This window comes from Podarcis pityusensis (assembly GCF_964106645.2).
Source record: "Podarcis pityusensis genome assembly, chromosome: 6".
Lineage (NCBI taxonomy): Eukaryota > Metazoa > Chordata > Lepidosauria > Squamata > Lacertidae > Podarcis > Podarcis pityusensis.
In genome coordinates this window covers 53043602-53115690 of record NC_138030.1, presented here as the reverse complement: position 1 = coordinate 53115690, position 72089 = coordinate 53043602, and the positions used below count along the sequence as shown (strand labels likewise).

Sequence of the window (72089 nt, the reverse complement as noted above, 5' to 3'; positions counted from 1 at the left end):
GCACGTGTAACAAAGATGAGAGTAAATTAATGATGAAACCAGCCATTAATGCTGGAATCCAAGGAGTTGCTTGAGCGCACTCAAGAGACTTGCACTAGCTGGGTTGAGTTTTTTATTTTTATTTTATTTTCTCCAAACAGTTGACCCCAGGCCATATTCCACACTGCTTTTCTGAAGCCCTTTTCAAAAGCAGCTTGTTGCATAAAGGAAAAATCCTGACCTAAGGAAGCAGTGAAGAGACACAGCCTTAATTGCACAGCTCTTAGAATGGAACCCCTAAAAACAGAGAGCACAGAAGCAAGAGCTAAAGAACTCAGTTGAAATACGTTATTCCTGTACCACTTCGAAAGCGGTTTACAGTGGTACCTCGGGTTAAGTACTTAATTCGTTCCGGAGGTCCGTTCTTAACCTGAAACTGTTCTTAACCTGAAGCACCACTTTAGCTAATGGGGCCTCCCGCTGCCACTGCACCGCTGGAGGAAAATTTCTGTTCTCATCCTGAAGCAAATTTCTTAACCCGAGGTAATATTTTTGGGTTAACGGAGTCTGTAACCTGAAGCGTATGTAACCCAAGGTACCACTGTATTACATGAGCACACATTGGTTCAAATATTTTGGGTTCATATTGTTCCCGTATGGACTTTCCTCATCACTATTTGTTTGTCTCCCAGTATTTCAGTTGTCAGTATCAGCAAGAAGGAACAACTTATGCCCAAGTTTGAAGTGCAACGTTAAGCATTTCTACTTAACCAGCAATTTGAAGTGCAATGTTAAGCATTTCTACTCAGAAGTAAACCCTAGTTCAGTGAGACTTGCTCCAGGTAAGCATGCACAAGGATGCAGCCTTAATGTTGCAAAAAACATGGAATGTGTTTCTTCTGAGCACCTACTTCCCCTGGACTACAGTGTCAACTCTAGAGTTTGATTAAAGTGTGGGATAATGATTTGAGATGGATTGTAAAGTAGTTTCAATCCTGCATACTCCCAGACACCCCAGGGCAGTCTATTCATAAAGAATCATTCTTAATGCAATCAAATACTTCTTCAAACTGTGAAAGCTTAAATATTCTACCTTTGCCATTTTGGTATATGTTACACCCCCCCTCCTGCCCCTGCCCCCCACAATACTGTCTCTGTGTGTAATATAATCCTTGTTTATGATAATTGATTTTCCTTGTCCTGCCTTCCTGGGAATCATATGCACACGTTTTACTCCCCTTTTAAAGATCAAATGACATTTAGGCCTGGGCGATTTGAATCTGAGTTGGTCAGAGAATTTAATACAATAAGAGTGAGCTTAAGGGGAAAGCAGTTAAACCCTAGATATATTTCTTATTATTGCATAGAAAACCTTGAATTGAGAGGGAAGTTTGCATCTATTTTCCCGTTGCCTATTTTAAAGGCTGTCAGACTTGGTTAGTCTCTCTCAAAATTAGTCCTTTGGATCATCTTCTTACTAAAAACAAAATCTTAGCTTTTTTTTTCCTTGAAGCGATAGCGGATTAGGTCGAGAAGCTTTGTTTAGCTAAAGCGAGGGATTAAAAGAGATTTGCCCCCATAAAGTTGTGGTTTGATGGTGCTTTTATCCCTGGATGTTGCTAAAGCTGTGTTGCTTCAGGATTAGGAGCATACAAAGAGTTTCCTTGTGCTTTTTCGCAGCCAAGTGGGGGAAAGGGGGGAGGAGATAGAGAGACAGGGGTACAGAGGCAAAGGGAATGGGCTCCCTTGGTCTCACAAAGCCAAAGTTTAAATCCACTGACACAAACTTCACCAGACATGGTGTGAATATAAGATTTCAAAAAAAAGAAAGAAAGAGAAAAAGGAAAAGGAAAAAAGGAGGGGTGTGGGGAGAAAGAATGCTGGATGGCCGGGCAGAAGAGAATTGTATTTCGAGAAGACAGTGAAGAACCGTGCACCCATTTTCCTGCCTCAAAGAAGTAAACTTTTTGCCTTCCTTAGAATGTGAAGACTTGAAAATGTGAACCCCAAAACATGATCCCATCATGGCTGATTCCAACGATGGTTCTGGTTAGTGCAGTTTTTGGTCTCCAGTCTAGCTGTATCTGTGGTTTAACTGTGAGCATCTCTGAGTATAATGGGGTAGACAAAGCAAAAGGCCACTGCCCACTGTCCCTCATGCTGCATTGGGGCTTTAGCCCTATGCACACTTACCTAGGAGTAGGGATGGCCGAATCAGACCATTTCTATTTCTCTCAAGTTTGCCTTTTTCCAGTCTTAGGTTTGGTTCTCCGCATTTCCACATCAATTTGTGATTTTTAATTTTTTAAAAAATCCTTATGAAAATTCATCAGCAACTTAATTTCTGCTGAAGTATGCATTTCTGTATGCCTAACACACACATTGGTGCCAAGCAATTTCCCCTAATATGCTGCATTTTTTATGCTATTTTCATTAATATATGCATTGAAATGCATTATTTACCATAAAATATGCTTTTGGGGAACCAAAAAGCAGATTGCAAAATTCAGAGACATGTGGCTCTTGAAGGACAGCTATGTTTCAGTTTGTGTAATGTTTTGGAAAGGGCCAATTAAGTAGGTTCACTTTTCAACGTGAACTGTATTGGATAACTTCCCCATCCCTACCAGGGAGTAAGTTCCATCAAACTTATTGGGACTTAATTCTAAGATGTGTATAGAGATTGCACTGTGATTCCATCGGCCTCAAGGTGAGAAAACACTTCTTTGCCTGCTACTCATAGAAGGCAGGATTCAGGGGGCTGACTGAGGGGAGCCCTTTTTTGCCTCAACCACATTTCCAGGTTCACAGCACTAAAGAGACAGGTGGAATATACCTGGGTACCTACCCAGGCCTCCTTGGGGAGATACAGCCTGAGGATTTGCCTCCTGTTGTTCTGAGCATATTCGAATCATTTGGGCATGTACAGATGGGGAAAGTTACATTCCCTCATTCTGGGAATGACAGCATGGTTTTATGCCAGGTATGGGGACCCTGTGGCCTTCCATGTAGGGTTGGACCCCATCATCCCTAGCCAGCACAGCCAGTGGTCAGGGATTATGGGAGCTGTATCTTGGAGGGTCACAGATTCTTCCTCTGTCTTATGGGCTCCTGGTCCCTGATAAGAGATCTTCCTGCCTTAAAGCCTTGAGGCATTAAGCAGCTCACCCTTCAACAGCAGTACCATTTTCCTTCTTGGCTACAGTTTCCAACTAACTTCTTGAAATGTTGTCAGAAGTTCTATTGAGCTTTAGGGCTGTTCAGGTTCTGAGGCAGCTTTGAATGCATTGCGATGCCAGGCCTCAATCAAATGATCAAGTGAGAACAACTGTTGCACTCATTCATTCTTTTTGTTTTAATTCAGAAATGAGACCTTTGAATGTCTCCTCAGAAGAATGTCCAATTCGGTTCAATGGAGCTTCCTGCCAGGGCAGTGGAAAGAACAACAACACCTGGCTCAGTGGGTCATCCCTGCATTATAGAGAATCCGTACCTTGATACTTCTGCTTTGTTACATTAGGTTACATCATATAGCATAACCAGAAGGTATATTATATATAAACATTGTTGAAGTTAAGCAGGTGTGCATCTGGTCAGTGTATGAATGGAAGTCTACCCCATGTTGATTATCTTGAGCTCCATGACGGAACCCAGATGAAACATACAGTAAATGTAACAAATAAATTATAAGCTATGTATATAAATTATAAGCCAGAAGTGGCTTAGTCAAGCTGGCCACATGACCCGGGAAAACTGTCTGTGGAGCAGACAAATGCCGGCTCCCTCAGCCTGTAAAGCAAGATGAGCGCCGCAACCCCAGATTCGTTCACAACTGGACTTAATTGTCAGGGGTCCCTTTACCTTTATGTGTGGAGCTTATGATAGCTGTTCATTGTAGTTTGCATTTTAATTATATATCTGTGTTTACGATAAATAAATCAAAATCAACTCAGGGTAGGTTTACTGCCATGCAAATTAAATCCACTTGAAAAGAGCAGATTTAACCAGAATTTTTACCTAATAGAAGCAAGTGGAAGCTGATGCAGAGATTAATTTCTCCATGAATGTATCATGCTGGAAAAAATACAGCTGCCTCCATTCTCACCAAATGCACATGCTTTCATACATGAGTGTGAACCAGCATGTATAAAACTGTAACAGAAAGATATAAGATAATCTAATATGCAAAAAGAGTCAGTTGTGCTTAAACTGAGATGTACCAGCTTCTGCAGAATTCATGGCTTTCTAATGGTGAGGCAGGGAAGTTATGCTAGTATAGCATATATATACCAGCAAAACGAGCTATAGACTAGTAGCTAACAGACCCCTGTTAAGTTTGATTCAGGGGTCGATACGCTGGAATTCACCCACATGCCTGTGTCATAAACCGGTCATATTGTACATTGTATTGCATTCCCTCTGTGGCAGCAAGTCTGTGGAACAAAAGGACAAGGTCAAATGTAACTCTCCGCTGTTTTAATGTACGCTACATAAAAAAGAGTAATCTATTTCCTACACACACACACACACACACACACACACACACGAAGGGGACCAGAGAGTTATGAAACAGAGGATAAAGGCAGAAGACTCACAGCCACATTCTTGAAAAATAAAACAGCATCTTCTTGTTTTTAAGGAAAGAATTGATGTGGCAGCTTGCCCGATGTTTATACATTGGCAATGGTATAAAAGATGTTGCCCGCTGTGTGATAAAGATCTGCATGGCCATTGTTCTTGGCAGGGACTAGAACTGGAAATGTGGTAAACTGAACTTAAGAATGGTAGAATGAAAAATTGAAATGAACAAATTCCTCCGTCTGCCCCATACCCCCTCCCCCAGTTTGATAGAACCCTGGGACCTGGCTTACACAGAATGAAATAAAAATCAGATCAAATGCAGGAGCTAAATTATCATGGGATGTAAAAAACAGGTGTGAATATTTTTTTAAAATGGACTTCAAAATGTTAAGAAAAGAATATTAGTGAGTAAATCTATGGGAACAGATTTTGGAGAAACCTTCGGTAGATGTGTTATTTTTATAACACTGAAAGGGAGTTTAATTCAGTGAAACTTACAGAAAATTTCTGCCACACTTCAAAATTGATCACTATCCTACCAACACACTTGTGAAAGTTTTTTTCCTGTCATTTATTAAAAACTAGAGGCTCAGGTAGTATTTTCTCTGTGATATGTTGACTGTCGAAATGCAAACTGACATCATGCATCACAGAAGACCTTTTAACCAATCATAATAGCCAATTCATTCCAGAAGGCCAGTAGAGTCACAAGGTGTTTGTTGTTGTTGTTTAGTCATTTAGTCGTGTCCGACTCTTCGTGACCCCATGGAGCAGAGCACGCCAGGCACTTCTGTCTTCCATTGCCACTGGTCAAACAAGGTGATTGTATTTTCTCATATTCAACCAAAATTACTTTTTATATGCTGGGATAGAATTCTGACTCCCTTTGAAGAAGTCACAATGGAACCATAGAGTTAGAGAGGGCCTTGTAGGCCATTAAGCCCAATTGCCTGCTCTGTGCAAGAGATCGAGACCTGGAGCATCCACAACAAATGGCCATCCAACCTCTGCCTGAACATGTCCAATGAGGGGAAATCCAGCTCTCCTGTGGGTAACTGAGTCCAATGTTGAACTGCTTTTACCTTCAAGAAGAACTTATTTGTGTTGTGAATACTGTGTAATGTTCCTTTATGACAGGTATGGGGAACCTTTGGCACTCCCATGTCGCTGAGTCACAATTTCTATCATTTCTGGAGCTTGACCATGCTTGTTAGGGCTGCTGGGAGTTGTAGTTCAGCAACATCTGGAGGACCAAAGATTCTCTACACTTGCTTTATAACTGGGTCACTGAGCACTCTGCACACATGCACAGAAGCCTGATCCAAATCTGAACCACAAATAGCCTATGAGCCAAACTAAATGTGATTGTGGCAGCTTCACCTGTTTAAATCTGGGTTCATCCTGCTCACCCATAAGGCAAGGGTTCAGTGCCTTGATTTTTAGATCAAAGGGAGTGTGCAGGTAGAGGAGTACTCAATTCTTCTCCTGCCTGTGATATACCACCCACAATCTGCTCCTCATGAATCTCATGAAGTTCATCTAGGAGAAAATTGCTTCTAGGAAGAGGCTATGGGAAGATAAGCAGAGATGGCTCCTCACAAGTGAGCTCTCAGCCCTTGGGACCTGAACAAGCTGTCAATGGTAGCAATTTCTGAACATAGTGATGGTTTCCATGGGACCAGTAGTGTATCTGGAATCAGGGTTCAGCATCTGCACAAAGGAATGAGTTGCACCCTCATTCTGGTACCAACACTCTGCTGCCTAATCATATGAGCAACAATGGCAGCTACTATAGTATAAGCTCCATAGGCTAGACACAGTTCACCCTAGGGTGACCAACATAGTATTCCTTTAGCCGTATTGAATATTGGTGACCCCTGGTGCAGAGACTTATAGACGATCTGAAAGAGGAATTCCTGTTTGTGATGTGACCACCATTTGATTTGGGCCTTTAGTAAACAGGTTTTGCAGGGCTTTGCATTGTTCTCACATGTGCACCCTAAATAGCTGTTTGGTCACAGATAGCAGTTAGGCAGAAGAACTATATGTAAATGTCATGGGAAGCAGTGCCTCTTCCAATCCCATCTGGGTTACTACATAAACAAAGGAATCACACATGCAGCATTGCTGTGGAGCGGACCCTAGGAAGCAGCCACTTGGTTGATTGATTGATCCATTGATATTGATTTTGGGGGAATGGGTGATTATGCTTAGTTCTTAAAGAAGTGACATTAAAAGTAGCAGAATTAAGTCAGCAGCTTGATGCCTTTTCTGCTAGCAACAAACATTGCCAAACAGCTGAAGCATTTTCGACTGACCTTTGCTTTTGCCTTTTGATTTTTTTGTCCCCAAAATACTCCATAATACTTGTATTTTGTCTCTTTTAAGATTATCTCTGATTGATTAAGCTTTGTATCAACCTCAGCTATAGCTGAAAGACTTATCAAATCCCAGAAAGCAGATTCATCCTGATTTCAAAAGGGAATCGCTCTTTTATCCTGTATAAGTCTTTGTGGCATTTTAGATTTTGTATAGGAAGAAGGATGCAAGCAGGAGATGTTTGGCTTTAGGTCTGTTTTTTTTTAAAAAGCAAGAGACTAAAGCAAATATATATATAGCAGTAATATCCATAGATAAGGGGAAGTACAAAAGGATAGGAAGGAGCTGATGCAAAATATAAATACACTGCTATGTGGTTGCACCCATTGTCAGAAAAAAAGTAAGTACAATGAAACCAAATCAAATCAAAGTTGTTCAGGCCCATTTTAATTCTACTGATCAATTTCACCACTATGCAGGCATTTAACCAGGCACACATCAGAGGTTCTTTAATACTCTGTGACTCCTGGCAACAACAAATAAATGAACAATCAAACCAGCATACTCTGTGCTCCCAAAGCAAACCAGAACGCCAGTAAAAACTAAATACATTGCCTACCTAATATCAGCCTCCCCACTGCAGTGCAGATGAGCACATCTGCTTATAAAGGCCACTAGATAACTGACAGCAACACAAACAGGTTGTGCCTGTGCAGGAAACATGTTTCCAACAGATTGCCCCCTCCCCAGCCCTGAGGAATACACAGAGAGGAGAATTATAGCAGCAAACAGCCATTGAGAAATCTGGTGCTCATGTATGGTTCTAGCTATTAAAAACTCCAAATAATTTTGAGCCTACTGAACAGAAGAATCAGATTTTTTACATTTTTTTCTGTTGAAACAGAAAACCATGTACATTCTTGTTATACATGCTCAGTACTGCAAATGAGACTTGTGACTAGTACATATGTTGCTGGAACAATGTGGGAGTCACAGCAGAACCAAGCCTTCCACTGCACAGTGATCATAAGGGTGGACCATAAGGGTGAAAAGTCCATAATGCAGATCTTCCCCATGCCAGTTGACTGAATTAACAACAGCGAGTGACCCACATCTGCATGGATCTGGGCTCCTCCCAGAGGAGAAAGCATGTTCCTGTGGCTCCTGCTGCAGGAGGAGAGACATGAAGATGCCTTTGAAATGGGTCCAGGATCCATTTGATAAAGGCATTTGGGTGGGATGTTTTAAATGTACAGCGGTACCTCGGGTTACAAACACTTCAGGTTACAGACTCTGCTAACCTGCTTAACCTCGGGTTAAGAACTTTACCTCAGGATGAGAACAGAAATTGTGCACTGGCGGCGTGGTGGCAGCGGAAGACCCCATTAGCTAAAGTGGTACCTCAGGTTAAGAACGGTTTCAGGTTAAGAACAGACCTTTGGATTAAGTTTGTAATAATAATAATAATAATAATAATATTAATAATAATAATAATTTATTATTTGTACCCCACCTAGCTGGCTGGGTTTCCCAGCCACTCCAACAAAGATTAAAAATACATTAAAATGTCACACATTAAAAAATTTCCCTGAACAGGGCTGCCTTCAGATGTCTTCTAAATGTCAGGTAGTTGTTTATCTCTTTGGCATCTAATGGGAGGGCATTCCACAGGGCGGGCGCCACTACTGAGAAGGCCCTCTGCCTGGTTCCCTGTAGCTTTGCTTCTCGCAGTGAGGGAACCGCCAGAAGTCCCTCGGCGCTGGACCTCAGAACGATGGTGGTGGAGACGCTCCTTCAGGTATACTGGGCCGAGGCTGTTTAGGGCTTTAAACGTCAACACCAAAGTAACCAGAGGTACCACTGTATTTCTTTTTCCTCTTGATTTTAAAGTGTCTATGTGGGGTCTTCTGTCTGCCTGTTGCATTGCTTGTAAGTCACTTTGGGTTACCCTGGGCAAGATAAAGTGACCAGCGAATGATAATGATAATGATATATGGTCCAGAATGTTATCAGACTGTACTTGCCACACCATTTAAGCAACTACACTTGAGAACTCCATGCCTATGGATATCGATAAGGTGCCTTTACTGTATTCTTTTTCACACCTGCTAAAAATGTTTTTGTTTAGCCAAGAACACCCAGATGTTTAGAAATGCTGGTGTGGATTTTGAATCCTTTATTTTCTTTATTTTCTTTATTTTAACTTCTTGTATGTTCTAATGTGTTGTGAATTTACTCAAGAAAGCACACAGGCAAATGAATGTTAATCACACACGCACATTGCTGCAAACCTACTTGGTCAAATAATACAAGGTTTGCTGGCCAGCAGAGAGTATATGTGTGTGTTTAAAAAAGTGTCACTATAGAAAAGACAAAAACATATGACCACTTTCTGCACGTGCCCAGAATCTAAATCCATAGAAAGTAGACAATGCTAGTCCACTTTGCAATAAATAAACAAGCAAATAAATATTTGTGTGTGTTTTTTAATTATCCCAAAGGAAAACGGCAAAGACATTTTCAGTGCATATTTGAATGAAGCTGAAACCCACAAAATAATACCTCAGTGGATTGCAAAATGACCAAACCAGCACTTCAGAACAACTGACCCCCTCAGCCTGGACTGGTAATTTGCATCCGGCCAAAGGGGGAGGCAACATGGGATCCAGTGCCATCCTTGGAGCCAGAATGAAACCCATGGAATATCGAACTAGTATAATCATAATATTCCATATATTATGCAGATGGATAGTTGACAGACTATATACTTACCTGGACTAAGTCAATTTGAAAGCACTTTCTGGTCAGTCTGCATAATCCACAACAGGCCTTCGGGGACGGGATACAGTAACTGAATTTTGTACATTTTCATGATCTCCCTTTTTTTCTGCAGTCCAGGACCCTTTTAACTGCTTTCAGCTGTTCCCCATTCAGCTGAGCAGCACAAAGGGGACTGCAGAGAGAGGAAGATGTTACACTTCTCCTCACCTTCCCACAATTCTGATGGAAATCCCTATTAATAGTAGCATAGGACCAGTCATCATAGGAATCTCAGGCGAAGGAAGATTTAACTACTTCAGTCATTATGTGCATATTCCTGAAGACCTGTTGGGGATTACCTATATTGACCAGGAAATGTGCAGAATTTCCTCTTCAATGAAGGGTTAAAAGCCTATTTTCCATGATGCTGGTGAATGTGCATAATAGCCAGTTATTATGCACATTAACTGCTCAATTTACTGCTCAGTCCCCTTAACAGTGCCCATAGCTTTGCAGTGAAATAGAATCAGCCCAAATGTGACCCATAGCTATAGCCTTTTCTACCATGTTGACTCTTCCCCTCTTTAAAAATGGCACAAGTTGAAATAATTGTATTCCCCTGAAATAATACAAAAGTAGCTAAGTGATGCACTAGACTGTGTTTGAAAATCCACACATATTTAATTCCATAAATAGCTTGGAAGCAGGGAGGGAGACTAAGCCAGAGCACCATAATTCTTCATCATAGCTTTGCAGGCTTAGCAGCAGACCCACTGCTGAAAAATGCTTCAAAAAACAAAATAAATGATCTTCTGGTTGCAGAAGTATTGATTTTGCCCATATCCAGTAATAAAGAGCAAGTCACCTGTAGGTAAAACTCTTGTAAAATATATTTTATACTCTATTAGTTCTAGAGATAGAGCTATATGCAGCTGAGAGAAAGGGAGAGAGGGAAAGATGACAAATATTTTCTGCCGAAGTATTTCAGGCATGCTTTTCCTGACACTTGTTGAATTATCTGAAACTGAATTTTCTCCTTTCATTACTGGAAACTTATCAAGCATGCTTTTGGGGAATCAGTGTTCTAGGTCTTGCTTTACAGAGGAGCAACTGACTGTAAAATAACATTCCTGCAGGGACCTGATCCATGATATACTGAAGCCAGGCCTTCCAAAAATGCTAGAAGATGAATTGGAATCAGAGACTTTCTTTTTTAAAATCATTTTTATTTGATTTTTCAAATATAAAATTGTAACAATCCAAATACATATCCATATATTGAGATTACTGTGAATCTCGCAACTTTCCCCCCATCCTCTCCATGGGGTCCTATTCTCAACATTTACAACTGCATATTATTCCATACTCTAAATGTTATATCAGTCCATATTATCCATAGTATTTGTTACATTACAAGTGGATTTAAAATCCTGCTAAAGTTTCCGTCTGCTTACAGTGATCTCCTAAATAACTTATCAATTTTTCCCACTTTTTAAAAAATTTTGTCCTCTTGGTTCCTGAGTTTTCCAGTCAGCTTTGCCATTTTGGCATACTCCATCAGCTTAGCTTGCCTTTCCTCTCTGGTAGGGACTTGGTCTTCTTTCCATCTCTGGGTCAGAATCAGAGACATTCAACCCACTCTAGTAAATGCCAGAAACTCAGAGCAATGAGGTTTTTGCTGATATACCGCAAGACAAATGCCGCACAGCTTCTACCAGGTTTCCTGCAGTTGTTTAGAATCACAAACAGGCCATATCTAAGTACCGGTAAGTGCTTCATTATGTGGATACCTCATGTCCTCTTCTTCATTGCATCCTCTTCCTTTCATATGATCAGACAATGGCAAGTTTATGCCTGTATCCTGCCAGGCCCAAATCAGGGTGTTGGAACTGGTGTAGGTGTAGAAAGCCCTAAGCAACTTGGGGCCTAAATACAGTGGATGCTCGGGTTGCGAACATGATCCGTGCGGAATGCACATTCACAACCCGCAGCGTTCACAACCCGCAGTCTGCGCATGTGTGGGTTGTGATTTGGCACTTCTGCGCATGCGCAAAGCACAATTTAGCGCTTCCACGCATGCACGACCGCTGAAAACCGGAAGTAACCCGTTTCAGTACTTTCGGGTTTCAGCGGCCCGTAACCCCCCAAAAACGCAACCTGAAGCGTCTGTAACCTGAGGTATGACTGTACTTTAAGATCAGTAGCAGGTAGTGGCCTGGTGTGGACAGCGGCGTAGCTAGCCGCTCAGGTTCCTGGTGCGGGGGCGTGTCCTGCAGCTGGGGGCGGGCCGATCCGCCCATAGGGGTGGGGCGAGCCTCTCTGATGCTTGGAACCTCTCCGCCGCCTCCCCCTCAGGTGTAGGGCAGCTGAGGGAGAGGCAGATGGCAGGCGCAAGTCCAACGCTGCCGTTTCAGGCAGCGCAGAACCTGCAGGAACCTAAGCCACCATGTCACTCCTAAAAAGTTTCACGAGCCCAATTTAAAAGCAAACAAACAAACAAACTCATTTTGTCACACACACCCCTCAGTGATGACACCTGGGGAGCACTACACCCCCTGCACCCCCCTTCCTCCGCCATTGGGTGTGGAGGCACTTACTTGACCTCCCAGTGAGTGAGCTGCTTACTGGGAGAGAGAGGCAGATGGGTGTGACAGCAGCACTGACAGCATGCACCAGCAGGAGTGCTGGATTGGCTCGGCTAGTATATCTGCACTATCCTGGCCTCAACAATGCCTTGCCACTTCTGTGCCCCTTCCAGTAAGCAGCAGTAACTCACCTACTGGGAGGTCAGGTCAGCGCCTTCACCCCACCCCACCCCATCCCCATCTGCTACTGTTTAAGCTTCACCTGTCCCCATACTGGCTACCCTGCGCTCTGCGAGCATCAGGGAAGGCCCTGCTCATGGTTCCATTGATAGGTATGGTCCATGGAACAGTGAGGTGAGACAGGGCCTTCTCTGTGGTGATGTCCTGATTGTGGAATGCCCTTCCTGGGGAAATGTGGCTGTTCCCTTCACTGATAATGTTCATGCATCAGCTGACATATTTATTTATCCATCTCCTCAGTACAGTCACTAAGCAGTCCTTCTGCTCAAGTATTACTATATTTGCTGTCTTGGCTGCTTTTTGAATTTTGATATAGATTTCATTTAATATTTTAACTAAGGTTTTATGATTATTGTATCATGTGTGCTGCCCTTGGCTCCTGCAGGAGGAAGACTAGGATAGAATTAGTAGTAGTAGTAGTAGTAGTAGTAGTAGTAGTAGTAGTAGTCTTTATTGTTATTATTTAATACAGTGGTACCTCGGGTTACAGGCGCTTCAGGTTACAGATGCTTCAGGTTACAGACTCCACTAACCCTGAAATAGTACCCCGGGTTAAGAACTTTGCTTCAGGATGAGAACAGAAACTGTGCGGCAGCAGTGCAGCGACAGTGGGAGGCCCCATTAGCTAAAGTGGTACCTTAGGTTAAGAACAGTTTCAGGTTAAGAACAGACCTCCGGAACGAATTAAGTTCTTAACCCGAGGTACCACTGTATTTCTTTTTAATAATGATGGTAATCATTTGACTTGGACGGGTGTTTGGTGCCATTTAGTGTTCACCCAGATCTTCATTTAAAATTGTTTATGGATAGAATTTCTTGAGTTCTTAAATTTCAGATTGGTTTTAACCTGTTTTTTGGGGGGGGTGTTTTATTCTGTATAATGTTATGTTTGATTGTGTCTTGTGTTCTGTTTTTCATATTATGTAACCCATTCTGGGATTAATTTTAATGATGAATGGGCTAGAAATGCCCCATATAGGTGAAACCTTCTCCTGCTGGCATGAGCTACATGGGCATGAGGCCAAGAGATTAGTTGCCCAAAAGATACAGACCACAGTAACCATCATGCCAAAATGCAGGGTTTCTCTGGTATGGTCACCATTGTAACTATGATAGACAGATAGGGAACACTCCACCAACTAGTGTATGAACAGTCCAAACATTGATTTGTATCCCCCTCCATGTATATTATAGCATATGACACAGCCCTTCTTTTTGTACCACTAGAGAATGCAGGTGAACAAATGCATGATTGAACAGGACCTCTCACATCCATCCAAACTTTCTGTACTTATTAAAAAAAAAATAGCTGTGACATGCTACCTTTCCACAGGGATAATTTTTTATTTTATTATGGATCACTCTTGCAGTTTCCTCATTTGCAGTCTGAAGTGGTACAACCCCAGAAGAAATCCACCAAGTACTCTTGGATTGTGTCCAAGATATTAAGGCCAGGTGAGTAGTACGTCAATTTTTTGGCCAAGCATTCACCAGTGCAATCCATGTATACAATGGCTGCGGAGGGTATTCAAGGAAGAAATGTTTGACATCCATAGTGGGGAATAGTGTGTGAGTGTGTGTGTACCTTTTCTATACACATGTTGTAAGGACCATAGAGATTCTAGTGGAAGGGCCTTCATGCCCGGTGTCTCAACAGTGTAAATCAGAAGGTGCATTTGCAGAAGATCTTCTCCTAACCATGGGAGAGGTTTGACAATTTACTGACAAACTAATGTGACATGAAATAAATCATCCCATAAGGAAGCAACAAGCTGACCTGTGAGAACCCAATGTTGATATTGCTCCTTTGGTTGATTGGCCAATCTTGCCTGCTCTGTTTGTGGCTACCTGCCATTGGACTTTGTTCTCATCTAGCATAGAACCACTATAGGCTCAGTTCAGGGTTCTTCTGGCTTGCTGGGGGCACATGCTCATTGAACACATCCAATGAGCATATTCCTCCCAGGGCCTGGAGGAGAGTACACTGCACATACATAGCATGTATATTCACAGTGTAACATATTTCGTGAGTTTCACCAGATAGGATTCTAAATCTATAAAAGTACACCCTGTTCTCAATTAACCATAGTTGCTATTTCAGTGGTTGGCCAGAAGGCACATTCAGTTTTTTATTCCACATTCACACATGCAGAGTTGTCCTATGTCAAAATGCTCTGACTCTCTGTATGGGACACTGGGATCTTGTCAAACGGGCATGCTTCCTTGGCTTACAGCGCAAGCCTAACCTTGTCTACTCAGAAGTAAGTCCTGTTGAATTCACTGCGGCTTACTCCTAGGTAAGTTGCAGCCTGAGTTTTTTTAAAAAAAAACCTCCATTGCTTTACATGCCTGTATAAAAGGAAAGAAAGAAAGAGAAAAGATGGTGTGCTTTGCTTCAGTAAACACTGGTGAAATCTTCACTTGGGGATCTTTCGATCCAGAAAGAGGAGGAGGAGGGCAAAACAACCCCGAATCCTTGGCAGGAACCAATACCTGTGATGCCTCCTGACCCTGGGTTCACCTTGCATCAGAATTAGAAATCATCAAAGGGGTGACACAGCAGTCAAGGTGCCCACTTTCTACTCAAAAGAGGGCAATCAGTTGCTCATGTCATGAATATATATCAGAAAGTGGGTTGGGACTGAATCAGCCGAGGTGTAAAAAAAGGAGCATGTCAGAGAGCAGGCCAGCCCTTTAAAGCAGGTACCTTGAAAGGAAGGTGCGGGGGGGGGGGGAGGGAGGGGGAACCTCTTTAAGATGAAGTCTGTGCTAATAACATGTCCAGAAGATGGCTTCTGGCAAATTGCTTTGTTATTCTTGTCAAAAAAAAAAAAAAAAAGTCCCTTGGAAGCAGTCAATTTTAAACCATATATCAAAATGATTAATTGCCCTTAAATGAGCAGATGCTGAAGTACCCTTGAATAGAGGCAAAGAGGCTAAAGCCTTTTTGGATTGTGAGCCTAATGTATTCATTGAGTTGGCAAAATATCATTAGAGCTATTAATTAGCTGCAAGAACCCAAGCTTTGGAGAGTCCAAGGTGTTCCTGTTTGGGGTCTCTCCCCCCCCTCCCCATTTTTCCCCTGGGGGAAAGGGTCTTCCTGGGATAAGGGAAGCAGGTATTTTAGCCTGTGGAGAAAATGCTTGATGTTACACAGGTTGCCTGTTCTTTTGTAAACGGAAGCAGAGTTGTAGCTTTACCTCCCTGGTACAGGAAAGGCTCCAGAGAGGTCCTTTTGGAGAGGATCCTAAAAGAGTCACGCGGAGGGGGAAGTCAATCTGCAACGAAATGGACGGCTCTCGCTTCCTAAGGAATGTATGTGTGCAGGCGGCCCGCCCCGGGGCTGATCTTGAGTTGGCTGGTTCGGATTGTATCGAGGAAACCGGAGCAGAAACTGGACCAAGCTGGCTCCACCGTAGAAAGGCGATGGGGGTGGAGAGGGATGTCCTCCTGTTTATTATTTCGTAGGCTTTGCAGAAAAGCTTCCTTCGCAACCATCCAACATCATGTAGAATGGAAACGATTTTGGGACCCTGGTGAAATGGTTGCTTTTTGTGAAACATTCGCTGCCCTGTGGGCGTGTAAAAGAGAAATGCTGTTAAGAAAGGTCTGGGTTGTAAGAGCGAAAGAAAGATGTTCTGCACCCACAAATATGGGACCTTCTTGCTAACTTCCCCAAAGGACTTTGGGCATGGGGGAGCGAGGGGGGGGCGAGAATCATGAGTCCCCTCAGCCCACACTTCAGACTCTCCGGGTATCAGCAAATCCCTAAAACTCAGCCTGCTCAGGGTTCCTTTGAAATCCTGCATCAAATATGTTTTCAATGAATTCATGGAAAAGGGGTTGGGGCTGGGGGTGGGCTATGGTGGAGGGGGGAAAGAGGGAAACTTTTTAAATCTGTTTAAGTTTATAAACAAGATTAAAGAAACAATGTCAAGGGTCTTATGGAAATGGTGATAGTGCCCCTTTAAATAACAGCAAGCGGAGATTTTCTATATCACTGTGCAGTTTAAATCTGTCTTGATGGACTGGACATTAGTCCTCCTTAAATCCTTCAGAAAGCAGCTTTAAGGAAAAAGGCTGAGAGGAATTTCTTCTCGCTTTAATTGCTTAAGAAACGGTTCCCACAATGAGCGGTGGCCTAGATTCGCCTCTCATTTAAGTTCTGATTTTTAAAAGTTCACAAGTTAATCCCCTTTCAGTCTCACACGAATGCAGTTGGCACAGGGGGACAAAGTAATGGACAATGTGCGGGGGGGGGGGGACATTTCAAACCAATTTTTTTAAAGGGGAAAACATCCAAGCCCTTCCCCCACCCCAGCTAAAAAAAATAAGGGGAGGAGGGAGGTAACCGGCATGGTGTTGATTTGGTTAAGCAGCTATTTTAAGACCTTGTTATCATTAGAATACGAGGTGACTTTATACATCATGGAGAACTATCTGATATAGGCAAAGAGATGGAAGGGCGCGCCCTCCCCTTTAACTCTCCGCGCTGGAAGGACGCAGAGAAGTCAAAAAGCAATAATTCCAACATATTTCCAAGGAAATATGGCTAACCCACCCACACCCACACAAAAAACCCACCACATTTCTTACGCCACTAATTAGGATGCAAAAAACTTTCAAGGGGGGGGGTGAGCACTGGAGAGATGCTCATTTTTAAAACTGTTTAAACTTAACAGTAAGGTTCTTCTCATTTTCTTTTCTCCTTTTTTTTTTAAAAAAAGACGCTTTAAGTTGTCACTCGAAAAATAACGGTGAGGTGTGAAGTAGTATTTTAAAAAAACAGAACCGAGTGTTGCGCTAAAATAATTATCAGAGGAAGTGGGAATAAAATGGGTGATGCTGGTGAGATCGCAATTTTGACAAAGATTGGAAACTTTGATATGGAATTTAGAGAGAACGGTTCGAATTAAGGCAGTGGTGTTCATTCCCATACAGGCGCTTCGAAATCTCGCGTAAGTCAGGTACAGGAAAGATTTTGGTATGTAGAAGGAAACTGGATTTCTTTTTTTTAAAAAAATCTAAACTCAGATTACCATAAAAATAAAGATAACATGGGGGCGTTATTTGATAAAGTTGTACCAAGTGAGTTTTCATATAATCCATAGTAAGATTAATGAAGCTGATTTTGGAACATTGTTGCATCAGAAGGAAAAACGTTCCTTGCTAAAAACGGTGGAGTTTTTGACATCCATTTTTAACCAGTTGCCGTCTAGGAAAGAGAGTTTGGGTCGCATGGGTGTATATTATTTCAGCACACATGTTATAATTTTAAAAAGTAGTGAACAAAAATAAAAATTTTATTGAAGTCCATAGAAGGGAGTAAAATATGTTTTACCAATTTATAATTAGAGCTTCTGCTTTTTTTGTTTGAGTTTGATTTACGAAATCGAATCCTGCCCTTTTGCTCGACAGATTTGTTTGCTCTTCTGCATTTTACTATCAAAATCTATTCTTTATAGATCAACTGGCAGGGTAACATCACCGCAGGATAACTTAACCAAGCAGTATATGGGTTGGTTCTCCTGTGTGTGATCTTTAAAATAATAATAACGTTTCAATCCAAACTACGATAATTAAGAAGACCGGAGAAAGTTGTCACCTTTGCTAAGTCCATCTCTCCCCCCCCCCTCTTTCTCACACACAGAGTAAGACAGGATAAGGTATGCTGTAAAACAACAGACGTGAAAATGTAACTTTTGAATCGAACTTCTCTCCCGCTTCTGCCCAGTCAAAAGAAGCGCAGGGTATTTATTTGTTTTGGCAAGTGCCCCCCCCCCATCCGTCACAACTCGGAGGAGCTACAGGTTCCTAAGGAAGGAGCTGCCCCTAAAAGGGCAGCGTGGGAGCGACAGAAGAGAGAAGGGGACGGGGATAGAGGCGAGTGCGTTGCGAGGCGTTTGGGAAGAACCGTTTCCGGGGATTTGCAGAGGAACACCTAGACTAAAAACAGGGAAAGGGTTCTGGTCTCTTTCCTTCACCATCGCTACTTCCTCCCTCCCGGCCAATTTTAAACACGAGCTACAGTTACTGGCTTAAACAGACCAAGAGCAAGGAAGGTCGAAGCAAAACGCTAAGCTCTTTCTTTCTTTCTTTCTTTCTTTCTTTCTTTCTTTCTTTCTTTCTCTCTCTCTCTCTCTCTCTCTCTCCATCCTTCCTGTCGCCTTCTATTCCGATCAGTCTCGTTTCTGTTTTGAATGATACACCGCTATGCTGAAAAGTTTGCCCCAAGAAAACCCCCAAGCTTCAAGGTTGGCCCAAGAAAACCCCGCGTTGTCACTGCTTTTTGAGAAGCCTAACAAAACCAAAAAAGTTTGCACGAAACACGTGGAGCGGGGGAGGGAGAGAAAGGTGACAAGGCGACAAGCTGGGTTTCTGACCTTTCCTACTGACCCGATTTCATTTTCCTTGTCAGGAAAACAGAGAAATAGATAGCTCCGCGTGACACCTGCAGGCCAGGTGATCAAACTTTTCTGGATGGATCAGAAGAGGAGGAGGGGTGGCTAGCGGCGCGGAGAAGTCTCCTCACAACCCCAATCGCCACCTCTGGAAAGCCTTCCAAAGGAACATTTAAAATAAAAATTCATCTTCAGTTATTTTTCTCTCTCTTACCCCTATTTGTTTGGAAATAGATTTAAATAGCTTTGCTCTTTCTGGGGACATGCACGTTTAAAAATAATAATCATATTTCGTCCGTCCCCCCTTCTTTAAGTAGTTCAGCGCCTAAGACTTTATGATCTCCACTGCGTCTTCCACACACACACACATACACAATTTTTTGCCAGAAAATATATAGGCTTAAATTAAAAGGTACTCCGTCTCTCCTCACCCCCCCCCTTTCAGTCTTTCTTGTTCCCTTAATTCCTGCCTAAACGGTTTTGCTCTGGGAGAAGAAATCTTTTCTAGAGGAGGGGCGGGGGGAGAAGCCCTCAAGAAGAGAAGGGTATTATTGTTTTAATCCTCTTATCCGCAGTCATTTTAAAACAGGGCGTTTTGGAACCTGAAATGGCGTCTTGTCCTCCCCAATCCCATCCTAAATCCTTCTGGGATGGGAGAGACTCGAAAGGCAAAGAATCCCCCTGGCATCTATTAGCGGTCCCCGCGAAGGCTTTCAACTACTGCCCTTTTCGGCAGCAAAGGCATGACAAAGCCGAAAAGCAAATAAAACCAACGCTGTGCAGTTAGTCAACTCTGCCAAAAAAAAAAAAAGTGGGAGAGAGAAAGGGAGAAAAAAGGGAGCTAGTCTTGGCTGCCTGCGGAGGGAGAAGGGGGCGAAGACGGAGACCTGCAAGGTCCATGCATAAGAATGTGTGTGCGCGCGTGTGACGGGAGGTTGGAGGTGTGTGGGTCGGTGTGCGGGTGACAGCATAGAAATCCAAGGGGGTGGAATCTGTTCTGTCCACCCCATTGTGCCGCACCAACTCCTCCCGCCTCATTTTAATCCCTCGGATTATGTAGGGATCCAATCTTAATCCCACCGGGAGTCTTCCCGCACACCCAGAGGTGGGGAACGGTGGGAGGCCATCCCCAAACCCCGCATGGGCCAATTCAATTTCCTACGCCTTGCCTAGATGTTATTGTTTATATCCAGCTACCTCTTCTTTGTAATAATAGTAATAGTAGTAGTAATAATAGCAGCAACCACCTCTCTTTACGTTCCTATGCCAAACACGTTGGTTTGGGGGGAAAGGGCTTCACTTCCATCCAAATGGAGGAGTGGGGAGCTGTGATCGTCGTTAAAAGCGGGTCAGAAGCGTCATCAACTGAGAAGTACACCGCTGAGCACGCGCTGGCGCCTCAGGGTTAGAGTGTAGTAATCGGGCCAAGGTCAAGGCGCAGTCGCCGCTAGGGAACTTCAGACTTTTCCTGACTAGGAAGATCTCCCTCCTGTTTGACCTGAGGAACTGAGATAGGTGATCTTCTCCCCAGAAGCCTCTTTTTGGAGATCCCTCTATGCCTTACACCGGCCTTCGCTAAGCTGATGCCCTCCAGATGTGGTCAAGCTGAGAAATCCTGGCAATTAGCCATTTCTTACAGACATTCTGGCCAACCACATCTGGAGGGCACCAGGTTGGCGAAGGCAGCTTAATACCGAGGGCAGGTCATAGGTCTAGGCGAAGGCAAGAGAGGGCCTTGGTCGTGGGGCTGAAACTAGACTCTAAGGAAGACACTCGGTGAGTCGATGCATAAGTGTACAGTATTGGAACTGGCAGCAAGTGGGTCTGTCAGACGCAGCAAGTCAGGCTTTAAAAGTTCCAGAGAGAAACTGACCTGATCCGAAAGGAAACGCGTCATATAAAGAGCGCGCATCTGCTCCCAGCGGAGCGGCCAGATCAAACCCCCTTCAGGGGGCAGCCAGCCAGCCAGCCAGTCACGCCGGCGCTGGCAATGCAGCTTTCCAAATGTGAATTGTATGGCGATGCTTGGCAGTAGGCCCTTGCCAAAAGAGGCAACTCCTTTGCGATCAAACGTGGCGAAAAAGGCCAAGAGGCGTCTCTCCGCCTTGGAGAGCCGCGGTCACTTTTCTCAGGCGCAGATCCACCACCCACTCCGGCCACTTATTAAACTCTCCTCTGCCCCTCCGCTTCTTCCACGCCAGCCTGGCTTGCTCTGATGATCTGCCAGGGATTCAATTAGACTGTTGCACTTGACTAGGCTTGGAGTAAATGACTAGAAGGGGAGGGGGGCAAAAGAAAAAGAAAAAAGCAACCCATCCACCCTACTCCTCTTAAGTTGCTATTAGAAGAGTAAGAAGGAGGCGGAGGGAGACTTGGCGGCGGCGGCGGAGGGGAGAGATCGGCAAGCCTCCCTCTTGATTGACAGGGTGAAGGACCATTGAAAATCTTGCAGGGGAGCTCCCAGGTCTGTGTGAAGCTCCTTTTAAAAATCCTTCCTGATTCCTCCTCCCCCAGTAGATGGCAGCTTTGCAGGACCCAGAGACAATTGGGAAACCCGGAGCAGGAGGAGGCTGGAGTAAGGCGAGCGCTCCCCTTCCGCTCCCGAGTCACTTTCTGGGCACCCCACGCTCCCGAGTGAGACCCTGACGGAGGCTCCCCCCGGGCCGACTGCAGCCGAGCCTAAGAGAGGCGAGACTTCGGCTCCCAAGGTATGGCCTCCCCATCCCGCTTGCCCCTCCCTCTGCTTGACAGAGGAACTGTCCGGCGCTCGAAACTTGGCCCAGAGGTTGGTCCTTCCGCGCGTAGATCCCCCGGCGCAGAGCCTGGGCGAGCGAGCCCGAGCTAGCAAGGAAAGGAGCGTTTACACCCGGGAAGCGCGGGGAGGTTTGGCGACCATGGCGCTCTCTCTCTCTCTCCCTTGCTGGAGAGGTGGGTGGGACTGGGCTGTGTGGTTGTGGGGCTCGTTTCCTCGCAGCAAAGTTTCCAAAGTCGACGCTGTGCTCTTGCGCCGGTTGTCACGGGCCGGTTCCCTATTTCACAGCCAGGCACCGACCCCGCGTGTGAGTGACTAGGCGGCTATTGACTAGCCGAGGCTTCCCATCTCCCACCGTTGACCCAGTGTATCATTTCTGGCCAGATGGCTGGACTGCTGTCCGTTCCGCCAACTCTTTCTTCTTCCTCTTTTCCTCCCTTCTTCTCTTTGAACGGCTCCGCTTTTTGGGTTTGTTCTGACTTGGCTTCATTTGGAATAAATTAGTTTGCCCCGTAAATGTTTTTTTTTTCTTTACTCCTCCTTCCTCACCCCACTCCCCTTTACTAAAATAGAGACAAATCTCTTGCCTCGCTTTTCGAATGTAATTTTTAGCAGATGGTTAGAGAAATAAAATTCAGGCGCACAGATTCGTTTGGTTAAAAGCTTTTGCCTGGCGAAGAGGCGAAGCCGCGCCACAAATGGTTTTAATACTCCACTTCAAATCTTCAAATTTGTCAAGTCTCCCCTTTGAACTTTCCATAGTACAGGCTTCGGCAGAAAGTGAAGAAGGTGAAAGTTTTGTCTGTTTGTGTGTGCGTTTAAAAGATACTTCATTCTCCTACTGTTTTCCTCACATCCCTTCTATTTGCCTACGGGCAATTAACAGCGCATCTCTTCGTCTGTAGGCACCAGTAGTAGATTGTCAATTTCACCCCTATTTACATAATGATGTTTTAATAAGCTAAACAGCCTAGTGAGGTCCAAGGGGGAGAGAAACGGGGGCGAGGGGTGGGAATCGGGAGGCAGAGGGGCGGGGGAGATTTCAGGCAAAGAAGAGAAACCAGCGCCAGTGGTGGAGATACAGCTCAGTAGCAGGAGAATACAAGGAGGAAGGGTCTGGATTTAAGATCGCATCTGGGTTTTTTTACCTGGTGGAAAAAAATAAATTAAAATTGCGGGGCGTGGGAACGCCGTTTGAGAGCAAAGTATGTGAAATAGATGGCCTTGAGATCCCACCCCCCCTCCACCGTTGCTAATGCGAATCAGCTGTAGACACACCGGCAATCCAGTTCAGCCCCAAAGTGGAGGCACCCCGGATTCGAGGATTACGCGCACGAAATCTATGCAAAAGTTTATTCTGAAGCAAGTCAAACCAGGTTCAGTGGGACGTCTTTCTAAATGCGTGTGCACAGGATTTCAGAGTCAATGAGACTTCAGTGCTGCAATCCTATACACACTTACCTGGGAGTAATAAGTCCCATCGAACTCAAAGGGCCTTTCTCCTGAGCAAACATGGATAGGACCGGGACACGTTGGCCTTTAAAGCAGAGTACAGAGGTAGACACTCCGAAACTTTGCCTTCACTTGAGTTATGGATCACGCTGCCTTGTAGTTTTCTGTTGTTGCTGGTGGTTTCCTTGGTGAAGCTAGCCGCTCCTTCCCACTCATCCCTGCTCGCTCCTTCACTCCGCCCCGTCCTTGCAAGGCCCCAGTTAAAATATGCTTCAAACCCACATACTTAAATAGGCGACATTCGAAGGGGAGATCGGCCTACATAGAGATTTCCCTCGGATCGTGGGATAGCGGGTAGGGGAAGATTGGAAGACGAATCAGCGTGGACGGGAAGTCTGGGCAAGGACCATTTTTCTCTCCTTGGGAAAATCGGGACCCTCAGCGGAGAAGTAGCCCTACAACTCCTTAATAGTAATAGCAAACCTGCGCCTATCTACTCAGAAGTAAAGCTCCGTGGCTGGGGTTGTAGTCAAAGATATCTGGCAGGGGGCGCAAAGTTGGGGAATCTGTGGCTCTCCAGATGTTGTCGGACACCAGTTCCCATCAGCCCTAGCCAGCAGGGGCAACAGTCGGAGATGACGGGAATTGTCTTCCAGCAACCTCTGGAGGGCAATCAGCCTAAGCCGCCCCACTATGCACGTGAGTGGAGGTGGGGGTATTAGTCAATCTGTGCCCCTGTTTGGATCCAGGCAGACGTACATTTGCATATGGGGGAGGGGCAGTTCCAGAAAATCAGGAAATGGGCTTCCTTTCTTGGTGGGCCAACCCAGTATGCAGGTTTTGTACCTTTAAGGCCCCTTGAACTTCGTGAGAGGCGCATAGGATCGGGTTGCGCCCCTTTCAAAGTCAAATGCTATACTTCTGAGTCATCATCGGGTGTTTGGAATTCAGTCTCGTGCTTAACAATATAATTCAAACTCCATGTAAGCAGCCTGAAGCACACTTACTTACAACCGAGTAAGTCCCGCTGAACTCTGTAGGCTTAACTCCTCTGAGAAACTCCCTTGGGATTCTGAGGGGCCATTTAAGATCTGGCTGCTCTGAAGAACAAGAATTCCGTGACTCTTTACAAAATGATTGGGGGGGGGAGAGAACATGGTTTTAAGCTATACTATCCGCTTATTTTCTTCTGATCAACACTAATATGACTTTTAAGGGGGGGTTGGTTTCCTGTTACTTCTTGAGTATTGTTCTGGGGGAAGGTTGGGGAGGCAAAGTTTGAGAAATAATTTCCAAATACAAATGCAGAGGGGAGCTGGAAATCGACCTTTACAAAAAAAAAAAAAAAAATCACCCCAACTTCCGGACAAATGTATTTTACCTCGGTGACTTCGTTAACTCGTCCGTCCGCGCGTGTTCGGCTGCTGCCTCTTATTTAGACGGTTAGGTGGTGTTTGCCATCAGGCCCGAAATCCAGTATCCTTGAGAGAGGAGCAAGCCGTAGGCATTCACGATTTCAGGTCAGATCTGCTGCCCTGCGCTCCGATTCCAAATCGGAGTCAGCCTACGATTGCAATGGCAGTGAATAAATTGTCCTCGAAATGTCAGCCTGCCTTTTCCAGGAAAACGCCCCCTAAACGAAACGAGTTAAGTCCCACTTCAACGAAACTTTAATTCCCAAATAAATCTGAAGGTCACAGCCTTTTTAAAGTGGCGGGAATCGAAAGATAACTGAGAGTGTCGTTGAATGAACAGGTTTAGCTGTTTGTTTGAACCATTCATTCTTACGGAGCAACCAAGCAAGAACTGAACTCAAACCGATTTTGTAAAGTTTACACCCACAAAGGCGGAAATCAGGCAAACACGCGTGACTTCTCCACTAGCAGTATATGTGCTGTGTGTGTGTTCCCCGGAAGAAAGTGATCGGCAACTGTTTAAGCCGAAATACTTGGACTTAAGCAGGTTTGGTTTCATGGATGTACTAAAGTTCTAGTCCCTGGCACGGAGCCTTTAACGGGATTGTGGATCGGGCTCAATAAAAGACGCTAGTTCGGTCCTGTATCGCAGAGGGCGAAGCTGGTTCTGAACATGGCTGGCGGTTTTAAAAGACACCCGCTCCCCCCCCCCCAAAAAAAAGAGGGGGGGGAGAATAGCCTGTGGGTCAACGAGGACTCCTAGCGGGCTCTAAATGACAGATGCGGGGCACATTCGTTTGTCCGTAAACTAACAGGAAAGCAATGGACTTGTCTGCATAAATAAAACGTTTGTAGAAAACAAAACCAAAGTGTGTACGCTGTGCCCAGGTGAAAATCTACGGTCTCTCTTTAACTTTTTGCATTGGCTTTCTCCACAAACAATGGTTTGTTTAGATCTGGACGACAACCCCCCAAGCCGCCCCCTCCATCTTCATCTCAGGGACCTCGAGTCAAATGCATCCGGCTGACCTGTAGGCTGCAGCAGGACCTCGAGTGGAGCGCTGCCCGTTAGCCCCGAGGTTTAGTTTCTGACTGTCTATAGACAGGGACTATTTTATTTTATTTGTATTTTATTTGCTACGGCTTCACTCTTTAGGGAACGCTAGGCTGTTGTTCGTAAGCGGCAGCAGGTACAAAATATTAGCTCGCTGCCTTCTGATATTTTGGAAACGGTGCCTTTTGAAAGCGCTCTAACGTTTCCCAGAGTCCGGGTCCCAAAGAAGTAAACTCGGAAGTCAAATCCCATTCACGCCCAATAGGCTTTCTCTCCCCTTGCCCCCATTGAAATCCCCGCGAGAAAGCTCAATGGAACTCAAGGGGATTTACTTCCAAGTTGACACGTTCTAGAATTAGGCTGTAAATCGCTGGAGATCGCAAGCCAAGGGAAGACTTTGAAGCAGAGTTTAAAGTGTGTGTGTGTTGTACTGTTGATGACAAAAGTCTCTGGCTACGCAGACGACTTGAGAGGCTTTAGAAATTTGGCGAAGCTTTGGCCCTTGCCATTTCCCCGATCCTGAATGTTCAAGGCGTTCGCAAAGGCTGCGCGGGTTTTTCCTCTCCTTGCTGCGCGCCGATTTAAATCCCTGACATTTAATTTTGTTCAGGGAACTTCCCGCTGGTCCGGCCTGTCACCTCGCCCCAGCTGCTAGGATAACCACCCCAGGACGTCTTCCTTGGGGTCCCTCTGCCTTCTATTGTACATCCCATTTCGACTCGCCCCCCTTCCTATCCCCCTTTCAGTTCCACTTGGTTGACTCTTCAAATTTTCCATGTAAATGACAGTAATAAATATCTAATCATGTCCTGCAGCTATATATATACGGCTCTCTGAGCAGGGCCTCATTAATGAAACATCAAGCGAAAGGGGGAGAAAGTTTCTTTCTTTTCTTCTTTCTTCCAGGCATTGTGGAGAAAACTGTTTGCGAAGTACCCACGAATCACAAGAGAGCGTGGAATAGCCTAAGAACGCCGTTTATCTCTTGTAATAATCATCATCAACAACAAAAATCATTTCGAGCCCTATTGGCTGGCCAGCTTTATATATTATGTAGCTATGAGTGTGTCGCGATGTGTGCGGGGGAAATAATGTTAGGAACAAATAGGAACCTCCATTTAAACAGGTCCGACTTTATCAACACAATCCACGGCGGAGCGTCTCCTGCGCAAGCTCCTTTGAAATGAATGAGAGAGGCGAGGGACTAGCTCTTGCGCACCCTTCACTCATTTCAGAGGAGGTCCTGGAGGTTCCTGCCACTTACCTTTTGCAAGATCGCTATTAACAATCTTTCGATAGCTTGCTTCCAAAGGCTCGCGCGTGTGTTGTATAGCGAGTTTCCAAAGTGAAAAAGTGGTTGTTGTTTTTCAGCAGAAATGAACTCTCTCTCCGTACCCCCAGAAAAAGAAAACCCATTTTGGGTGCTGTGTGTTAAGTAGCCAGACCAGGTGGGGTGAGGAAGGAAGAGAGGGAGAGAGAAAACAATATCACAGGCTATTAGTATCTGTTCTTGGGTCAGCCCGCTATTGGAGCAAAGGCAAGCTTCGGGGTTACTCAGAACTATTCGTCATGCTCTCACAATCCCTCCCCAACTGAAAGATTCGACGCTACATCTGTTGGAAAGTGCATCGTTTACCGAGAGGGGGAAAATATAAGGAATTAGACTTGGAGGTGAGGGAAGAAGGAACCCTGCGGATCAGGACACGAAAGCAAAAGTTAGAAAGTGAAATGGACAACATAGGAAACAAAACCGACAAGAGAAAATCTGCAACACAAGAGAAAGCAATGGTAGGGCAACTAAGGCTGCAACCCTATCCCCACTTACCTGGGAGTAAGCCTCGATTGAATTCAGTAGGACTTACTTTTAAGTAGACATGGTTAGGCTTGCGCTGTAACTTCTGTTTTTGGACCAGCGGCAATTTTGCCCTTCATTTGCCCTGCACAGAGAACAAGACACTTCAGACAAGTATTTGGAATCAAGTTATTCCGCGCATCTTGCCCTTAGAGATCTTGATGGGAAATCCGTCTCCCATGGGGTTGTTTATTCTTTCACCGGAAAACTGACACATGCCCATCAGTGGCGTGACTCCCCAACAATTAATTGAACCCATAAAGCGCTCTTAATGCCAGCGGGGGCGGAGGGCGGGGGAAGTTGAGATAAGTCTGAAATGAAAGCGCACGAGATATTGTTCTCCCAACGCTAAACAAATGGAGTGATTACATTCTCTCCAAACGCATCAGTCACGCTACATTAAGCAGCAGAGAGCTAATTATCCCAATTAGGAGGCTGATTTATAATTAATGGCTTGGACCAAGTGATAATTGGATGTTAATGGATAACAGTTTTGTCTGGAAGTAGCCCCTAGCTTCCCTAAAGGCCAGCTTGCCTTTCCATCCTCCCCTTTCCTTCTACTTTTGCTCAAAGCAAATGAAGGAAAAAATAATCTGCTATTAGGTGAATCAGTGAGAACGGTAAAGGCTGGGAAGGAAGGTGACTGTAGTGTTAAGCAGAATCAGTGGAAGTATAAGACTGGGAATGACGGGTCTCAGTTATACAAAATCTTAGGGCTGCAAGGGACTATACCGTGAAGGGTTTAATAAAAAGTTTTGCAAATTAAGCTTCTAGAACTCATTGTTTTAGTGCTAATAAAAGTGCAAGGCGATTTTAGTCAGTCTGGTCGGTGTTAAGGGGAATAGATGGGAGTATAAGATTAGGAATGACTGGTCTCAGTTTAACAGAATCTCAGGGCTGGGAGGAAATATACATGATCTGCTTTCATATGCATTCCAGTTGTACCCATTCCCACCCCACCCCCTGCTATTATGTAAATTGCTAAAACATTTACTGAATTAATGTCCAATGCAGAGCTTGCCTGCCTGACCGCTCCGTGCTAGTGTAGAATTGAATTCCATAACTTTCTTTGCACGTGTGCCAGAGGCTGGGAAGTTGGAACATTTTAGTCTTGAGGTGTGTGGGTGCGTGTGGAATAAGGTGTTGTGTCTCAGTAAAGACAGCTGCACACATAGCATCATAAAGGAGAGAGAGAGAGAGAGAGAGAGAGAGAGAGAGAGAGAGAGAGAGAGAGAGACTGACTTTCTGGCAAGGACAGAAAGAAACTGGATTTTCCCCAAATTCTTTGACGATGGTCCCCTGCCTGCTCTGCTACTCTGTCCTGTTCAGAGACCTGCTTTGGGTGGCAATACACAGACAAGGACCAGGAACTAGTGTCTGAACACCGCAGCAGGACTTTAAAGTGTTGTGTCTGGGGTGTGCAGGGAGAGGGGGCATGCGTTGGGCTGGCACTGATCTTGTTCACTTAACAGTGAAGAACTGCACACCTTATTTTCTTCTTCCAAATGACAGAGTATATAATAACTTTCTGCACTGAGATGGTTTCCTTCTGTGTACAAAAGTGTGTCTGTCTGTTCAGAGTAAGCCATTAACAGGAGAAAGCACCAGATCAATTGGGAACAGAAAGAAGAATGAGCGGCTCTCCCCTCTCAAACATTTATTTGTGATCATTTATTGACACCTGAGAGGTAAACTTATACAAAGCTAGAGTTGGCATCCGTCTCTCTCAGGAGACAATGCAGTGCACCTCTGGGAGTGAGGTCAAGTTGTTGGGGGGGGGTTGCAGTGCCTGCTGTGGCTGAATAATAATTATCATTATCAAGATCATGTCTCCAAATATCCTTTTGGTCACATAGTCTTGAATGGCAAGTCTCTGTCTCTGTCTCTCTCTCCAAAGCACTGTCTTAAGACAAGAATGCCAGGTTACACTTTCACGTGGTTTTAGAATTGATTCCAGCTTGCATTTTGTTACAAAGGAATTCCAGGTGCTTATTATTGTTGTTGTTATTATTAATAATATTAAAATACTGCTTGGTTGTAAATAGAACCTCTAAACAGTAATAAGAAGAAGAAGAAGAAGAAGAAGAAGAAGAAGAAGAAGAAGTGTGAGCTATGGGAATAATCACAGCAATGCACCTTATCACATCTACTACCCAAGATTTCTCTGCTGCCTTTGGACCAAAAAGGCGCTAAGGCAGCTTAAAAGAGGAAAAAAGCCCTACAATGTTATACTAAGAAAATACAACTTACAAAAGTTTAAGATGGCACTGTCTTAATAACAACTTAAAAAAATAATAATAACCACTACCACACCTAAAACAAAAACAATGTCCTCTGCCTAAAAGAAAAGAAAAAACTTTTTTTTAAAAAAAGAAAAAAGGTCAGAGATCCCTGCATTGGGTCAGTGTCTGTCTAGGCAGTAGCTCTTTATAAGGGCCCCAGACAGGTGTTGGGGTGCAGAGCAGCTAGGAAAGCTCTCCTCCAGTTGTTCCGAATGCAGCCTCTCCCCTGTAGAAATGCCTTATCTGCCCCCGCCCCAGCTGGTGATTCCAAATATAGGTGTCCAGTTACATGCATGTATGTGCTGGCTGCCCATATACTACTGGCAGGGCCAGCCCACCCATAAGGCAAGGTGAAGCAACTCCTTTGGGTGGCAGGATCCACAGGGGCAGCTGACCTGGCCTCCATGGAATGCCTCACCTGCTGCCTCTGTTGCAGTGGCAGTTACAGCTCTGATACTTTCCTTGGAGGCTGCATTCACAGCCTCTACAGTGGCCTCTTGGCAGATAGTTACTGCTAGTCTCCTCCCATCCTTGTTCCCAATGCAGATCTTTATTGCTTCCTTGTTCCAGGTATGTTTATTCCCACCCCCAGTTCCTGATGCAGATCTTCACTCATCCCTTCTTCCCTGGCTGCAGCAGGTGGCAGGCACCATTTTGTGGTTTACCTCAAGCGCCAAAATGTCCTGGGCTGGCCGTGGCTATTGGACCAGGTTCAAGGCCAGGTATTAATTTACAAGACCCTTAACAATTTGGGTCAAGCACCTCAATCACTGCCTAATCCCTTATATCCCTTTTTAATCCCTGAAGTCTTGGGGGGAGTCCCTGTTAGTGATCTCCCCCATGGCTCAGATCCACAGCTCGTTTCTACCAGGAGCTGTGTGTTCAGTATTGTGGGCCCAATTTTGTGGAACTCTCTTCTAGCTGAGGTCAGTCAGGCCCCCTTCTGGCACCGATTGAAGGCATTTTGATTTCCTCAGGCATTTTAATTGAAGTCTGATTTTACAGTTTCTAAAGGATACTTATATTTTCTGAATGTTATTCCTTATACCACTTAGAGACCATTGTAGTTAAGTAGCACGTAAGTTGTTAAAATAAAACAAGAAGAAGAATAGTAATATTAAAGACATTAAGATATACCACGCATCTCTATTTCTGCACTAGTTGAAATCTCTCCTAATTGCCCCAGATTAAGATAAAAAATAATTAAATCCTCTTGAGGGGGAAAAATCAGGGTAATCTGAGATCTGATCCTGGGTCTGTTCTGCATGACCATATATGAAGGCAGACACAGCGCTGAGCAGCATCACTTTGTAATGTGATAACTACTATAAACAATGTTTACCGACCATGGACAGTAGTTATAGTTGGTGTGATGTTGCGGCCTGACAGAGCATGCTCCAGCGACCAGACAATAGAGTTCTGTCCACTTTGCAGACTCTGGTACCTGTCACAACATAAGGCTTATTAGCTGTGCCCTGAAGGGACAATATTAAAGACTACCAGAAAAGGCTCCTTCCAGGTCAGACGAAGTGGACACTGTCACGAGAGGCCAGGAACTATTTTTTTTCTCCACAGCATTGGTCTCTGTAGCCTGTGGATAACTGTAATGGGTTTTGTCCCCAGAGTCATCAATCTCTCCTAAACACCAAACACATCATAACAAAAAGCCAGAGAAACAAATTCAGCAGTGTCCAAACCAAAATGAAGACTTCTGGCTATAGCAGCTAGGCGTGTTGTGCGAGGGTCAGGATCAAATTGATCAAAGCCAAACAAGCAAACACATCTGCATTGACATTACTGCTGGAAGAAACCTCCAGATGAGATGCCTGAAGTTAGATTCCTAAAGCTGTGCTAAGATACCTAAACCAAAGCAGCCAAGCTTTTGCTCTGACTCATTTATTTCGTCGTTCTTTCTGTTGCTTACATTAGGATTTGCAAGTGCTTTCAAAAATAAACCTGCATTGAGCTCGTAGATAAAAAGGTATGAGTGCAGAGAAGGAAACATATTATTACCTTTTTCAAAACAGACTGCCAAATTAATTTAAGTTGCTACCAAATCCATCTGAATTTCTTAGGTGTGTTTTTTTTTTAAAAAAAATCAAGGATCACAAAGGTTTGTAATTTTAAACTTCTTAAATTTTTTTTTAAAAAAGCTTCTTAAAGTTATTATTATGGTGCCAGTAATAACAATTTGGCTTTTCAGGCCTGTTTGCTCACTTCAAAAACAATCAAATATTGTCATCTTTGTAGCTTACCATCTGATCCAGAATTCTGTTGAACTGAAACACATCTGATTCATTTCAGCTAAAGTCAATGAGGCTACCACCCAAGCCCTAAAAACATGGCATCATGTGTGTGTGATATGTCATGTCACTATTTCCCCCTCTGCATCATGTTCTCCAACATGTAGAGAGCCAATGCTCATAATGTACATCATGTTATTATAGTGATATACTTCAGCACATTACACTTGTTAAAAGGGTACAGGTTCTATTCACCAGCTCAGTACATGGTGGAAAGAACAATGGTACTATAACATACATAGCACATGCAGAGTAGCCCAATGGAAAGAGGAAAAATAGTCTCAAAATGAATGTGTGAAGCCACTCCAAGTCCCACTAATAGTAATGGAATTTATTTCCAAGTTCAGATTGTTGTACGATAACATCAATTTATATTCAAGAAATGTGTTTGATTTGGGAGTTGAGGACCAGGGAATAAAAAGCAGAACCTATCTTTATGACAGATCTAATGGAAAGCAGCAGCACCAACTCTATCCATGTGGACCAGCTCTCTAACAGGTCCTTGGACAGCATGTTTATACCAACACATCTGGAAACATGTGGTCACAGCTTGTGTGGACAAGAGCCACACAAATAAAATCCACTAGGTTATATCCAAAATGGCAGAACACTTTATTTTCACCAGTGCCCCCCTAGTCAAACTTCTCCTGAGGGTTAGGGAACCTCTAGAAAGGTATGGGATATGGTGGGTTGCCCTGCAGCTCCATCTACCCAATGGACCACCACACATGCACTGGAGCTTCCTCTTTTCTGGAGCAGATGGGAGGAAGGGGATGGAATCAATGGCTGCTAGCCATGGTGACTATGCTCTTCCTCCATTATTGGAAAGAATACCACTGACTACCAGTTGCTGGAGACCACTTGTTGGTTTCCCAGATGTATCTAGTTGGCCACTCTGAGAACACGATGCTGGACAAGATGACACACTGGCCTGAACCAGTGTTATTATGTTATTATGGAAGCTGGTTGCACCAGCAGAATTACACGTGCATGACTTTGGCTACAACCCAACAGCGTCTCACCAACCTTGCACTAGCAAGAAGCACTTTTGCTACTGCAAATTGACCCTTGGATATACAATTCAGTGTCTTTGATGCATGCAAAGCACAAAGTTTCATAACCACAAGGAAGCAATCACTTTAAAAATGAACTGTGCAAAATTGTCAGACAGTATGTAGCAAACAAGTCTCTACTGGCAGAACAGATTATCTTTTTCATCTCAAATCCTTGCAGTAGTTCTGATTAGGCTATTGTATATAAACATAAGGAACATGCCATTTGTTTTTGTGTAATACACAGCACAAGCAGTCTCACACTGCTGCAGTCAAATTATTTTACGGCTTTCAATTCTTTGCTGATGGGTATTACTTTTCTACTTAGTGCTTAATTATATTATTTTTAAAAAGGAAAATGTTATTTGGACTAGCCTATCTTTTGATCCTAACCACTATATGGAAAAAATACAAATCAACGGAACTTAAGCTCAACTAATGTGCCTAGGCTCTGCTATTCTGCATATTTCCCCCCAAATATCCACCTTGTTAATAGGAACTAAAAATAGGCTTAAACACACAGGGGCAGATCTCTGCTGTCTGTGCATTCAGCATCTGTTTGTGAAGCATGTGCAAGAGAAGCCCCTCATATTGACGAAAATTAAGAAAAGAAGCAAACAAAGTCTGAGAACAAAATATGTTACTTTTTGCTGATTCATTAACTGTTCTGATTGGGAGTCCCAATTTCCCCCTTGAGTCAGATTACATTTGTGTTGTGGGGTCCATCTTTCCCTCCATCCCTTTTTTACACAAACAAATCTACAGGCCAACTAGGGAAAAGGAGAGAAGAAGGAGAGAAGACAAGACAAGGGGAAAGAGCAATAAGGGTTTCTGTACCTTGCATGATTTAATTTTCTCCTTCATTAAAAAATAAAATAAAAAATCCTTTCCATTCTTCCATCATACCAGCCAGTTTGAACTCACATTTTGAGTCTGGATATGCAATACAGTGGTACCTCGGGTTATATACGCTTCAGGTTACAGACGCTTCAGGTTACAGACTCCACTAACCCAGAAATAGTACCTCGGGCTAAGAACTTTGCTTCAGGGTGAGAACAGTAATTGTGCGGCGGCAGCACAGCGGCAGCGGGAGGCCCCATTAGCTAAAGTGGTGCTTCAGGTTAAGAACAGTTTCAGGTTAAGAATGGACCTCCGGAATGAATTAAGTTCTTAACCTGAGGTACCACTGTAATTAATTACCAGATTATATAGGAAAAGATTCAGTGTGACATGCCTCGTGGTCCAGCAATCTTCTATCATGTACATTAGAGGGACATGCTTGCTGAACAACTGTTCCATGTATAACTACTTATGGAAGTGGAGTTCCTACTAGGGTACATTCAGAAAACCTCACTTTGTGCTGGGCATTATGAAGCCTTCTTAGGCTCAGTGGTGTAGGAAGGGGGGTGCTGTGGGTGCAGGCCACCCCAGGTGTCATCACTGAAGGAGGTGACCATGGACCTGGCCTGCAGCACACCTGTGCCACAAGTCTCTCCTGGGGAGTGACACAGTGGCTTGGGCACCTGCAGGCTTTGCGCTGCCCGAAATGGCAATGGGGTCTTGCAGACTCCATGGAGGTTCTGCGCAGCATGTTCTGCCCTGGCATTTGCGCCGCCCCGGGAACCCAAGCAGCTAGCTATGCCACTGCTTAGGCTCTCACTGTTGCCCCATCTGGACTAAGAATGACTTCAAGAACATGTGCAACACTGTGTTGGCCTATGACCACACAGCAGACTGAAACCACCTCTCAAAGCAATTAGACTGGCATTGGAAATCTCATTACAGAATCCCTGACAGATGTCTGTTGAAGCCTGTTTGAAATCTCCTTTCTGATGGAATTTCTGTTGCCCACAGACAGAAAGAGGAGGCTGGCTATCAAAGAGCAGGAGATTTCACAATTTTATGGCTCATGGGTAACAAAAGAAACATGTATGGATTACTAGAGAGAGAGGGAGAGATGCCTAGTGGTGAGCTAAACTAAACAGACAGCCCGTTTTCCCAGACTATATGTGACCTGATTCGTGTATGTGACTCCTCCATAATATGTTCATGTGTTCGGCACCAGGACTGGGCTACATGCTCGCTTTATGTGAAAGATGTTGAGTGTGAGGAACAGGAACAGCCAATGTGGGAGGGCAATGTTGCAAAGTTTCCCTCCCGACAATGGCATTACTTATGCTTACCTGAACAGTGTGGGATCAGGGCAAGATGGGAGTGGCATTGGGGCTGTGGGCACTCTGGCTGAGCCAATTCAGTGCTCCTGCCAGTGAACCCACACAGCTCCATCCTTGATGCTGCCCTATCCCATCCAAGTAAATGGCAATAACACCACTGTCATTATTGCTCTCCCATGTTGGCTGTGCCTAGTGAGGGGATTCTAAACACAGGCATAAATGCGTTCATGTCTCAAACTACCACTCAGTTTTGTAAGGAGACCAGCATCAAAACATCTTTAAAAATAACTTTCCTCCCTGGAGAGAGAGAGTCCTGTAAGCAGGTTGCCCCTGCCAAGAAGCCCCTCTCCCGCAATTGCAACCCACCTGACTTCAGATGGCAGGGACACCTGGAAGAGGAAGATGAGAGTACACATACCTTTCAGGTAATCAGGTTAGAAATAATGTTCTTCAAAAACTTTTTTTATTTCCAGCAGTGTGGAAAAGGTGATCAGGTAACAAGTTCAAACTGAAATCCTGACACTTCTCCCTTGTGACAATACTGGGTGCTTTTGCCGTAATCACATGGCATTCCCTTCAACCATGTTTTTTATCCTTCACAGAAACTGTCATACAGACTGAGCCAAAGAAAACATGTATTGGCATGCCTGTCTTAAGATACAGGCAGAACTGAATAGATTATTATTATTATTATTATTTATTAAAAATAAATGACCAGGACAAACTTTTCCAAGTGATCATTCAGGCCCAGTGATGTGAGTTTCCGGTACTTCAGTAGCATGTGAAATAAGAACTGCAAACTGACATTTTATAAAAAAAAAAATTTGCTGAGTACCTTCCCCCCAAATCCATCTTAAAATCAAAATTGCTTTTGTTACTACCACCCCTTTTTTGCAGTCTATTGACTTTTTATAAATTTATTAAGTCCCACTGGAGGAATTGGGGCTTGAGTTAGTAACTAACTCACTGAATTCATTTAAACGGAACTTGGACCTGGCTAAAGTTGGTTGTTAATCCCATGCACACAAACTTGGAAACAAGTCCCACTGTGTGGAGTGCTACCCCCACCCCTAAGTGGGGGCTAATTTGCTGCACCTCAGCTCCCCTGAGAAGAAGACTCAAAATGGTTTTGCCCTGGAGAGAAGTTGGCAAAGGGTCAGGTGGGCAGTCCGGTCAATCAGGATGAGGAAGAAGCAGTGGCGTAGCATGGGGGGTGCAGGGGGGGGCCGGCCACACTGGGCGCAACATCTGGGGGGGGCGCGCTTGCACTCGCAGCTCTCTGCCCCTACCTGGCTCACTCACTCTCTCTCACTGCAGTGCTGGCTGTGCGAATCCGATCCAAGCCGCTGGGTCGCCGCCCACTGTGGAGGGGGTGGGTGCCAGGCGTGCGGTGTGGAGAGAGAGTGAGGGACTATCTGGGGGAGGGACAGTGCAGCGGCCGCCCAGCGCAGCGCTGAGCACGGGAGAGAACCACACCAGACCAGCCCAGGCAGCAGCAAGAAGAAGCTGGCAGCGGCGGCAGGTTAGGGGTTAGGGGGCGCAAATTACTTGCCTTGCCCCGGGTTAGGGGGCGCAAATTACTTGCCTTGCCCCGGGTGCTGACAACCCACGCTACGCCGCTGGGAAGAAGCCAGAATTTCACCCTTCAGTTTGAAGCACGCTCTCTATGCAATAGTTGCTTGTTTCAGGGCTGAGAAGGAATTTTTTGAGAAGTAGTCTCTGATTGGCCTTGGGAATCCTCTTTTTTGTCTACTCTGTACTGCTGGGAGTCCTGGGAATTTTTATTTTTTTAGTTGGTTTTTAGTCTGGACAGGAAAATGTCCAAGGCATTATTGGGCTAAGGGCACTCTTTGTCACCCTAGGATGCCTTGGCATTGGGCCCTTTGGGGTAAGGTCACCAGACGTTCCCGTTTCCCGGTGGACGGTCCCCGGATTTACAAATCAGTCCCCTGACAAAATCCTATCATTCCTAATGAAGTTGAAAAGTGTCCCTGGATTCACCAAAAAAAATCTGGTAACCTTACTTTGGTCTGCCTTTCGGGCTTCACAAGACCAGAGTGCACTTGTCATGTTTACATACCCAAAGTTCTTGTAGAGAGGAGGAATAATTCTTTCCAGTCCTTTACTGTGGGATAACAGGCAGCCCCTTGTAAACATGCCCAAGAGTGGGGAGGGACCTGATTCCTCCTGCCTTAGGGGACTTCCATGGCCGTACAGTGGTACCTCAGGTTAAGAACTTAATTCGTTCCGGAGGTCCGTTCTTAACCTGAAACTGTTCTTAGCCTGAGGTACCACTTTAGCTAATGCGGCCTCCCGCTGCCACTGCACGATTTCTGTTCTCATCCCGAAGCAAAGTTCTTAACCCGAGGTACTATTTCTGGGTTAGCGGGGTCTGTAACCTGAAGCATCTGTAACCTGAAGTGTCTGTAAACCGAGGTACCACTGTACTATATTTTGATTTGGCTATTATTAATTTATTTAGTTGTTTACAGATCCTCTCTTTTGGTATATTTCATCCTGTTTTCACCACAGTTGAAGTTTCGTGAGTCTTCTTTAAAAGTGCATTGGAAATTGGCATTTGTCTAGGTTAATGTGTATAAGATTGCAGCTTCATTCACTACCATATGCGATGTCACATAATTGTGCTAAATAAAGGGGCAACTCGTTTCTCCAATGTCTGTGTCTTTTTTCTGAATATATGTTTTAAATTTGATATATCTGCTCACATTTTAAATTTATAAAACATAAACTTAATTTTTTGTGTGCATGTTAGAAATGAGGAAAAAATCAGTTTGGTAATTTGGACTTCCAGAAACAATATGGGAATTGTCACAAACCTACCTTTCAAAATCTACACTTCTCTGAATTTTATGACACAGTTCTCAGATATTTTTTTAAAAAGTGTACAAATTGCACACATTAGAGAAAATTACATGCAAAAAAGCAAAATGAAAAATGCACACTAAATTCTGATGAAATTTTGTGAGGACTTTCAAAACAAACAAGCGTCAATTCACACACTGATACAGTAATATGCTGAACCGAATGTAAGACTGGAAAAAATGAGAAAAATTTAAATTGACAGAACAATTAAATTGAATTGTATATGTGCATACTGGAAAGCTAATTTAACACTAAAAATTCTAAGAGCGCACAACATCACACAAGTATTACCGCCTGCTGTCTCTGAAATGCTTTCCCCTTTATTTCATTTTAAAAATAAATAAATATTTGCATTCCCCTGTTGTTCAAATCTGGTGCTGAACTGCCCATCCAGACCTGTTTGCATAATAACCCACAAGGAGGTTATAGGCTCAGCACAAGTATACACCATTATCCATTATGTGTGACTGAACTATTGTGCTCCCGGCATGGGGCTGCAGGTGTAGCATGCTAAATTCCGACATGCAATCACTTACAGCACTTTTTATATGCATGAATGGTAGCTCCCTGTGGGATAATTTGTGCCGACACTCAACAGGGCTTCAGACAAGAACCCGTTTGCTTGACATGGGTTGGCTAGGGAACGCTTCACAGTACTGACATGATCTGCATCCCCCAGAATAATGTGTGGATCAGAACACTGATACCATTCAGAATTTGCACTTCTCCAAATTATGTGATGCAGTTCTTGGCTCAGAAAAAGGTATCAAAGTGCATTTAAAATATGCATTTTTGAGACTATGTATATATATATATATATATATGCATATCTTGTGAGGAAGCATGTTCAAAGATGTATATTTAAATATATATTGAATGTGGATTTTTATGCAGATTAATGTGAAAACAGGATGGAGTGGACTTATGAATGAACACAACAAAAGGAGATGGGATGGAAATAGACTAATCTGCCCATTCCTAGTTGAAAATAGAGATACTTTTTTCTATTTCTACTACCCCATTCAGTTTTAAAATAATGAGTTTAAAAGCCTTGAAAAATGAAGAGGGAAAAAAAGGACTGGAAGTTAGATCAGATAACGAAACACTATGATAGTATCATTGAAATATTCAGTCACTGTTAACAATCTGATGTTTCATGATGGTTTTCAAATGCAGTGTGTTTCATTCAGCGATCAACTGTATGCAGCTCCACAAGTCAGATTTAAGGAGAACCACCTCCAGGGTAGAGGGCATCACTAGGAAGCAGGTTTGAGCACACACACCCTTTCTCATTTAAGAAATTAAAACACTGACAATGTGCTGATGATATGGCAGTGTTCACTACTTTTAACAGAAGCTTTTTGTAAGCATTTGCACTGGCCCAAGCAGAAATGTTCTTAAGGCAGACTATACATTAGACTGAAAAATGACACTTCGGCAAAGGAACAGTAGCAATAAATCCTTGTTGCCTTAGAAGTTGTCACATTGAAATGACAATCTTATGAAATGCTAAAAAACACCCTTATGAAGCACCCTTTTCTGAAAAATTCCAACATTAAGGCCACATAACCAAAGCCATTTAGAATAAAAAATCAGTGAAAGATTAGAATACAATGTCAGCAAAATTCTGTACATAGTTTTCTATCAGTGCTTACAATCCTATACCAGTTCCCCGAGATTCAACCCCATTGGTATCAATGGGATTTCCTTCTGAGTAGACATGGATTATGGTGATAGTCTCATTTAAAGCTCATTTATGTTGCAGAGTTTAGAATTCAAATCTACTGAGATATATAGTGTTCAGTAATACACACACACACACACACACACACACACACAAAGGCTTAAACCCATTGCAGGTTAAGTATCCTGGTGCCTTTGTTTTTTTCATTTCAACTTTATTTAGATCTTTTAAAGGAAATCTTTTGAACCCTGATTTATTGTACATAGAGAGTCAAAAGCTTTTTGGATGAATCTGAGAGAAAGTTGCAGCATTTCGTTTATATCCCCATCAATTATAAAAAGGGAATGTTTCCATAGATTTCAAGTGTCCTCTCAGGAACAACAACATTGATTTAGGGCTCAGAATTCATTTATTTTTATGGGAATTTTGGAGCCTTTGGACCTGAAAGGTTCAAGAAATACAGAGAGGAAATGAGGGAAAACATCCTGCAGAAATCATTTATTTAGAGCCCTCCTAGATATGTAAGGGACTGTCACTACATTGTTATGAACTGCAGCCATCCCTGGACGGAATATGTTTTTCTCATAAAGGTGGGTGGAATAATACATTAAGAGGAAACGGGTGTTTATATAGTGCTCATGTTAGGGATTAGGATTCATGCTTTGCTGTGAAGTAGAATTCATGCCTATCTACCCTCCTGAAAAATTAGACAATGTAATCAAGAAAGGCAAATGCAAAGAAAAGAACATGGTGAGATCCTGCCAGAGGTACCTGCACTGTGGTCAGCAACCTGAAATTCATGGGCCAAATCTGATCCATAGGTGAGTGGACTTTGACTGCTACTGCTGTTTTGATAGCTTGGCATAAAAACCCTATACTAGTCAAACGACAAAAGGGGTTGGGAGCTCCCTGCAGAAAAAAGGTTACCTACTTATACAGCCTCTGCTCTTATGTATCCATCTCCAGAACTTTCATCATCCTAAGGCACAAGGGTAAAAGGAGCTGTTGTTGTTGTCCTATGATATGGGTGAGGAGCCTGTGGAATTTCAGAAGGAGTCCAGGAGATGTGGAGGCTGAGACGTGATTTGAAGCAGTTAGGTAGCATGGAGAACAGTGGCCATGGTGGTAGGAGGGGAGTTGGGCACACACAAGAGGTGGGATCATGTGTTATAAGAGGGCCAGCATACAGAGAACAGCTGTCTATATAAAGGGCTGTTAGAGGCAGCAGTGGAGGGCATGCTGGAGCAGATCTGCCCACTTGACCTCTGTTCATCTGTGGCACTGCAGCATGCTGAGACAGAGAGGGGAAGGCGCACAGAGGGAAGAGGAGTGTGCTGCAAGTGCCCCACCTGAGCCAACCCTCGTTGCTGCCGTGTCCCTCCTGCTCTCCATTCCACTATGCTGCAGTGACTCAGCCAGATGGAGGTCCAGTGAGCAGTGAAACCTCATCATGCCATCTACAGATGGTCCTCTTTGAAGGAGCCTTCTATCTGAAAGGTTGGGTTTTGTACTTCATAATAATTGGCTTTAAATAAGCATATTGAGGAATAATTGTGCTCTCTCAAAAATGGAAAGGAGGGGAAGTTGGCCACTTCCTAAATAATACCTCTAGTTTTAATTTATATATTTTTAAACTGTAGCTAAATCTGTATTGTCCCTGTTATACCTAACTGCAAATTCAAATGTATCCCTATCATGTTTTATGACTTCCTTGATATTGTATGTGGGCTGGAACTGGTCTGTGACCGAAATAATAAAATTCATTCATACCTCTAGTCTGGTGGTAAATGCAGGGATGCAACTCCCTAGCTGCACACAGTGTGAATTACAAAGGAATTTATCAGAATTGGTGATATGGCACACACGTGAGACGGGAGGATGGTGTGGTATGCAGGAGTTTGTGGAAAGGTTAGACTGGGAGTGTTGCGTGTCTGAACTGCATGAAGTTTGATATGTGGGTCATGTGTACTCAACTGGTCTTTTGGGTACATGTGCCAAACATGGTGGTTTCAATGATCTGAATATCATACTGGAGACTTATACAGAAGAAAACATGGAAGGACTACTGGTGAATACAGACAATGTCAAGAACACACAGGGCCTGGATCCAGAGGAAGGCCTTTTCCACTTGTGGACTGTTTTCTGATGTAGCAAAAGAGCACTGCTTGAAAAATATACTCCCTAAATCCAGAGAAGCTCTTTCAATTGCACAAGACTTCGAACATGCATATTTTCACTGACTTGAGTCGGCACCAGCTCCAGGATAGAGGGGAGCTCTTGGCAGGGTGCAAAAACAGCAGCATTTGCCATCATAGTTTGCTCATGATACAATGCCCCAGAAGTCCCACCATTCTGTAGCATTGTGTGTAAAAAATCATTCTTACTGCTATGGTTCTTCCTGACAAAATGTGATGGCGTTTCTGGGGCATTGCGTTTTGGGAAAAATAAGATGGATGCAGCTGTGGTTGTTGGGAAGTGGAAGCTTTAGGAGGTACCGCTGTTGACAGTGAGTCACAGCAGGTGTCAGGACCAACAACAGTGACTCAGGACTGACTGGAACCTGTATCTTCTGGAAGGCTGTATCTTCCTTCTTCACTGTGCTTCTGTAAAAAATAAACGTGCTGCTCCACAAGATGCCTTTTGCTAGTGCTTGTGCAAGAGTTGATGGAGCAGCACCAATATATTTCCACTCACAGTTCTTTGGATCCCAAGTCATACTTAGGAAATACTCAGGAAATATGGTACACCGTTTTAATTGCTGCTGGGAGCACCAGAAAGGATGCTGCACATCAAAGGAAGATAAAGACAAAGAAAAAGCAGGTGCAGGGTTTAGGTTGACATCCTCCTCCGCCTGGAAGGGCTTTCTGTAGGGTTGCAGGTGGCTGCAGGTGGAAGAGGGGAGAGGAAATCTTCCCATTAACTTCCTTAACCTAACATATCTTAGGATGCAAACTAATGGCTTTAGCATGCCTTCAGGTTTCGGATCAGCAAAGATCTAAAACCTGGCGAGCAGAGCAAGGCAGATGAGAAAACTACAGAAAGGATAACAAAATGAGTGAAGTGCAATGATTCCAGTTACAGATAGGTAGCCGTGTTGGTCTGCCATAGTCAAAATAAAAAAAATCCTTCCAGTAGCACCTTTAAGACCAACTAAGTTAGTTCTTGGTATGAGCTTTCGTGTGCAAGCACACTTCTTCAGATACACATTCAGTGTATTCAGTGCTACAGTTCAACTGTGTATCTGAAGAAGTGTGCTTGCACACGAAAGCTCATACCAAGAACTAACTTAGTTGGTCTTAAAGGTGCTACTGGAAGGATTTTTTTTATTTTGAAGTGCAATGAGTAATTGACTGATCAATGCTAACCACTGAAGGATCTCATCGGGGTCACTCCTGGGCCCAGTCCTTTTCAATATTATCCAACATTAATTTCTGAAGTAAGAACTCAGTTCTGTTCTGCATTAGCCTGAGGCCAGAGTGGGAAGCTGTCTAGGCTTATGCTCTAAAGTATACTAAGCGGAAATGCTTCAGAAGAAGGCTGCAGAAATTATAATGGAGTAGAAGATGTAATATGAGAGGGGAAGTAAAATTGGTATGTTTATTAACCTGATGACTCTCTATCTAAAATGCTGCAAACAACAATAAAAGATGGATAACAACCATTTCCAATAGGGCAATGGATAAAAAACCCAGGAATGGGTATAGAAATGATTTTTTTCCCTACCTCCCCATTAGTGCTTTCATCAAGCGCTTTGATGACGTTGAGTTCGTGCTTTATCCTCTTGAGAACTTTTTCTTGATTCATTCAGTGCTACAGTTCAACTAGTTTCCTACCAAAGCTGGGAGGATGTGATTGGAGCAATTCTGTCATTTCAGTTGCTTGATTTTGATCATTTTCCTTGGTTAATGTCCATAAGAACCCATATTCCAGAATCAGAGATGACACTGCACCAGGATTATCATACAAATTTTGTCAAGAGCATATGAAAATGAGCCTAAATGTCTGCAATAAAAAAGCAACAACAGCAACTAACAATTCAGTGGAGTTTTATTTTTATTGCAAAAATTAGATTCCTTTTTAGGGTCTGATAGTCATAATCAAGGACAGCAAATTAGGATGTCAAATATTGGCAGGAAGTTACTTTTCACAGTGCAAACTCCTAGTGTACAGGTCTTAGTAGGGAAAAAAGGGACCGTTTTGTTCTTGAATTTTTGGATTCAGCTCCTGGTCCTGTCATTTAACATCACAATATTGAGGCTAATCTCACTTGCATCAATTGCAGATGCTTCCATTTCCTATTAATTTTGCTTTCACAAACTTCCCTCTAATTCTCACCCTCTTCAAATTTTCAGCAAAGAGCATTATGGGAGCTGCAACCATTATTAATAGGAGAGGTGAAAGTTCAATCCCCCACTGTAGTAAGGACAACTTAAGATATGCTCTTTTCACTGCACAGTGTTAATTTATATAATATACCACCTAATCAAACTCTGCTGTTTATTCTCCAATTGGCTGCAGCATTACCAATGCCCTCCAGCCACTGAACGACATAAAAGATGCATTTGCAGATTTTGAAAATTAAAGCCATCTATACAGCCAGTGGGGAAGATCAGCTTATTTGGTTGCTTAATGAAATATAAAGATTATTTTAACCAATGTAAGCACAATTCGACAGCTTGCAAAACACTGCTGCAGCTTGACAAATGGCCTCCACCATTTACAAAAGAAAATTGCTGCATAGTGTCTTTTAAATATTTAATTTATTCTATTTGGAGCATGCAGGGAGGCAAATGGGAAGTTAACTGTGATTCTGCGAGCCTACAAAGAATGGATCTAAGAAGTTGTTCATTCTTAAATTCAGATTAGAGATAACAGGAAGATTTTAGTACTCTTCTCCACAGAGGTGCTATTAAAAGCAGGAACTACACTAGTTATAAAACCAAATTGGATAGATGTATGGAAAGATTTTTTTATTTACAGTATGATGTTTCCATCACAGCCTATTTGTCAGGAATAGATTTTTGTATGCATTTTTGTGCCGATCTCATGGATTTTCTAGTTCAGACCTTCAAGAGCCAAGTTTCCCAGACTCAAATTATCCTGGAAAGATGAGCATTCATTCAGTCCCCTCCTTAAAAACTCAAATGTAATTTCTTATGCAATCTGGTCCACTCATAAATATTTCTTCATAACTAACAAATTTTGTACTCCAAAATTACTTACCTACCTATTTCAAGTCTTGAAATAGCTGTTCTATCAGCTGCATTCCTCCTGTTCCAGCAACAAAAATACAGATTTGGTTCAGCAAATTCTAATGAATAAATCCACACTGTCTTCTAGTAATCCAAAGGGGTTTTTTCCCTTGCAACTTTCTAGTGGCAGGTCACTCCTTTCCTGGGTGTGAACACCCAAACAGTGTACGTTCTTCAATAGTTTGTGTGGGTTCAATTAGCTTTGCTTTCGGTGTATTTACTTTGTGTTGACTACCCTTTCCCATACATGAGTTTTGCTATTGTTGTTAATCTTGCCTTTCTACATTCAGCTGGGGTTTCACGCTATTGCTTCTTCCATCATTTCCCAAAGATGCTTACTGTAAGATTTTGTGATCTCTGATCAGCATATGTGCCACACGCTTGTCAGGGGCAGACTTTGGTCTTTCAAATTTCAGCTGCACCCTGTGTGAGCCCAAAATCTAGCACTCTCCCACCTACCACCTTCTGTTCTGCTCAATTCTCTATATCATAACTGCAACACCCTGTGACACCCTCTAGGCTCGGCGCCCAGTGTGGCGGTACTGGTCACATTGCCCTAAATCTGCCTCTGCCCAAATGATTCGTTTTATTTATCATCATCATTATTTTTAATCTGCATACTGTCAGTGTGGTGCCAGTGTGGTGTAGTGGTTAAGAGTGGTAGACTCGTAATCTGGTGAACCGGGTTTGCATCTCTGCTCCTCCACATGCAGCTGCTGGGTGACCTTGGGCTAGTCACACTTCTCTGAAGTCTCTCAGCCCCACTCACCTCACAGAGTGTTTGTTGTGGGGGAGGAAGGGAAAGGAGATTGTTAGCCGCTTTGAGACTCCTGAAGGGGAGTGAAAGGCAGGATATCAAATCCAAACAACTCTTCTTCTTCTTCTTCTTCTTCTTCTTCTTCTTCTTCTTCTTCTTCTTCTATCTTACAATACTCAAGGCAGTTTACAAACTGAAGAAACAAAAAATGTACATCTTATAACAATCTAATGCAATACAAAAATGTGATAATAAAACATAACTTTAAAATAGGTAAAGGTAAAGGTACCCCTGCCCGTACGGGCCAGTCTTGCCAGACTCTAGGGTTGTGCGCTCATCTCACTCTATAGGCCGGGAGCCAGCGCTGTCCGCAGACACTTCCGGGTCACGTGGCCAGCGTGACAAGCTGCATCTGGCAAGCCAGCGCAGCACATGGAACGCCGTTTACCTTCCCGCTGGTAAGCGGTCCCTATTTATCTACTTGCACCCGGGGGTAACCTATATCAAAAAAGTAACATTCAACAATCACTAGAATAGTATTAAATAATAATAACAACATATAAAAGTTAAACAGAAATCCACTCAGCAGTTATAATAAATTTCTAAACTATAATCAATAAAACAACGGCAAGACACAGTATATAAAATAATACAATACAAATTGAGAAGCAGAGATTAGAGGGTGGGGCAAGGCAGGTGCAAAGAGGCCTTGCTTGATGGAGTCTCTCCCCTCACAGTTAATTAGGCAGTATACTTCATCTATCATGCAACTCGGGGTGGCTTGCATGAGTGTGTTTCATGGGCAGTCTCCCATCCAGGCTTTGAAGCCAAGTTATTTATAGCCACCTGATACATCCACTTGTTTGGAAATGCTAGATGGAAATATTTTCACAAACAAACTACAGTGTTGGACATTCTGAGTTGGATTTGCACCCAGAACAGAATTCCCTTGATTTGATATTTGCTTTAAATTGGTGGCTAGGAAACTATTAGAGAGCTCACATTCTGCTGAAGGAGCCTTGTGTTTTAATTTCATTGTTATCACTCACAGTTGGAGGCATATGTTTGTGATAAACGTTCATCTTGTCCAGGCTAGGCCAAAACATTTTTCTGCCTGAGGCAAAGGACAAGAGGGTGCCTTTCCTCATTCCATGTATCAAAACCGACTAAGGTGGCATTTGAATCTATCTTACTTCAGCACTGGCAAAGGGATAGCATCCTCCACTACACTTGAGGGAAGATATAGGGCAAGTAGCACACAAAGCTCTTCTGTCTCCCCTCCCTTCAGCATATGCCACCTGTAGCAACGGTCTCATTCTGCCTAATAGTGGGGCTGGCCCTGCATTTTGTCTCCTGAGCCAACACATGACTGAGAGCTTCACTTGCTTGTACTTCGTCCTTCTCCTATGGGTGTTTGGATAAACTACACATGTAACCGCTTATTACTATTGTGTGCTAAAACTTACTCTGCATGTGACTGATTTCCATGGGAATTATATATACTGCTTCACTGCCTGCACACTGATTTGGAGTTGCTGGAATATATGTTTTGTTTTGTCAGTAAATTATGCTGGTAGCTATGGTACATAGGTAGTCAGTATTCCATGGAATATTTAAGATTCTCGCTCTCCTAGGGTACTTGTGTAACCAGCTTTGTTATTAAAGTTTTATTAAAATCTGTTCATTCATTTTGCAGGCATGCACATGCACACACTTTCTGATACAGGAAGTACAGACTTGTCAACAGGCAATGTTACAAAATACCATACTGGGAATAAGATTTGGGTACTTAGCATCTATAGGAGAAAATAAAATAAAAGAGCAAACCACATCACAGTTCACCAGAATGCTTGTGTTATGTGCAAACGGGATATTGTGCCATTATCACTGAAAAGGGACTTGCGGGAGGACCATGGTTGAGGTCCACCTTGAATAACAGAGAACTACCCCTTTTCCCCCAATGTGGAAAGGCCCAAATTGTTGGGAAGAAAATTGTGAGAGCCAGGATTCAAAGAATAATGAGATTTCTAAGGCTAGAGGCAACCCATTTTCCTATGTTTGAAAGATGACTGGTTAGAAATGAAATATGCCATTCTCGCTTCTGGTGAAAACACTGAGGGAAAGGCAACTTTCTCTCCCAGCAGCCTGATGTACTTCCAAAGCTTTACATTAGTTCAGTCCACTTCTGTTCATACATTTGTCAAAGCCGTATGTCACAACAATGAGGGGAGGGGAATGCAGGTGTAAAAAAACAAAACTTCACAAGATCAGTTGCTTTTTTTGATAATCAGCTGTACACCTAGATAAAGCCGTATTATGGTCACCAGCATCTTTGTAGCTAACCTGGAAAGGAGGTAGGGTGGGGCAGCAGCAAGATAGGGGCCACACCTGTGCACTGTCAATTTGGTACTCTGACTGCTGCACCTGCATGGACCCATCCTCACTTCCACCCATCCTCAGTCCCATCCAGGCAAGCAGTAGTGCCAGTTTCAGGGAAGATGGCTCTTTGGATACACTGGTAGGTCCACATGCACTTCTGTTACACCCCATGACCCTGTGAGCTAGGTTAGGCTACGAGACCATGACTGATCCAAGGTATGGTTGAACAGGGATTAAAGCTGAAGCGAACATACCTTGGACTTGAGAAAAGTGAACCTGATGGATTTCCATGTGGAATTAAATTTCCACCTACATGATTGATGGTTTCACATCAAAGGTTGCCTTTGCATTAGTCACAATAACAGTCTCCTCCTTCTCCTTCTCCTCTTTCTGTTGCTACAGGTCTTATGTCACCATGCAGCACTATGGAGTGAATGGCTATTCTCTTCATGCCATGAATTCTCTGAGTGCCATGTATAATCTTCACCAACAGGCAGCACAGCAAGCTCAGCATGCCCCAGACTACAGGCCGTCTGTGCATGCCCTGACGCTGGCAGAGAGACTGGCTGGTAAGAACAACTTATGGATCTTGTCTTTGCATTGGGATAGTGTACAGGATTATTACTGGGACACGGCTGAAATGACAGCTGAATTTTGAGAAGACCAAAGGGTTGGTAATTTTTAAAATCCCTGAAGATGAGCACAAATCCAAGGAAAAGCAATAACAGCTCAGTTGTGCAAAATGTCCTGGACTTTATGTGAAGCCTCCAGAATAGGGAGCAAAAGTTAAGGTAACCAAACTGGAATTTTAATATTTTGCTTCATGCACTTATTTTCCACAAAGTTGCATATAGAATCCAATAAATATATAAAGGTGCTATACCAAATTTAGAAATTGCATCAAGCTACTCTGACTATAACATATGGCTGTACAGCAACCTGTCCTTTCAAATTCCAATACACTGCATTTGGACTTTGCTCTTGCCTGTAGGAGCTTCCAAATGGCAGATGGGGAAGGTGACTTTTGCAACTTCTCCCTTGCCCCTGCAGCCCCATGTCACACACTCTGGAAGAATGTGGAAGAATGAGGGAGGATGGTATTGACATGCATCACGTCTCCCCCATCTCCACCAGTGGGATCCCTCCAATGGATTAAAAGCCTTCCATGGTCAGAAGGAGATGATTATCTTCTACAGATGCTCAAAAAGTCAGAAACCACCAGAGGGAGAGTGCTCTTGTGCTCAAATCCTGCTTGCTGGTTTCCCACAGACAACTGTTCAGTCCCTGTGAGAACAGGATGCTGACCTAGATGGGCCATTGGCCTGATCCATGTTCTGATGTCAGTGTTACTGGATTACAGCTCCCAGTGGCCTTCATCATTGGTCATACTGGCTAGGGCTGATGGGAGTTGGAGTCCAGCAGTGTTCTGAAGGTTGAAATACTGACCAATGGAAGCATCTCTGGAGGACAGTCATATCACTTCTTTAGGCCTCAGTTTCTTCAGTTGAATACAATAAAAACAAATAGCAGCTAGAGAACATTCAGAGTTTTGCTGCTATTTATGTAGATCAGGGATGGGGAACCTGTGGCCCCCTAGGACCTACCATCTCATGAGGTCCAACCACATGGAGAGGCCAATCTAAAGCTACCTCAAGCTGTACACTAGAAACCTCCCCATTTATTTAAGCCAGCGGTTCTCAACCTGTGGGTCGCCAGATGTTGTTGGACTACAACTCCCATCATCCCTGAACTCTGGCCTTGCTAGGGGTGATGGGAGTTGTAGTTCAACAACATCTGGGGACTCACAGGTTGAGAAAGGCTGCTTTAAGCTGCTTTGTTAGCTGCCCAAATGCTTTTCTTTATATGATGCACACAAATTACACTAATTAAATTGGCCACTTCTCTTGTCCTCCAACGGCTGTACGTTTCAAGACATCATTTTGGAGGCCCGTTATGGCTCCCAGCACCGCAAACAGAGGAGAAGCCGCACAGCTTTCACAGCCCAGCAGCTGGAAGCCCTGGAGAAAACTTTCCAGAAGACTCACTATCCAGATGTGGTGATGAGGGAGAGGTTGGCCATGTGTACCAATTTGCCAGAAGCCAGAGTTCAGGTACCCATAATGTTAACCATCTCATGTTAACCATCCTGGGTGAAGGTAGATGTGAAATTTTAAGTGCCTTAGAATGGTGTGCCTGGGTGTCAAAACCCATTTCTACCACACATATAAACATTTTACCTGACTTCACCCTTAGTCTCAGCCCAGATGTTGCTTCCCTTTGCATCATAAAAATGGTACGTCTTGTTTAGATATAATGAGTAGTGCATGCATATTTTCTCCCCGGTGTGTTTTTGTGATATGCAGAGCTATTCATTCAAAGGACATTGTAAAGTTTTAGATCCACAGCTACCACGGCATGGTTTCACAACCCTCTTCATGAGGCTATGCATTCAGGCTCTGTGCATGCAACCACACAAGGTGCTTTACTTCTCAATCCTGGCATCACCTGTGTGGCCACACCAACTGCACTTCCAAATGCATAGAGAACAGACAACTTTCCAAACTATACTGTCACATGTCCTATTCAATTAATGCAGGCAGATGGTTGGTGGTGGTTAACCCACTGGGTGCTTGGGAGGTGAACTTATTTTGCTTTGTAAAAACAAAAATGGTGAAAACTTTACTGAACTATAAAATAAAAAGAACATAGCAGTTCAAGGGTTCATTGTCAGCCATTTCTGAACCATGAAGAGTTGGCTATTTCTAATGTAGCATTCTTTCAGATCATAGCTTTCGTTGCTCATGAAAACCTCCACTAATCTGGTGCCTTTCAAATGGTTTGGACCACAGCTCCCATCAGGTCCAGCTAGCACAACTGTGCTGGCTGGGACTGATGCTGCATGGACGTAGCCAGGGTTTTTGTTAGGGGGCAGAACCTCAGTTTGCTATGTATTTTTATTGATTTTTATTGGTTTAGGGGGGCAGCTGTTCGCCCCCAGCTACACCCATGGCTGATGAGCATTGTATCCCAAAGCATTTGGATGAAACCAAATTGGCAAAAGCTGTTCTGAGGAACCATATGTCAAGGGCTGGCTCCCAAACCCCAGGAAACAGCTCTTGTTGGTTCAGATGGTATCTAATAACACATGGACCAATGGTACCAAATAGTATGGGAAACAGCCTTATTAGAAAAACTAACCAATAAACTGAAACTGACATGGGGACAAATGGAAGAAGACGCCTTCATCCCAGTATGGCTCCCCTTTGTCATATACACAGCCCAACAAGACAACGACAAGAATTCACCAACAGCATACAAATCAATATGGCTAACTTGATTCAAAAACACCCACCCACCCCACTCACAAATGAAAACAAAGTTCATCACAGCCAGTCACAACCAACCAACCATACCCTAGGCCAACCCCAACCTTTCTCACCACCCAAAAAACCACAAGTGAATAGTAAAGAGAACCTGCACAAGCGACGCAGACACATAACCCCACACGTACATTAAGTAAAATAGAAACATTGCCACCCGACTCCAACCCCACTCACTGTGGCCCCCTCCAATCCTTTCCCCCTTTTCTTCCTAATGTAACACTAATGTCTCAACAAATGAAACTGATCTGTAGAAAATGTAACTTGAAAAAAGAGACATTGCACATACTTTTGTAAACCAAGAAAGCTTTAATAAAAAATACGTTAAAAGAAAGAAAGATGGTGTCTTATGACCAGAATCTAAACCCTGAAAAGTATTGCACTGTCAACACTCCTTAAGCCCAAGCAGTCTGGGCCAGTAGATTCCCAGACCTTAAAAGGCACCACTGAGATTCAAAAGAAGGAAGAGATGGCTCCTTGAGCCTCTGCTTAACCAAGTTAGACCACAGCAAGGAACCAAGATTTATTAAAAGATAGTAAAGATTGTGTTTGCGTGCATGCGTGCGCATGTGCACACACCCCCATAGGAGAGTACAGTTAGAAAATACAATTAACAAATATAGTTGCGAATTAGAAAGCACAGTCAAAGATTAAAAGGTCTGGTTGGGAATTATAAACAGGGAGGGGAAAAACCAAAGCTATCTAAGGCAGTCCCTAGAATAGCAAATATGATCTCCCAGGTGAACAAAGATTGCCCACCAAGTGCAATGTCAGGTAGGGAACAAAACAGGAAATACCATGGAGAGAGGATACAGACTAAATAACACTGTTAGATTACACTGGTCTAATTTAAACCAATTTTCCGCTCCCTCTCCTTCTCTTCCAAACCAAGGTTTGGTTTAAAAACAGGCGAGCCAAGTTCCGAAAGAAGCAGCGCAGTCTGCAAAAGGAGCAGCTGCAGAAGCAGAAGGACTCTGAAGCCAACCACAGTGAGGGCAAAGCAGACACTCCCGTCCTAGAAACACAGACTCCGGCTCCTGATGCAGACAAATCCATGAGCCTGCCCAGTGAAGTCAACGCAGAGCTCAACCTGACTCTCTCGGAGCAGTCGGCCAGCGAGTCGGCAGCTGAGGACCAGACAGACAGAGAGGAAGAATTCAAGATCTCACTGGAGGAGAACAAAGCAGAAAAGAGCCCCGGAGCCGAAAACAAGGCACTGAGCAGCAAGAGAGCAAGCCCAAAAGCAGGTGAGGAAGGAAAGCAACATTCTCCTTTGTAGGAAGAGTTTTGATGTGAGCAGAGCCTAAGGATGGGTTCAGAAACAAAGACTTTTCTCTTGCCCACCAGATAATCTCAATAAGGGTAGCCAATGTGGTACTCTCTAGCTTCTGTGAACTACATCTCCCATCAGCCCCCAGCCAGTAGGGTAAAATATCATGGATAATAGGAGCTGTACTTCACAGCATTCGAAGGGCATCATGTTGACTCCCTCTCTTTTAAAGGATCAATCTAGCTCTTTCATTCCAGTCACTTAATGTGCAAAGAAAACATACACATCACAAAAGGCAGGCTGTGCACAGGAACCTAAGCGTTGAAAAGATTATGGTGCCCCCATTTTAATTCAAAATAAAAACAGTATGAAACCATAAAATAAAATTTTAAAAACAAACAAAATAAAACATAGATTTGTTGCAGGTGTTGGCCAGGGATGATGGGAATTGTAGTCCAACAAACCTGCAGAGCCCCATGTTAGCTAGTCCTGGGCTAAGACCTTACATGGTTATACTATTCCATAAGTTTTCCACAAGACGTTTTCTGAAACTCATGTAGGGAAGATTGTTTAAGAATTAAGTTAAGATTTGGTTGATCCCAAATATGTGAATCACAGTTCTACATTTTAAACATAAGGACATATGAAGAACCCTATTGGGTTAAACGAAGGCGTATCTAGTCAGGATCTTGCTTGCCCCAGTAACCAGCCAGATACCAATGAGAAGTCACAAAGCAGGACATGATTGCATCAGGCCTCTTTCCTTGCTGTTCCCCAGCAACTGCTGTTTCGAAACATACCACCTCTGATAATGGATGTAGTCATCATGACACTGACCCAGTTGACACATAACATTAAGGACTTTGTGGCAAAGCATATTTCTGTTTACCATTTGCACTATTTCTCCAAAGTGCTTTACAATCACATTGGCTGCCAATATGCCACCTGGCCAAATTCAAGGTGTTGCTCTTAGTGCATAAAGCACTAAACAACTTAGGACCACCCTACCTAATGCCTTTCTTCATACATTCCTGCCCAGACATTGAAATATGCTAGAGAAGTGTTGCTAAAATGGCACTTGGCATACCAGCACCCAGACTGTGGAGTTTATTGCCTCTGCATATTAGGCACGATCTGTGTTGAGCTTTAGGTGCCAGCTTAAAACTTCTTTATTTATTTCTACAAGCTTACCTTGCCGTGACACATTGCTGTGTTCTTTGGATCTTTGCTTTTTACGTTTTTTTTTCCTTTTGACTGCATGTTGATTTTATGTACATCACTTTGAGAAGATCTTTTTTATTTATTTAGCAGTATACAGACACTTATTTATAAATACATACATGTCTACAGTGTTGAGCCATCTTTTCTACATATATGATATGATACACCATGCTCAGCTGCAGACTTCACCCCCATGGTGAATACAGTTCATTAGGGATTCATAGGCAGCTTCTGCTTGCAGTGAATAGGTAGAGTTTAAAAAAAAAATCACACAAGCCGTTTATCCTCGAGTATGTTCAATCCAGGCAGATCAGACAATTGCTACTTAAAAGCTTACTGCATAATGCATGCACTGTGCAAAGTTGACTGCATTATTAACCTAGTGTTACCATCTATCTGCTGCCACATGGTAATCTGAGGAAGAGGAGTGGTGATGGCAGGGAGCCTAGCTACATGGTGGGATGCTACCCTCAGGTGCCATGTGATAAGCCAATTGCTGGTTGTGTTGATCCAGCCAAAGTCTGAAAGTCTAGTAATTATTATTATTATTATTATTATTATTATTATTATTACCCCCACCCATCCAGCTGGGTTTCCCCAGCCACTCTGGGTGGCTGCCAACAGATTAAAAACGGAATAAACTTCCCTTCAAATGTCTTCTAAAAGTCAGATAGTTGTTTATTTCCTTGACATTTGATGGGAGGGCGTTCCACAAGGCGGGTGCCACCACCGAGAAGGCCCTCTGCCTGGTTCCCTGTAACTTCACATCTCACAGTGAGGGAACTGCCAGAAGGCCCTCGGAGCTGGACCTCAGTGTCCAGGCAGAATGATGGGGGTGGAGACGCTCCTTCACGTATACTAGGGCAGGGATGGGGAACATGTGGCTCTACAGATCCAGATGTTGTTGGACTCTGACCCTCATCATCTCCAGGCAGCATGACCAAGGATGATGGGAGTTCAAAAAGCATGTAGTCCAAAAGCATGTAGAGGGCCACAGGCTCCCTATCTTTGGTCCAGGACCAAGATCAAACAAAATGTTCCTTTCCTACAATTTGTCTTCAGATCTTCTCATCCCAATCTCTTGGCTTGCCAGTCCCTGGACATTCATGTCCCCATTTAAACAGGGTGTAAATGTGCATATGTAGGAAATGGGGGAAAGGAGTCCTTTTCCAACTCTTGGTGGGAAAGGCAAGGCAAGCGATTGGTGCTTCTTTCCCATCACTCACACTCCTTGCACTCTCTCTCTCTCTCTCTCTCTCTCACACACACACACCATTCTGTATCTTCCAAAGTTGCCCTGCGTTGCAGCAAGCTGGATGTAATACGTTTTGAACATCAAGAGAAACCGTTCTTTTCAGGTTTGTACTCTGTGCTGCTGATAATTTTTACTGACTTTCTTCTGCTGTGCTTAACAATGCAGATTCCCCCGTCAATGCCACGGCCACGCCATCTTCCAGTAGCAGCATGTCTCAGACACACTCCTATTCCTCCTCGCCCCTCAGCCTCTTCCGCCTGCAAGAGCAGTTCCGCCAGCACATGGCAGCCACAAACAACTTGGTCCATTACTCCTCCTTCGAAATGGGGAGCCCTTCCACCATGCCTTATTTGGGCATGAATGTCAACATGGCACCCCTAAGCTCCCTGCACTGCCAGTCTTATTACCAGTCGCTCTCCCACGCCCAGCAGGTGTGGTCCTCTCCTATCCTGCAGGCTTCGTCCTCTCTTCCAAGCCTGAACAGTAAAACGACGAGTATTGAGAACCTTCGGCTGCGAGCAAAGCAACACGCTGCCTCTCTGGGCCTGGATACTTTACCAAACTGAGAGTCAGGCAGGGGGGTGGGAAATGGCAAGAACCCAACCAACAGATGACCCTAAGGAAGCGCGCCATGCCTTTGCCACTGAATGGGTTTGTCTTTAACACACGGCACAGCTCTTGGCTCTGTCCCACATCACGTTGCTCCCACCAGTCCTGGGGGAAATGTTGACCCAAGTCTCCTATAGCTCTGGTTTCCACGTCAGACGTTGCTACTGCCTGTTTCCATGGCCCATTTTAAAAATAATCATAACAACCCAGAGGAAGGAAAGATGTCTTAAAAATGTGAGCTTGTCTTCAGAACTGTGAGTCAAACTATGTAATATTCAGAGAGATGCTTTAGATGGCGCTATGATAAATGTGATTGCTTTGTTTCTTTGCGGGACTGGGGAGCTTCATACTGTACATAGTTTATATGATGTTGAAAATGTTCCTTCACTTGTGTGTTAACGTCAGTGTTGCCTTATGCAGAATTGTGAAGCACCTCCCTTCCCTTTTCTTTTACATTTATACTTAGATAGTAGATAGAATCAACTCTATAATAATTATAATACAAAAAGCCAGCTGACCCAGGTGTGGTTTAACTGAAAGCTGTTCTGAGCCCCCAATGCCATGTTCTCCTTTAGTTCTTTTAAATTGCCCCATTTTATCAATATCAGGTGATGGTTGCAACTTTGTCCTGGTTAAAGCACTTCCAGTAGGACAGTATCCAATTTCTAGATGAGTTCTTCAAATGAAATGAGAGGCATGAACACACTAGAATTTTTTGGATGAAGAGACATTTTCTGCCTGCTGAACTGTACACATTGACTGTGCCATTACAAGATTTTAGTGTGCCTGCGTGTAAACTTTGATACTAATTTGGACAATGGAGAGCAATTAAAATGTGTGAATGTGCCATCTTCCACTGTTTTTCTTTATCAGTTGCACATTGCAAATCTTTGATAAACAGAGTGAAGGGTTAAAGAGAGATTTAGCAAAATAATTAAAAATGACCCCCATGCCAAATTATTTCTGGCTTCAGATGAAAAACTTGAGGAGGACTGAGATCTTTAAAAGCAGAAAACAAATAAATCAAAATGCATTACTAATATCCATGATCTGGTTTACCTGCAGCAAATGACCACAGGGGCAATTCATATACTCCAGAGCTAAGCACTATGAAAGGATTTGATGTAAAGCTCAAACCGAAAGTGAAGGGGCTGAATACTTGCTTCCAGGCAATGCAAGAACACAATCCATGGCTAAAGAAACCTGGCAAGGTCCCTCAAGCTCAACCTGTGTCAATTACATGGGCCATGTGGATACTCCTAGGGAAAACATGGAATGTGAGATCCAGTCTTATGAGTCAGTTGCCTGCAGCTGATGCACATGTTAACTGGATGGATTTATTCCAAAACACACATTAGGGCAATACATCTACTAGGCCAACCAAAATGTCACAAAGTAGCATGCAAAGTTAGGCTAGATGGTAAACAAAAGGGTGGGTGGGTACAAAACATTGGCTGATGTTGGAGCCATGGGGCTGGATTCAACCTACTAGCCCTGCCAGCAGAAGCCCATACAAGAACTTCTGCCCTCCCCACTGCAAGCCCCCAAATTGGCCCTGAAGGGATCAGGAGAACCCCTGGAGCAGCATGCAGCGGGAGGAAAAGGCAGATAGTTCCATCAAGCAAGCAGAAATGCTTATGCTAAGGGGGCACTCTTAGTGCTATGTTGAATTTTTTAATTCACACTCTTAATGTGGAAAAAGGTAGCGGTCATTCATATAAGGCTCTGCTGGGTGCTATGGAGGTTTGGGAAGAAGAAGCATACAGTAGTTGACCCAGCATTTTTGAAAAATATAAAATCCAACCACTTAGTTACGCAGAATAAGGTCAGGATCTAGCTGTAGACAGGGTCAAAGTAACTTGTTAGGGAAGAGCTGTAGCTCAGTGGTAGAGCTTTGCATGCAAATGGTCCCAGGCTTCATCCGTGGATCTCCAGCTAAGACTGGGAAAGACCTCTGTCTGAAATCCTGGAAAACCAATGCCAGTCAGTGTTGACAATCAGTAGCAGAGAGTGGTGTGGGGCACTGCCACTCACTTGCAAATGTACCAGCAGAACCAATCAGGCAGTGCATTTATACCATACTGACTTTGCCACCACCTCTGTTGTGGTGTGGAGCAGCAAGGTGAGCGACCACAGGTCAAGTAAGTACCACCCCCACCCCACCATCCACTAAGGCTGATAATATGGAACTAAAAAGACCAATGGTCTGACTTGCATTGAGGGAGCTTCCTATGTCCTTCAACTGATCAACTTACAGCCTGTTAATTTTAGAATTCAGCTATCTGTTCTACAAAACCAAGAACCACAGACAGGTCCTTTCAGTAACCATGAATATTTGTCCCCTGACCATTTTTCTTTTTAAGTCAGTATCTCTTTACACCTAAAAAATAGTGCTTAAGAGAACTAGTTAAACAGTACATTGATAGCTTTTATAATACACACACACACCCCCCAACAGATATAAAGATCAATAAAGACCTCAAGTTCACTTTTTAAAAAGCTGATGATACATACAAAGGCCTTTCACAAAGAATATTGTATCACTGAATAAAACTTTCAAATCTGACTTTTGCACTAACTTTTCTCCCTAACAATTCACAACACAATTCCAGTGGAAAGGCCTTTGCTAAACTTAATTATAATATTTTTATCCTTAAAAAAGTTATTCTAGTGCCAATGGCTGAATAGTGGGGATATATTATACAGAGTAACTGAAACTCATCTAGGATCATATCTGACCATCTTAACATTTCTATACGAAGTTGATTGGAGAGGTGCTTATGTGCACAGACAGACCATCACTTTTGGTTTGGGAAAATCAAAACCTTATCCCTGCCACTCATTACTATTACTGGGTTCTGAAGACAGATAGGAATGCCTTCCATGATGGGTGAAGCATCGATTGTGGCTGTAATATTATTAATCTGGTCTCCCAAAACTGGAAGCTTTGCTCTTACTGGGTGCTCCTGGTTTTAAAAAGCACGTCTCTTATTTCAAGATATTGTAGTTTAGACCTCACACCTTATTTAAACTTTGAGATAGCAGCCTTATTTAAACAAATGAGGACAGAAAAGAAGAAGCTTTTTTTAAAAAACCAACAACACAAAACCCTGAAAGTATGTTTCTTAAAAAGCTTAGTAGAAGTAATTAACAGTGCAGTCTTATGCATGCTCTCTAGGAAGTAAGTCACATTGCTTTAAATGAGGCTTACTCCTTTGTAAGTATGCTTAGGCTTGCAACCTAAATTAACAATCTACGGATGGAGGGTGGTATACAACTGTAATAAATAAAATTAAAATAAATAAAAGCAATTATCAGGGAGCTTGAAAATCTACTCTCACTCAGTTTCAGAGATGTCAGTGTTGACTAGGAGCAGTGCATCCTGTTTCGCTGCTTAAAGCTACTGGACTACAATTTCCATCATCCATGGCCATTGGCCATGATGGCAGAGACTGATGGGATTTGGAGTCCAACAGCATCTAGAGAGCCACGGGTTCTGTGTTCCAGGTCTAGACTGTGTTTCAGCTTGTTTCTAGAGTTTAGAGTAAAATGGAAAAAGTAGTCCCGTTTCCCTCTCATCTGGCTCTCTTTCTCCCAATAGTAGTCTGATCCAATTTCCACCACAGTATTCACATTCTTTGGGGGTGAGGGGAGAGTTTTATATGTGCATATAGGAAGTTCACAATTCAGTCAAATAACTTAAAAAGAAAGTATTAACATTCCAAGATGGGAATGACTTGTCTCGAAAATGAAACAAGCATTGCTTTTTTCCTGTTTCATTCCTTTCGAGGGTAAATAAGTGGACGTGATCACACATTTCCATGAGGACAGTTCATTATCTGCACCACCCCCCTATAAATATTGCAATGAACGTATTAATTTTTTGTAAAAAGGCCCAAACTCTACAGCTGGTTTAGCTATAAACCAAGAAAGGAATGTACGTGTGAATTTATTTATATGCTCATTCTTCTCCCTCACATTGTCTCAAATTCCTTCACCTTGACCTTGAAATATTTATTCTGTAAAATCTGCATGAACTCACAAGATTGTTCTAAAATGAGTTTACCGTTCCACCCGCTATGAGTGCCATATTGTCTGGTATTTCCTATTCGAAAGTGTCATAAAACATATCACAAGAAAACACAAGCTAGGCTTATGATTTACCTATTGTATTTTGCACAAAATTGTAAGATATTGATCTTTAAGAACAAAGATTGTGCTTCAAGAGAATACTGCAAAATTATTTACAGTGCAATCTGTACATCTGTGGTCCCCAGTGTGGCAGCTGTGGGCACCATAATGCTCTCAGACATCCTCCTTGCCTGCCCACCGCTTTCTGCTCCTCCCATTTTAAAAAAAGAAAAAACATTTTTGCTTTTTTGCTGAGAGTGAGTTTCTTGTTGAGGTGGCCCTGCATTTTTAAAATGTTTTGTTTTGTGAGTCTGTAGGTCTTTAATCTGTCTTTTTGAAGGGGGAGTTCTGAGCTTCACGAGGTGTCTCTCTCCCCCCCCCCCCGAGGTGTCTCTCCCCCGCTCCCCGCTAAAGTTGTCATTTTGTGTTATGCCCAACAGCAGATTCTTAGATTGCCAAAAGTGTCCCTGGCCACCAAAAGGTTGGGGACTCCAGCTATACTTGTCTGCTCAGAAGGATTCCCATTAATTTCACTTGGGCCTAATCCCAGGTAGGCGGGTATAGGACTGAAACGTTAGGGTGGCTGAGACTCCACAGGATTCTACAGAGCTGCCTCTCTAAATGATCTATGGTCAGAGGCCTTTCTGATGGGGAGGTGAAAGGCTGTGCTGCCACAATTCACTGGGACTTATTTCTGAGAAGACATGCATTGGATCATCACACTGTAAACTGCATTAAATTTAACGATGCTGAGACCTGCATTTGTCCATACCAACAGCAGATGAGATTAGAGTTTTTGTACTATATGATTTCACATTGCAGGTGGAGGGATCACATGACTGAATGGTCTTAAGTGCACACCCACAAAACAGCCCATGTCAATAGAAAGCTAGAAGTTGGGGAGAAAGGAAGGCTGGAAGCTTCCTTCCTGGCAAAATATTGATCATCTTTTTCTAACAGCAGTTGAAGAAGAGTCATTCTCTGTGGAGAGCGAGTCAGCTGTCGGCTATCGGCTATCTTTCCTGGGAGTAAAGATTTCATTATAACTCAAGCTGATTGATAGAATCACTAAACACTAATTTGGGTACCAAACAAAAGAAAAGAGAACAGCACTAGAAATCCCTTGGGACTTTCTAAATCAGCCAGCGGAATAGTAGGAAGTTGTGTTATGATGCTTAAACCAGATTTCACCAACATGGTTCTCTCTAGATGTTTAGGACTGTAACTCACACCAGTCCCAGCTAATACTTGGGGAGGGCACCAGGTTGGTGAAGGCTGACTGGGGCTGCAATCCTGAACACAGTGGGACTTGCTTTGAAGTAAACACGCATAGAAGGATGCTTAGGGCTGCCATACATCTGGACTTTCCCAGACATTACTGGGATTTCAAAGGTGGAATTGACATCCAGGGAGAATTTCTGCATTGACTTGCCCTGGATCTTCGGCAAGTCAATCAAATAATCACATTTTTGGTGTTTTTCTTTAAAAAAAGAAAAGCTGAACAACTTTGGGGTCTTCCTAAAAAAACTCAACACTCTAGTTGTGCTCTCACTTGCCTACGATTACAGTGGTACCTCGGGTTACATACACTTCAGGTTACACACTCCGCTAACCCAGAAATAGTGCTTCAGGTTAAGAACTTTGCTTCATGATAAGAACAGAAACCAGGCTCCGGCAGTGCAGCAGCAGCAGGAGGCCCCATTAGCTAAAGTGATGCTTCAGGTTAAGAACAGTTTCGGGTTAAGAACGGACCTCCGGAATGAAGTAAGTACTTAACCCAAGGTACCACTGTACACATAATGATTTTTTAAAATACAGTAGTACTATTTCGGATTAATGGAGTCTGAAGCGTATGCAACCTGAAGCGTATGCAACCCAAGGTACCACTGTATCTGCTTTCAGTGCAGATAATGGGACAAAAGGACGGGCATTGTTAACAAGCGTCCTGGGCTACAAAGGTTGAGGGTGAAATTCCTTCTAAAGACCTGCCCTGACTTAATAAGGAGATATATTTCCTAAACTATGCACCTAGTATTGAATTTAAATGGTCCTCTCTGGCTTTTGAAACTCTGGATAGATAATGAGGAGAAGGAACGGCCAATTTAGATGTGTCTTGGTGGGTGGTGATGTGGAAAGATTTTAGCATCTGCTTTGTGAAGTTGTTTCATGTTACTGACCAATGAGTTCCCAGCCACAAATATGCATGTTGGCCATATCTGAATAAGGAACAAAGCATTTTAAGGGGAGGGGGGGACAACAAAGCTATGTACCATATAATTTTCTGTAAAGATAAATAAAGAAATTAAGCTGTAATGTAACAGTTTTGTGCTGTAGGATTCACTATCTGGCAATGCAAATATGTATAGTATTTATTTATTCTGATAGTTTAAAAAGAAATACGATTGTATTCATTTGAAACAGGCCACAGCATGATGCCATGTACCCAAGTTGTGTCTGTCTTAACTTTATGTAAAATTGCCTGTTTTCATATTCCGATAATAATAATAAAATGTGAGGGGAAATGGTTTGCAAGTTGTTCATCAGGATAATTTTTTGCTTTCTTTGTCTAAAGATTAGGAGAGTGTCCAAGGGCTCAAAGAAGAAGAAGCTGGATGGTATTTTCTGACCCAAGGAATTCCTCAAGTCAGGACCAAACTAGGTGTTAGGCGATTTACATTGTTAAGGCTTGCCTGAATGATGTTGGGGTTTTTAGGGAGGAAATGGCAGGTACAGGGGAAGGGTGCTGAACTGGAAGTGTGGCATGGCAAAAGGGCTTTGCCTTTCTCATGACCTCAGCTGGAAAACTTCCACCACCACCCAGCAATGGAAAGGGTAGCGGCATGAGTAATGGCATATCTAGGTCTATCCCTCAGTTTCCTGAAAACGCAAATTTAGTCTGTTAGGGAATTGAACTATTTTAAATGTTCATATTTTATGGTTCCTCAAATAATATCCCATTAATAACTTCAGTTTTTGCAAGTGTAAATACTGCTCCTTTTTCTGAAAGAATAAACAAACAAAAAAACCCAAAAATCAACCCTCATTGATCTCTCTCCAAAAAGCTGATCCCATGCAGAACAAATCCAATTCCAACTATCAAGCTCACAGAAGCAGTACATAGAGTATTTTTCCTTGGAAGAGGTATAATGATGATGATGATCTAAGAATTTGTGCTCTAAAGTGCCTTGTCTAATAGTGAAGATCAACTGATCATTGGAGCAACAGTTGGCTCTGGAGCAACGCGCTGACGCTGACCTTTGCTGGTATGGAAAATCACGGCATTTTGCCAAAATCACAGCTAGCCCAACAAGCTGCAGTGCAGAGCGGGGAGATGTTACGAAGACTTGCTCTGAGCAATTCACAACTTAGAATTAACCAGCAGATATGGATAATTTCCATCAAGGTAAGGATAAGATCATCTGAAGAAATATGTACATAATGGGAAAGGTATGGGGGAAGAATCAGCATTAATACTCTTCAAAGTACACTCCACTTGAGATTACTCGGCAAACGGTGTAATTGGGTGTCCCCGGCAACATGATGAAATGTGCCATAAACATCAGAAAACCGATGCTGTATTAAACCTGCTTTTCATAATCTTCTCTCATTTCCCAGACCTGAGATGCTTTTATTCAATTTCTTCTGACTAACTTGATATGTAAAGCCCCATAAACACAGCAATACATAAAGCTCAGGAAAATGCACTTATTACTGATGTTTCTCTCCAGCGGCTAAGTTGCTGGCGCAATTGAGAGTAATTCCATTATTTCTAAAAGGTTGCCTTATTTCTGTGAAATGCTAAGTGGGATAGTATGTTACAAATTTATTTTTGATTGCCAGTCTTGATTGCATCGTTTTTCACCTTGATCTGCATTGGATCCATTAAATCCTGGGCAGCTGCATTAGCATCAGAAATAATAACCAAACAAAATTCACACTGCATAGTAGTAAAATTGTAATACAGGCTTTCCCCTGGTTGCGTGGGATCGACTTGTGCACAACCGCGTATACATGCGGTGCTGGGAAATAAATAAATAAATAATTCAATTCATACCCAGAAATAGCAGAAGAAAGCTGGCGAATATGCTTGGCTTGTGAGGACATCCTCCCCAGAGCCTGGAGAGGATGTCGGTGAGGGTGGAGGAAGCCCTGAAGATACCCAAGGTGCAGCTGGACTTTGTTTAGGCTGCTTAGCCTTGCTGCCTAACAGCTGATGTGCGGGATAGCGCAGCAGCTGCTGCTACTTTCCTGCATGTCCATCAGCTTCCTGCTGCCCCCAGAGCTTCAGGTCTAGTTGTGGATATTTTTGGGTGCAGTATTTTTGATATGGATTGATGAGAGCGCAGCAGAAAAGGAGTTTAAAGGGTTTTAGAGGGTTCTCCCCTCTTTATGTGATTTCTCTTAAAAGTGCAGAGGACCGGGACAGAATCCCCACATAAGTTGGGGGGGGTGTGCATGTATAAAGTGAGGAATTCAGCACAGTGCTATGGCAATGGTTTCATCAACACAAGCTTCTCAGCTGTTTGGGGTGGCGTCCTCCATCTGCAATTCTCATACTTTTTGTGAATTGGGGGGGGGGGCAGTTTGAGCACAGGTATCAAGACAAGGAACTGAGATCATTGATAACAACACTCCAGGCCCTGAAAGAGTGCCAAATAAATACTATAAGGGTTCTCTAGACCAGAAGGAAGCCTATTTCTTGATGGCATCATATCATTTGATGCCTTTGATCAACCAGGATGTGAAGAAACACGGGAAGCTGACACCAGAAATGCATGTGTGCATTGTGTTACATCAAAAGATTTCAAGGTGTTTTGTGAACATTTGACAATGAAGTAAAATAACAAAAGCTTTTGAAATGTGTTCAAGGGGGATCTTTGTAGATCTTTCGTTTGGCGTAACAGAGACATGAGTTTGAGGAATATTGCAACGTTGTAGAATGTTCAGAGCTGGAAGGTCTCCAATTCCAGCTCCAGCCTCTAGGCAGGACCTGGAATGGAGGCTGCAACTGCTACATACCTGACCATTGGCTGTCCAGTTAAAATTGAAGGAGCACCTACCACTTCCAAGACCATCAAACAGCATTCAAGTGGAGGGAGGGGTGGAGGGACAAAACTCCCTGCCAACAGAAATGGCATCATAGTGAGGGGCAACCATCTGTGCTTCAGTGGCAAGTATAACGCAAGCCCTTATCTCCCTACCCGAGACCCTTATCTGCAACTAAATGAACAATAATATTGGAAGTGCTGCTTTAGGGATTTTGAACTTTATAAAGCACTACATAAATGCCCAATACAGCTCGTTTTAAGGATCATCACATTTTCTGATTTTTGTTAAAGATGGCAATAGTTTCTCAAAAGCTTATCTTCATATTATTCACCTGCAAATATCATCTTGCTCCATGGTTGTTTTCAGAGAGAATTTGCTGGCCAGCTCTGCACCATGATAATGAGGCTTCCCTGCCTTCAGCTGAAATTCATTATAAATGCATCCTGTTGCCAATACTAGACAAGATTGTCCCCGCATTAGATTGCACTGTATCCACAAGAAAACACATGGATGATACAATAAGCAGGAAATCATGTTTAATGCCCAGCCATCTCTGTAAAGGCTGTGCTTGTTTTAGTGTCTTTGCTAGTTTGTAATTCTGTCTTTAACAAATTGAAAAGGCAAGCTCTTTCTTGGTTGGGAGATAGCTGAGGTGTCGTGCAGCACAATTTCTTTTGAGAAAGAAAGGGGGGAAGTCCTCAGAGCCTTCATAAATTTTGGAACATTTTGGACAATATCAGTTTCACATTGGGCTGCTGACCATAGCTTCTTAAAATATAAAGTTCTGAGAATTTACATTTTCAGCAACAATAACAAAAGTTTCTAGTCTGCCCAGTTTCTAGTTTGTCCAGACAACAGCAAAACAAACAAACAAACAAAAAACCAAGGTTGCTTTGGTTAGTTTAATACGGCAACCTGAAGCATAATAGTTAAAGAGACTGAGCTATGAACCAGTAAGTCTCTGGCTTGAACCGGTCTTCTGCCAGGAACTCACAGGATGACCGATGGCCATCTTCAGTCCCCCTCCCACTGTGATATGGGAAATAATGATACTGACTTACCTTACAGGGTTGTTGTAAAGATGACTAGACAGCGTGTGTGAAGCATTTTGGACACCTGAAAGCACTATACAGTGTAAGTATTTATTTAGTCCTAAAAGCTATTTGGCACAAGGACAACAGTGGCATTGCCTCCACTGCCAAATCCCCTCCTATGCCAAATAGCAACCAGTTGCTTTGGGCCCAGATGTTGCCACAAGAGAAAAGGATTATAGTTTGTAGTGGCCCATGGGGTGCATTTCTGACCCTGGTTTCCCAATGCCTTGAATCACTGCTAGTGACTGAGAGGAGAAGGGACAAGGCAGCAGGAAGATTGGCCAGCAGATCCTGATCTACCTTCTGCCCCCCCCCTTCTAACATACCCTGTTGCCCCCAAGCTTTCCCAGTCCTGTTCACAGGAAGGACCCAGAGCTAATCCATCTCTCAAGCACTGCTGCCACAGCTCTCCTGCTCCAGTCCTCTTCCAGTTCCAGACATGACATTTAAGGAAAGAAAAAATAAATGCACAAAGATAAATGCACAAAAATAAATGCACATTGCAAAAGTTATCCAGAGCTGAAATTGATCACTTACAAAAAATTATTATTATTATTATTATTATTATTATTATTATTATTATTATGTGTGCATAGTATTTTGTATTCTAGCTTGGTAATGCCACCTGAAGCTGTGTTCTGTTCACTTTTCTGCTTTGTTTTGTTGTAAATCACCAGACTGGAAATTTAAAAAGAAACAAATATATATATATTTCATAGCTAGCACCCAAGCAGCCAGTATTTAAAAAAAACAAAACCAGCAGATATGGCCATGGTTTCACCCTTCACAGAGCTCTGGCAGCAGCAATATGTAGTTTGTCTTGCACTATATATGTGCTCAGGATGTGACCCTGGCAAGAAGCAGTGACCCTGCTGTAGGAAAGAAACCACCTTTCTATGCTGGCTGCTCCTGAACCACCATAAACTAAAAATACTGTAAACAACTCACAATGCTGTATTACTGCAGTCCGATGTATATGATCCAGCAAAAGCTGCAGAAAATAGGTGAATCTTCTCTTTAAGGCCCATATGAAAAATGTTAATTTTCTCTTAAAAGTTGAAATCAGAGTTGAGCTTTAACAACCTTTTTACTTTCACGTTATTCTCATTATTATCAAACCATATATCCGTTGGGGACGTATTTTCAAGTGCAGTTCAAAGCGCTTTCTATTTTCCACCCAAGTCTTGCAATATGGAAAGAAGGATGTCACTTTTCTCAAAAGGATATGTTTCAAATCAGTGGGGAGCTGATCAGAAACACTTTTGCTTTTGCACACTGCACTTTGCTGTTTGACAGGAGACTGTGAACGTACAATTCTCGACACAAAAATCAAAACTTATGAAAATTCGTCTCAGCTCCAGTTGATACACAAGAACCAATAGGACTGATATGCAGAAAATTCCTTCAGGGTCACACTTAACTAATACATCTTTAAACTATGCACTCTATTCAGAATTATTTTGTTTTAAATATTCCCCTTCCCCCCCCCCCCAGTATTCATGCCAAATTATAGTTGGCTCAGAGAAGATTCTAAACAGTTCTAAACCATAAAAGACCCCCAGATTGGTGGAATCTGCTTTCTGACATGTTATCGCTGATGCCAAATGAGACAGAAATACAAGTAATCTTGTAAAATGAAAGCCAAGGACAGACCTGTCCCTGTCTTAGATGAATAAGTATCCCATTACATTGAGGAATGACAGCCTCGAGCTATGATTATGCCACTATTATATTCTAAGCATCGTGGTTTGTCAGACTGAATACATTCTAGTAAAATAAAATAAAAAGCATCCAGTTTATAGTCAAGCATATAATCTATTATTTTGCTTAATATCTCTTTGCTTGGCTTTACAGATTATTGGACAAAATAACACTATGTTTAAGCATGTGTTTAGAATCTGATATAATACATGCTCTCGCCAACCCTTGTACTTAAAAAGACATAAATAACCCCGTTGAACTCTGTGAGTTACACTGGTAGGAAAGCCAGCATGAGGAAGATTACAAACAAGATCAAGGGTATTTGAGAATGATGCATGTACATTCCCCCATTTTGTTTATAGGCAATTCCATGGAGAATGTTTCTTTAAATATCCCCCTGGTCTCATAGGCAGATGTGTTTTTTATGGTACACTAACAACAGCAAAACACAAGCAGAAACATTTCCATGTCAAGCAACTATTCAAAATACACTTCAATTTAAAGAGGCACAATTAAGCGCACTCAGATTTCAAACTCCTTAATATGCCATTGTGGCTTTACAAACGAACAGCATGGCATTAAGTGAATTTATTCAGAAGCAAGCATGTAATAGATGCGAGCAAATAATGGGAGGCATAGAGTAGCATTGGGTTAAAGGGTTAAGCCTTTAAAAATGTAAACATAAAGGGCATAAGGATATCTAGGCAATGATGTGCCCCCAAAAAACATGGTTTTAAAAAACCAAAGAAGATGTAGGCCACTAGGCATTCAAGCAATGGTACTGAAAATCTGTGAGATAGTATGTCGCTGAATGTCAGATTCTGAAATACCAAGTGAATGTTCTATAATGAGATGCTCACAGTTCTGATGAGGTGGATGGAGGGACCAAACATGGCAAACTTTGCTGATTTACATATGTTCACTCTGAAGAAGTGAAAGTAGAGATTTTGCCAAAGCCTGTACTATGCATCTAGCCTGCCCATAAGTCTTTTATGTGCAAGAATCCCTGACTCTGATGTACCAAAACTGCAATATGTCTGAGATCAGAACCCAGATTTATTACTGGTGCCATTGCTGTGTCTGCCCACTTTCCTTCAACCTAAGGCTCCCTGCCGATCTGTTTGTAAACAAAACCTATGTGGGCCAATGAGGGAATGATGGCTTGTGACACATGATGTCAAGCTGCCCAGGGATGGGAAGGTGACATTGGACTACACATGCCATGTTCCCAAGGTGCACTTTAGAAATGTGCATGTGCTAAAATTCAACTGTGGTTCAAAAGCTGAGACTATAGAAGAGAATGTAGAGAGATCCTGTACTAGTCACTGTAGACAATGTAGAGCCAGATGAACCAGGGGTTTGATTTAGTATAAAGCACTATCCCATACTTCTAAATGTTCCCAGGACAACTTGCATACAAATTTATGCAACAGACTCAGAAAATTGCTACTGAGCACCAAATTGCAACAGCAGTCAGTGCAGTATTCTGTGACCATGTCCTGTCAGTGCAAGTATTTCCACTTGCACAGTGGGACTTCCCCGCTCTCTTCTCCCCACCCTCTAGCACAGATTTAGTCAGGGGTGCGTGAGGAGGAAAGTCAGAGAATGTTCCATTCCACAAGCAGAAATACTTGTGCTGAGAGATCGTTTGCCTTGACTCTAGGTTGACTTCCACTCTCAGTCTGCACTTCACCAGGTAAAAACAGTGTGGGAATGTTCACGGAGGCAGGAGAGGATATATTGTTTAATTATATCCTTCCCAACTTGTGTTAACAAGTTCTACAATTTAGCAGAGTAACATTCCCCTTTTAAACTTACACAGCGGATAACATTTTTTTGCCAGGCTTGTTTAAGCCTCTAAAATAAGTTTCCTGGTAATTCCCCTTTTATTCCCTCTTAAAAAGAATAGACACAACACAGTCTTGTATAAAAGTATAGAAAATAGTTTACTCACATTCTGTTAATGGAAGGATCCCAGAAGGCAGACTTAGGTTACAAAATATATACACATGGAATCTATCCCATAAGGAGATAGTTCCTTTGTCCTCTCTTGACTGGAAGCCAAGAGAGCATCTCAGGCTAAGGAGATGTTGCTTTTTCGAGGAATGGAGTCAGAGAGAGAGATGGCTGCCTTCCCTGTGCTATTTTGTTACCTGCACAGGTGAGGTCACGCTCACCTCTGGTCACATGTAGAGGAAGTTTGTCCCAGCCCAGGAGGAAACAGGAAGTTCTGATTGGCTGCTCTGTGTATACTTGACTGCTCTGTGTTTCACACCCCACAAACAGAATCTACAGAAGCACAACGAACACACTTCCAAGGCCTGCCCTAACCTTTTCCCAACCCAAGCAAATCTCCCTCCCTGCTACATCAGCCTCTTTCTCTGCCTTCCTCCATCATTGATCCTTTCTTGTGACTTTAAGATGGCAACAGGAAAGAACTTCCAAGTTTGTTCTGGGAATGTACACTGAAAATAGGCTTCCTGGTATGGGTGTCCTAGGATCACACAATATTGTGCAAGATGGCCCTAGAGAAAGGATTTCAACACATGGAGGGCCACAGGTCCTCACTCCCTCTGTTAGGCTTAATGGTAACCACACCTGAGCATTATGTATTCCTTCCCCGTTTACCTTTGCCTACACTTCTCTCCCCTTCCTTTGTTGTTATCTCCCTTTCCACGTCAAATTTTAGCTTGTAAGGCCCTGGGGGCAGAGACTATTCCCTGTGTGGTCTGTTAAAGCTCCATGAGCACTGATACTGGTGGAGATGACAGACAGTCAGACAGACTAGAGATAGATAGATGATGATAGATGATAGATAGATAGATAGATAGATAGATAGATAGATAGATGATAGATAGATAGATAGATGGATAGATAGATAGATAGATAGATAGATAGACAGATAGATAGATAGATGATAGATAGATAGATAGATAGATAGATAGATGATAGATAGATAGATAGATAGATAGATAGATAGATGATAGATAGATAGATAGATAGATAGATAGATAGATAGATAGATAGATAGATAGATGATAGATAGATAGATGATAGATAGATAGATGTGGCCCCCAACAACACCACAGTGACATAAACTCCATTGAACCCAGTGGGATTTTCAATAAACATGCATAAGATTGGGCTATACACTGGCTAGCATCCTGGGTGGGGAAATTAATTGCAGCAACACTCACCATAAAATTTTACCTATTAACACAGCTGATAGAATTCCCTTTGGCTCCTTTGTAATTGCTGTCACCTCCCAGCCTTTCCACTTTCCATTTTAAGGAGAGGTTCTTTCCATGCAAAGCTGCAGCTATGACAACTGGAGTACATTACTAACAGAGCCCGAAGCTTCACTTTGTCTCGGTCCTGAGCCACAGGGGTAGGATTTGGAACAGCACATCTCTCTACTCCTGTGTTCCCTCGTCATGTGAAAGGGAGGGCAAAAGGCAAAATCCCCACCAGGACAAAAGGAACTTGAACCCCATTCAGTGTCTTGACAAGCGCTAGCAGAATATGATCCTAATCCCATTTCCAGCATTCTTCTTGCTGCTTGGCCTCTCTGTTCTCTGCTGTATTCTTCTAACTGTCACCGTGGCAAATCCCCCAAATGGAAATAACCGGGCAGATAACCATCAAAGGGAAGCAGAGAAATCTACAGTAATTTCACAGAGTTATGGGAAAGAAAAGTAAGTGGGTGGTGGAGTTGATAAAAAGATGGTCTACAAGACTTGCCTGCCATCCTTCTCCTATTGTATTCCCAAGCATTTTCTCTCTCTAAGCAATAGCATTTGAGGCCTGTCTAGGATTATAGTAATATTTCATTAACAGTTGTGCATAGCTGCATAGGCTATCCTTGTCGGGCTAGAAGCACAGACACCAATTTCATTTTTTTCCTAGCTGGGCCCTTGTGTCTTTGACATAGGAAGAGCAGAAATCCAACGGGTGATGGTTTTCCTACTGCTACATCTGTGTGGAGGGTGGCTGTGTGTTCTAATTTATGGCATCCTGTATTTCAAGGGCTGTCTGGTCCAATAAAATAAAAAATACTATGGGAGAACAGGAGGGGCCCTGAAGTTGCCCACCAACAGCAAATGCCAAGACAACATTTTGAGCACACACAGAGGTCATTTGGGCAGAGTATTCACTACAGTGAGATGTACTGAATTTCCATAGCTGTATGTAAATGAGTACATGCACATTTTATGCTGTCACCG

The 72089-nt window shown here is 43.1% G+C and overlaps 1 protein-coding gene across 1 annotated transcript; it reads left to right on the top strand.

Moving 5' to 3' along the window:
- Positions 1-21284: 21284 nt before the first annotated feature.
- On the top strand, positions 21285-59006 carry DMBX1 (diencephalon/mesencephalon homeobox 1). The gene is made up of 5 exons (XM_081009531.1): positions 21285-21573; positions 48559-48725; positions 50089-50267; positions 52429-52783; positions 55448-59006. The coding sequence occupies exons 2-5, from the start codon at positions 48572-48574 to the stop codon at positions 55846-55848; spliced, it is 1089 nt and encodes a 362-aa protein (XP_080865657.1). The 5' UTR covers positions 21285-21573; positions 48559-48571; the 3' UTR covers positions 55849-59006.
- The last annotated feature ends 13083 nt before the right edge of the window (positions 59007-72089 follow it).

Coding starts and splice junctions, on each gene's coding strand:
- DMBX1 (XM_081009531.1), top strand. CDS start 48,572: ATGCAGCACTATGGAGTGAATGGCTATTCTCTTCATGCCATGAATTCT. Junction 50,268..52,428: donor TGCCAGAAGCCAGAGTTCAG/GTACCCATAATG, acceptor TTCCAAACCAAG/GTTTGGTTTAAAAACAGGCG. Junction 52,784..55,447: donor GAGAGCAAGCCCAAAAGCAG/GTGAGGAAGGAA, acceptor TTAACAATGCAG/ATTCCCCCGTCAATGCCACG.